Source organism: Bombyx mandarina, chromosome 05 (assembly GCF_030267445.1).
Source record: "Bombyx mandarina strain Sakado chromosome 05, ASM3026744v2".
Lineage (NCBI taxonomy): Eukaryota > Metazoa > Arthropoda > Insecta > Lepidoptera > Bombycidae > Bombyx > Bombyx mandarina.
The window spans coordinates 1,480,586-1,546,002 of NC_143212.1; the positions used below are offsets into that span (position 1 = coordinate 1,480,586).

The following is a 65,417-nucleotide window of genomic DNA, read 5'->3' on the forward strand; positions in this document are numbered from 1 at the left end:
TAGGTAGGTACCTACTACTACCCGCTCAGGTGAGCGGACTCACTACACACCCTACAACCAGTGAAGGTATATATCTTTGGAGGTTTGTAACTCAATCACGCAAAATAGTTGTACGCAACTACTATGTTTTATGATTTTATTGAATTATAAACTAAAGCACACGCATTGGATACCATATCAGCTCACGGTGTATCTATTTTATTCGACTCACAATCAGTAATCCTTTTTATGAAAAGAAGAATAAATACCCTCACTACTATAGGATCTTTTTTGATATTTCGCAAAAAGATATCTTCTTGCATTCACAAATAGGATCCGTTTGATAATTGTAGTCGTCAATACCCGGACAGTGTTGGATATTTGTACTATAATTTCTTACCTATTCTAGTAACCTCGAGGAGTTATTCTAAATTCACCGAGCTCGTAGGTGAGCTTACGGGGCTCAAACCGGGAGTGTTGCTAACACTGGCCCTAGCAAGAGCAGTGCTTCGCAGAATCTACCACCGGATCGAAAACGCGAGCCACTGAGAAGATCCGGCGAGAAACTCAGTGGGCTCTGTCTATGGGTTAATTTACTCGTCGAGCCCTTCGTCGCAAGCGACGGGTTCGGCGACGACGGTGACCGGTGCTTGAGGTACCTAAAAGCACCGTTATTGGATCAGGAGGATCCGTAATGACATGTTTAGGGCTAAATACGATATTGTATTCGTTGGTTCGTGATTTTAGAAACGAACAGATCTACAAATTTGTTCGTTGTTTATGGATCAGGGATTGGCAACGGCAGTCTTTGACCCGGAAAAAAACGTGTTATATGACAATATGCCCAACGAATACCAAATATTTTTCTTACATTAACCGACTGATTTTATTAAATTATTTATGAGATATAAAATCACTCGTCTATCAGATTATTCATACTTGAGATAATATTTACAATCTACTGAGCTTCTCGGTGGATTTTCTCAGTGGGTCGCGATTTCGGTTCGTTGGATCCGGTGTTAGATTCTGCGAATCTCTACTAAAACAAATAGATAAACAAAAAACAAATAGATAACAAAACGAAATATTGGTACTTTTTTTTTATTGCTTATATGGGTGGACGAGCTCACAGCCCACCTGATGTTAAGTGGTTACTGGAGCCCATAGACAACGTAAATGCGCCACCCACCTTGAGATATAAGTTCTAAGGTCTCAAGTATACTTACAACGGCTGCCCGGCCCTTCAAACCGAAACGCATTACTGCTTCACGGCAGAAATAGGCAGGGTGGTGGTACCCACCCGCGCGGACTCACAATAGGTCCTACCACCAGTAATTGGTAAGTGGGAAGTGGTATATGGAAGAGTAAGAGTTTAAGCCTACTAACCACACACAGTTACTTTAACAATCATGATGATCTGATCTTCTATGCGGAATGTGGGTTTCTATACCCTTGAATGACAACTAGGAATCATCGAGTTTCAATTCATCATATTTGTCTGAACAATGCTCATGCTCTATGTTTATTAGTTTAAAAAAATATAAGCATACTCCGTATTAAGATTTTTCTCGAATATTCACCTGGGTGGATCACTCTTCAGATCGCATGAACGAATGACTGTGTATTGGGATCAAAAGTAGCCTATATTTCTTCGCAGATTTCAAATTTTCTGAGACATGCCAAAATAAACTCTAAAAATTGTTTGTAATCTTTTACTAGTCTTTAGTTATCAATTTTCTATTTTCTTCTAACTTCTATCTTCTTCCATATACAGGTTCAGCAGATTCATCTGTTTTTGCAGCAGATTCATCTATGCATTGACTTATTAAGACGTATTAATTGATATTTACCGATGTACCGGTGTTTCCCGAGCGCTATGACATGTCCTACTTCAAACGAGGCTTGTGGAGAGTATTAAACTGTAGGCAGCGGCTTGGCTCTGCCCCTGGCATTACTGACGTCCATAAGCGACGGTAACCACTCACCATCAGGTGGGCCGTATGCTCGTCAGCCTATACGGCAATAAAAAAAAAGTTATAAGATAGATACAATGTATTTTATTTATTATAAAAAAAAGAACATAATATTCCTAACCTAAAAGTACATGTTATTATCCGCAACATGCTTCGTCAGATTACAGAAATAGAGTTGTCAACAACATGCTTCGTCAAATAAGATAGATTGACTAACTTAATTGGCTGAAGCAAGAAAAATAGAAAGAAGAACGTAATTGAAATTCATTAAATACATTCAATGCGACCACTTCCTGTTTACCACCACAGAAACTTCTTTAAGGCCCGATAAGCCAATAATGAAGTCACAATTTAATATAAATGAAATTGTTTTTCCTGTTTTTCTCGTGTTAAAATTATTAAATTTTACTTTAAAAATTTATACAATTATTAGTTTCGTACGTGATAATATCGAAAATTAATGTGTAAATTCGGTGTAACTATAAACCGCAACAAGAACTTAATTAACGTTTATTTTAACGTCGTCAAATTAAACACAAATTAAAACAAAATATGTGCTCGTTCGAATTTCGAAACCTTTGCTCATTAAAATTATAAAGTGAATTTTACTTAAATTTGTACATTATGATATTTTTCCCTAAACTTTTACCGCTGTAAATAGACTGACAAGATGAACTACTATTAAGAGATATAACATCGAAGACCCAATTTTATGATCCAAAGGCTGTACTGTCATGCATACGTTCCGTCATGATCTATGCAAGTGCAGTATTCGCTCATGCGGCCCGCATGTAGGTACAAAAACTCTCGCCAGGCCATTCAATCTCGTTTTTTCAGGATAGCCGTCGGACCACGCTGGTATTTGAGGAATATTTATGTTCATGATGATTTAAATTTCGAACCTATGCGCCAGAACGCTACATCGGTAAAGCGGCGCGACACGATAGCCCTCTTATCGTCGCTGCCGCTGAATACATAACTGATCCAAGCGATGGTGTAACGCAAAGCCGCCGTCGCCGAAACATGTCTTGCCGGGTCCCTGGATCCACTCATGATACTTACGCTTCCTTCCACTGCAACTCTTCTAAGTCTCCAGATAAGCATAATTTTTGCTTTATACGTATATAATATACGTGTAGGACATAAGGCGAGGTCTAAATTGCTACGCCCTCTGTTGTGTTCTAGTCAAGTAATCAACTAACGCTATGTGCGATCTAAAAGATTATAATTGGCAGCAAAGGATGGTGTGTATTCTGAGGGCTTCACATAACTCTAAACACTATTGTCCAGGGCCAAATCCAACATAAACTAGACTAGTTTACTTGGATAGAGATATTCCTCATCTAGCCAACTTTTCATTTAAATTAAATTCGCTTTCTGTCCACGGTACACGATAAGTCGGTAAGGATATGTGCTATAAATTTATACACGAAGTTTGATCATTAATTATTTTTACAAGCCGTCACCGAACTGTAATTGTTATGTCATTTATAAATAAACAAATGACATGGACAGTTTTGTAAATACTTTTATTTTTGTTAATAAATAAAAACCTTTAGGATTTTTTAAATGGCATTCGTTTGCCCGGATTGATTCTGGATATCAATTCGATGATACTGGTAACCGATTCAATACTTTGTTTTAAAAAAAAAGACAATAAAAGAAAAATAGAAGACAGAAGAAAGAAGTGAGAAAATGAGTGATCTAATGAGCTTTCGGTTGAACGCTAGACTTCTTATTTATATTTATATGTTCCTACACATGAAACATGAAACAAGCTCAGTAAACACAACACCCTGCCTACTTAGAGGAATTATTGCTCGAAGGCTATTGAGGTTCATTCCTATTTAATTCTTACTGCATTTACTGTCTTGAATATTGGGTCTTAATGTTAATCCGAATGTCTCCGTCCTACAATGAGAACAGTTTGTTCACCGGGCCATATCCAATAATTGATAGTACATTTCCTCACCTAATCTTCAAATCTTACTTCGTATCTCTAAATGGGTTGTGATATTCACTATACCTTAATTAATATCAAGGCTATCAGGATGTTAAGAATGCTAATGAATGAATGATGCTAAGCAGGATATTAAGGCTGATCCCCAAACATAGCTGGTGTCCAAGACCAACTGTGACGACTTTTCATCCATTGGTCTGCACGTTTATTGCCTACTGTGAAAGCAAAAGCACTGTTTTTACCAGCTTTTATTAGCTTGGTATATTACTACGTATATTTGTTTGCATATAACGAAATCTTTGAACGTCCTTTTCGCCGATTTCAAGACGTCACATTAACGTGAAATTTTCATACACATCACGGACCGATGGCAATACAATAATTTTATAACTGCGCCTTAATATCCTAACCATTGTGAAGAGGATAAAAACAACTGATGGTAGGACCTCTTGTGAGTCCGCGCGGCTAGGTACCACCGCCCTGCCTATTTCTGCCGTGAACCAGTAATGCGGGGGGGCAGCCGTTGTAACTATACTGAGACCTTAGAACTTATATCTCAAGGCGAGTGGCGCATTTACATTATAGATGTCTATGGGCTCCAATAACCACTTAACACCAGGTGGGCTGTGAGCTCGCCCACCCATCTAAGCAATAAAAAACGATATATATTTTAATTCATTGTTAGTTCAATTTTGTATTTAAGCGTGTCTTGTTAAACTACGTATCGAGGGCTAGAAGGCTATTTGGTTTAAGCGACACTTTCGCAACTTTACAGGAGAGACATTTGAAATGTAACATTTTAAAAAAAAAATAGCAAAAAAACTATTACTAAAAACTATTATTCAGCTATTTCAATGCAGTCGAACTTAATTGAATTTCAATTAAAAATAACGAACTATTCATGGTAATACCAATTATTTTATTGCCCGTGTATGCAAACGAGCATACGGCCCACCTGATGGTGAGTGGTTACCGTCGCCCGTGGACTTCAGCATTGCCAGGGGCAGAGCCAAGCCGCTGCCAACCGTTAAGTACTCTTCACAAGCCTCGATTGAAGAAGGACATGTCATAGCGCTCGGGAAACACCGTGGAGGGGAGCTCATTCCAAAGCCGGATTATATGTGGCAAATAAGATCTCTGGAAGCGCACTGTGGATGAACGCAGTGACTCCAGGTAATATGGATGAACTCTACTCCGGTGGCGGGCGATGCGATGGTAAAAACGAGATGATAGTATCATCTCAAACAAACAAAACTCATCTTTAATTACAAAGACAGATGTCTTACGCGAAATGTCACTTAAACCAAATATCATTTCACCCGTCGATATATTTTACAGCACGTGATTGCCATGAAATTTTTGCTCCATCATAAATCAATAAAAATGCATTATCAAAAACTACAACGAAAAATATTTATATTCATTGTGTTACTACGATGTTTACGCGCACGATAAGATACTTACTATCAGATGTTGTGAAAGTGAACTGGACTACACAAAGCGATAACAATTGGGGCTTGTAATCAAAAGATTTTAGAGTTACGATAATAATAAAAAAAAAACGATAAATCCTAAATCCATTCGTTGGATTATTTTTGAAATTTACTTTATTTGTTTTTTTACGTAGATAAAATATATCTAGCTATAGATAAAATATTTAGAAAGAATAGAGGAAATTATTTTGTTTTTCAAATTATGTTTCATTCTCACAAGTAAAAACAATTCTCGGTACTGGCAATTTTAATCAATATTTCGATTATTATTAGTTTTTAGTTAATTAGTTTTGTTTCACATTACGGGCTTCGGTGACCTTTTAACTCTAAGTGGACCGTGAACTCGTCTAAGAGTTAACATTAAAAAATCTGAACCGTATATGAGTAATAAACATAACTAAAACACGTTTAAAGTTTAATAACGCATTTGCGTAACAATATCTGTTTTATAATTTTCAACATTCCCCACCATACTTTTTGTTGAAAATAAGAGCGTTTTTAACGAATTTTTGAAGGGATTGTTTCATCATAATAAACAATCAGCCTGTTCAAACCAGAATCATTTAATATAGTTCACTTCCGACTGATGCACTATTCATTTATTCAAACAAGTTAATTAATTCTAGAGCGCCGACAAATAATCTGTTTAAGTAATTAATTTCATTGGCTAATAACATACGCAGATGCATATTCATGTGTTATATTTTAAGATATACACACACATAACTATACGTCGTAAGTTGTCAGTTTATTTTCCCGATGACGCCTCGCGATCCCGCCAAAATACCGGACAATAAATGCTGCCCTGCCACATAGACTTTTAGCTATATATTTTATCCAAAACCTAGACTATATATTTTTTTTATTGCCCTTGTAGGCAGACGAGCATACGGCCCACCTGATGGTGAGTGGTTACCGTCGCCCGTGGACTTCAGCAATGCCAGGGGCAGAGCCAAGCCGTTGCCTATCGTTGAGTACTCTCCACAAGCCTCGGTTGAAGAAGGACAAGTCATAGCGCTCGGGAAACACCGTGGATGGGAGCTCATTCCAAAGCCGGATAGTAAGTGGCAAAAAAGATCTCTGAAAACGCACCGTGGATGAACGCAGTGGCTCCAGGTAGTATGGATGAGCTCTACTCCGGTGACGGGCAGTGCGATGGTAAAAACGAGATGAAATCATCTAAAATAATATGCGTTTATCATTTCTTATTTAGCGTACATAAGAAGGTCAAATTATAAAGTGATACTTTTCTCTCGTTTTCGTGAACACGAGGCGTTTAATTGCAATAACGTTTTATATAAGTCGTGTAATAGTTGTGCAGAAAAAAAGTGTGGTGAGATCAGCGCGATGGCCTTCAAAGTTTGTTACAGCACACTCAACGTGAAATGGCCACATTTTTTGTAACTGCAATATTTTAAATGTATTCGCGACAAATAAAATTTTTGAGGGTGTGTAATATATCTCAAATTTAACTTTGTAGTAAATAATGATAAGTGAAAGCTGTCGTGCTTATTCAAAGTCGAAGTTTCGATTGCATTGTAGAATCCGATCCTTCAAACTGGAACCCAGTGATAGAGACACAGCTTCGCGGTAGAAATATTCAAGCAAGTAATAATATGATGTGTGTGAATACATATTGCATACGTCATTCCACGGTGACCACGAAAACTATAATAAGAGATTAATACGCAAAAATAACTAAAGTTCGCAAGGCGCAATCATGCATTTAAATTTGCTAAATAAATTTAAAATTATTTGCAACAGGCAAAACGCATGAATCTAATCTAGGAGAACGAAATTCACGATATCGTCTTGTTTCCTGCTCCGCGGACCAGCAAAACATGGCACGCAAAAACACTAATTAACCATACGTAATGACTACACACTAACACAATGGTACATCCGAAAATCACCCTTAAAGCTCATATCTTTGAATGCCAATTTCTTTTGTAGCTCTTGATAGTAAGGTTTGAATGCAAAACTCCCCTTTGTGACAATACTAAGGCTTTCGGTGTTCAGTGGTTAGGCTTAGGACACCTGCTTGGATATATTAATATAAACGTTTCTAATAAATTAATGAGCAGATGATCCTTCTGCTAAAGGCGTAGTAATTTATTTTTATGAAACAACGTAAACGTTTGAATAAACAGATATAAAAGCCTGTTTCGAAGATTATCCGTTTGAGCACAAAAAAATAGTATAACAATAATATGAAACACCTTTTATAATTTAATTCCCTATTTATTTCAACTAGAGGTCCCGCAGTAGTCGAAACTCGACTATAATTAATTGGAATTGTAAGTTTTTATACTATTATGATCGTATTTTATACTTCTATAATCACAAATTTCGCCAAGGCTACACTATAAAAAAATATTAATAAAGACAAACAATATTTAATCTATTCTCAATTTGACCACAGACGTCAAGAACAAAAGTTTGACAATAAATAGTATGCATGCGTGTGTGCGTCAAATACATGGTATGTAGTGTGTGTAATGTTTTTTATATTGATTTAATGTATCTTTTATGCATTATTTAGAAAAAATTTTAGCATTGTGCACTTCTTCTCTATATTCTCTATAAGTGTAGAAAATATCATACTCCTCCGTCCGCGCAATTGTCGTAAAAAGGGATACAAAGTTTTTGCTTCACGTATTAATATATAGATTACTATTTGAAATTAGAAATTATTTAAACATTAAACTCAATAGTTTTACAACAATCATGATATCAAAAGCGGCGCATTTTCGACGAAATCTCTGCGAAAGATATTTGGTATTTGTTATTTAAGTGTCTATGTACAAATAAAACTACATAATTTTACGGTTTGTTTTTCTTTTAATATTGTCAGTATTTCATTTCGGACGTTTCGGAATCACGGTCACGAACGAATGGTGTAGTAATAATAATAATAAACATTTATTCCAAACGTAAATTAGGAACAAAAAATAAAAAACAAAAATAAGAAAAATAACGAGGCTTAGAAACGGTAACCGTATAGGTATACGTTGGGTATAGATATTCCCAGCGTATAGGTATTGGTATTGGGTGTAGGTATACGTTGGTTTTTTTTATGTAAGTTCCAATGCCCATGATGCAGGGAAAAAATCCATATCCCCATTGAATAAGGATTCTTAACATTTACCAACGAATTCTATGCAATACCTTCGTTTCGAATCTACAGAATATATATTATTATAATTCGTGTTATGAGTACGTGGCAGTAGGGATGCCCCGTGCTATGAGACGGACGGATTACTCGTGTAACTAACATTTCTCTATTTTCTACTGCTAAGACCTCGCGATCTGAATTGCTAGATTGTCTTGTCTGCTCTAATCTAACAGATAAGGTACGCTCGATTGTAACAAGTGATTTTATTTACGACAAAAAACTCGTGATGGCCCAGCCCTGTGTCAAACAAAAGGCTATTAACCCAAATTCCTCTAGTCGTATCTATCGCCCATAAGTGTTCCAATAAAAAATAAACAAAACATTTTCCTTTCCGCGAAGATTATTCCGATAGGCAATTTACGGTATAAATTTTAATAAACTTCTATTGTCAGAGCGAATCGGGTGTTTCAAAAAAGAACCGGACGTTCTTTACAATAACTAAATTACATACTTTTCCTACGACATTAAATACATTTTGAACATTATTATTAAATTGTCAACAGCGTCACGTTGCCTCGCTGTTGCTGTTTTATTAACCAGAGTCCGGATTACGAAGCGATAATAACTTCCTTTACATTAATAACTCCACACTTCTATGTAATGCCACTCTTTTGATGTTCGGCTTAATTTTTTTATTGCTTAGACGGGTGGACAAGCTCACGGCCCACCCATTAAGTGGTTACTGGGTTGATGATGTTCATGACATCTTCAACGTATATACGGCTACCCAATTTGGGACATGATTTCTAAGTCTCAGTTCTATAGAGCAACGGCTGTCTACATTTCAAACCGTCACCATACAGCTGGAGTCGTGAGATTCAAGTCTCAATTGTCCTGTTTTTTGAACTATAAGCCTATTTCCATGCAGAAATGAATGGAATGGAAGTCCTATGTCTGCGTCTTCGTTAATTACTCTTTCTAAATTTTAACAGATCCATTTTTATTCTACGATCAGGTTCTTCCTTCAACGTGGAAGTCATTCGTGAACACGTCTTAGATATCTTGATTTAAAAATATTATTCGGAGCCACAGGATTTGAATACAGGCACATTTGCATCTTTCGTTCCGTATATATGTATCGATTGCGAGTTATAAATGTTATAAAATTTTCGACAATTTTGGGTTTCATGAAGATAAACTATTTCGCTTAACCTACCCTGACCACTTAAACTGTCTCCGAAATGTCCGAAATAATAAAATGACAATAGAAAACGCGCTACGGTTTAATCTCGTAAGTTTTATTATATTTTACCTAACTTTAAACAAAAGCATCATTATGCGCGCTATAACTATTTCCAGTTATCGAAATGTCGCAGTTAATCTAATATTAACCCATAAAATTTAATAAAATTGTAAAATATGCATGCGGTTTGAATACATAATAAATGACTTTTGTGGCTTGAGGAAACTTATTGTTTTGTTCTATTAATATTTTCAAATGTCCTTATAAAGCGGCAACGATAATAATGGTTTGTTACGAATTTTACGCGCACGTGACTTGTAATTAGAACAAGAATCAATTTATTCCTTAAAAAATTGGTAGTGTCTCAGTAGGGCGTAAAAACGAAGCAAATGCGACGAATGTAAGTTTTGTTTATGATTGAAGGATAACTAGTGCCCGGAGGCCTTTCCAATTTCCCCACGAATATCGCCAACCATCTTAATACGTATGGTCGAAGTTTCAATTGTATTGTAAAAGTTCTATCCTACTTCAACGGATTGTAATATGCGCATGCGATAAGCAAAGGGGATTAGTTTGATATCTTGTTTCGAAAATTCATTATTCCATCGAAACACATTTCCTTCTTCAAACGACTCATATGTCACCGCGGTACACCAATAAGGCAGTCCTTGACAATAAAACTATACAGTGCTGTATGAAGATTTAAAAAATACAAATAAAAAAAACAATTTCCAAAAGCATTATCACATTGTGTTTTGAAATAGAATGCATTCGTACAATCGTTATCGCCAAAAACGTAACCAGAGAATTCGTAATGGAACATAATTCGTTATCAAAAACGCAAAACGCCTTCCGCTTGCGTAACATCCAAATCTGGTACTTACGATATCGAGTTCGATTCCTGGCGGGGTTATCAGCTGATCAAGGTCGCGGCATAGTTTTCTTTCGTACGTTTTATCTGTGGAGTGGTTCTTCGGTGTCATACGACTGTCGCTTAGTGTGCTCTGTTGTCAGCCAAAATATTGATGCAATTGGTTGTGCTATAAGAAGGCGTAGCGAAGTCTTTTGAACATAAGCAGAGTCAGAAAAAATATCTTAGAACGCTTTCTAATTGGCACCGCTTAAACCAGGGGCTCCCAAGCTTATTTTGTCTACTGCGCACTTTGAGAATAAATTCTTTTTTAGCGCCCCCATTTTTTCACCTACTTAAAAACCACCATACCGAGAGCTCAGTCGGTGTCTAAGAGTCCCTTTAGGTGAATTTACGAGTCGCCTCCCAAGCCTCTACACAAGGCCCCCATTTTTTTTCTGGGTCTCTTACCGCCCCCCTTTGAATAGCTATACTAATTCTTTATCCAAGGTAGCTGATAGCTCTTCGGTCTCCTGTGATGTCGACTATTATTATTATTATCACTATTTATTACTTCTTAATTTACTATTTTTTAATATGCCTACATAAAGTAATTATCATAATTTTACCGCTATTAAAAACGTATTTATGTATAATCAATATCGTGAATGGTACAACAAAGTTACCACCAATATGCATGGTTAATGGATTCGTTTTATTAAAACACCAATTGAAATTGACCTTGCTTTTTCTTTGAACTGGCTGGCTCTTAAATAAAATGAAGAAAAAAAGCTCAATTTTATCGTATTATAATAATTAGAATATTTTAATTAATCTCCCATTTTACTCATATTCTACAAGCATACACTACTATGATGGAATTCATAAGAAGATCGTTGGATCGGTCGTTATTTATATCCACAAACTTAAGCAACATAATTTATCTCTAATACCTACAAAACTTGTATTAATAATACCAAAACAGCCACTAAACTAACCACAAAACAAGTTTAACAAAAGAAAAAAACACAGAGTATCGAAAACGGATAATACATATAACTACCTACACGTATTTAGGTAACCTAAATTAGAAAGAGATAGTAAATGCGATATATAGTGTGTTACTCGAGGTTATCAATGTATTTTATAACTTTCAAGTAAACGTTGCTCTAGATATAGTAAATGCAATATACAGTCACCAGATGTCATCGTTTTGAATGTAGCGAGCGACTAAGTATATGGAGTAAATTGGACTTTAAAAAAAGTAAGGGTATAAAACAAGTCATAGCCGATGTGATCTCACCTTTCTCAGTAATCGAACTAAATTTCGAGCCTCGAAATTACAATCTTACCACAAGCATTGTAACAAGGAAAACATCCCTTTTTTTCTGATACATGAAACATTTATAAGCGCAGTTCACATTATTCAGATATGAATCATTCGTTGCTAAGTTTTTGCATTGCTAAGTTTATGAAATGTTTTACGGACACCAAATTATCTTAGGGTTTTGGAGCAAAAAATTTTTTTCCTACCTAATCTGATGGCTTAGGGAGATCATATCAGCGTTACCGGGTTGTAGGTGAGCTCACGGGGCTCAAACCTGACATTGTTGCTAACAAAAACCCCAGCAAGAGCCGTGCTTCGCAGAATCTACCACCGGATCGGAAACGCGACCCACTGAGAAGATCCGGCGAGAAACTCAGTGGGCTGTGTCTGTGGGTTAATTTACTTGCCGAGTCCTTCGTCGCTTGCGACGGGTTCGACGACAACGATGACCGGAGCAAACAATGCTTTCTAATATAAACGATAGGAATCGACGATAGGCGATGTCATCCTGGTAGGCGATTTAAATTGCCACCACACTAGGTGGAACTGCCATCGCACGAATGTGAACGGTAGGCGTCTCGACGCGTTCATAGACGACCTCACATTCGAAATATTCAACCCCCCGACCCCACGTGCTATCCGTACAACGCCGCGCGTCGTCCGAGCACAATAGATCTGGCACTGCTGAGGAACGTAACTCTGCGCTTACGCTCCATCGAGGCAATGTCAGAACTCGACTCAGACCACCGACCTGTCGTCATGCAGCTCGGTCGCCCAGTCAACCGCGAACCAGATACGAGGACCATGGTGGATTGGAAGAAGCTGGGCACGTGCTTAGCTGACACCGCTCCACCAATCCTCCCTTGCGGCCCGGATTCAACTCCATCCCCGAGGATACCGTCGAATCCATAAACATCTTCACTGATCACGTCTCGACGGCGATCATAAGATCTTCTAAGCAAGTCGATGTGGAGGACTGCTTCCACCGCATCAGACTTTCCCCCGATCTTAGGGACCTCGTAAGAGTTAGAAACGCGGCAATCCGGGCCTACGATCGATATCCCACGGATTCAAACCGGACTCGGATGCGTCGCTTACAGCGGGAGGTCAAATCCCGCTTAAGCGACGCCCGAAACGAAAACTGGGATAGTTATTTAGAAGAGCTCGCGCCCACTCACCAAGCATACTGGCGACTAGCTAGGACCCTCAAGTCCGAAACTATAGCCACTATGCCGCCTCTCGTACGCCCCTCAGGCCAATCACCGGCTTACGATGACGATGACAAGGCAGAGTTGCTGGCCGATGCACTGCAAGAGCAGTGCACCACCAGCACTCAACACGCGGACCCCGAACACACCGAGTTCGTCGACAGGGAGGTCGAGCGCAGAGCTTCCCTGCCGCCCTCGGATGCGTTACCCCCCATTACCACTTCCGAGGTTAAGGAGGCGATCGATAGCCTACAACCACGGAAAGCTCCCGGCTCCGACGGCATCCGCAACCGCGCGCTTAAATTGTTACCAGCCCAACTGATAACGATGTTGGCCACCATATTAAATGCTGCTATGACGAACTGCATCTTTCCCGCGGCGTGGAAAGAAGCGGACGTTATCGGCATACACAAGCCGGGCAAACCGAAGAACGAAACCGCGAGTTACCGCCCCATCAGTCTCCTCCCGGTGATAGGCAAACTATACGAACGGCTCCTTCGTAAACGCCTCTGGGACTTCGTATCCGCGAATAAAATTCTTATAGACGAGCAGTTTGGATTCCGCGCCAGACACTCGTGCGTCCATCAAGTGCACCGCCTCACGGAGCACATATTACTAGGGCTGAACAGGCGGAAACCCATTCCGACAGGAGCCCTCTTTTTCGATATAGCGAAGGCGTTCGACAAAGTCTGGCACAACGGTTTGATATACAAACTGTATAACATGGGAGTGCCAGACAGACTCGTGCTCATCATACGAGACTACTTGTCGAACCGTTCGTTCCGATATCGAGTCGAGGGAACGCGTTCCCGACCCCGTCACGTCACAGCCGGAGTCCCGCAAGGCTCCGCCCTCTCCCCGTTACTATTTAGTTTGTATATCAATGATATACCCCGGTCTCCGGAGACCCATCTGGCGCTCTTCGCCGATGACACCGCCATCTACTACTCGTGTAGGAAGAAGGCGTTGCTTCATCGACGACTTCAGACCGCAGCTACCACCATGGGACAGTGGTTCCGGAAGTGGCGCATCGACATCAACCCCACGAAAAGCACAGCGGTGCTCTTCAAAAGGGGTCGCCCTCCGAACACCACGCTGAGCATCCCCCTCCCGACTAGGCGCGTCAATACCCCGCCCCGCCGTTCGCCCGATCACGATGTTCGACCAGCCCATACCGTGGGCCCCGAAGGTCAAATACTTAGGCGTCACCCTCGACAGTAGGATGACATTCCGCCCCCACATTAAGACAGTACGCGACCGTGCCGCCTTCATTCTAGGACGTCTCTACCCGATGATATGTAGGCGAAGTAAAATGTCCCTTAGAAATAAGGTGACACTCTACAAAACTTGCATACGCCCCGTCATGACCTATGCAAGTGTAGTGTTCGCTCACGCGGCCCGCATACACTTAAAATCATTTCAAATCATTCAATCCCGTTTTTGCAGGATAGCCGTCGGAGCCCCGTGGTTCGTCAGGAACGTCGACCTCCATGACGACCTGGACTTAGAGTCCATCAGTAAGTATCTGCAGTCGGCGTCCATGCGCCACTTCGATAAAGCGGCACGACACGAGAACCCTCTCATCGTGGCCGCCGGTAACTACATTCCCGATCCTGCGGACAGAATGGAAAGCAGTCGACGTCGCCCAAAACACGTCATCTCGGATCCTCCCGATCCACTAACGGTGCTTTTAGGCACTTCAAGCACCGGTCACCGTTCTCGTCGAACCCGTCGCTTGCGACGAAGGGCTCGACGAGTAAATTAACTCTCAGACACAGCCCACTGAGTTTCTCGCCGGATCTTCTCAGTGGGTCGCGTTTCCGATCCGGTGGTAGATTCTGCGAAGCACGGCTCTTGCTAGGGTTCGTGTTAGCAACATCGTCAGGTTGAGCCCCGTGAGCTCACCTACTAAAGTTAGGGTTACGCTGACATAGCCTCTCAAGGCTATCAGCTTAGGTAGGAAAAAAAAAAAAAAAAAAGATAGGCGATTTACAGCTCGGGTGAAGTCAAAAACGTACCTTTCCAGCTAAAAGACTGAGATGCTTAACATTATTCTCAAGAATTGTATCTTAATACACACTTACTGGTGTATACTTCAATTACGGGTGGTAGGACCTCTTGTGAGTCCGCACGGGTAGGTACCACCGCCCCGCCTATTTCTGCCGTGAAGCAGTAATGCGTTTCGGTTTGAAGGGTGGGGCAGCCGTTGTAACTATACTGAGACCTTAGAACTTATATCTCAAGGTGTATGGCGCATTTACGTTGTAGATATCTATGGGTTCCAGTAACCACTTAACACCAGGTGGGCTGTGAGCTCGTCCACACATCTAGGCAATAAAATAATTATAAAAACTTAACAGCTAAAACTTCTTCGATTCAATCTTGCCAATTTAAGTCTCGATTAATGTTTGAGGTTACAGCAAAGAGATCAAACGTGATTCGGAAGAGATAAGCCGCGATTTTAACGTACACATCTTTAGTTTTCAATGTGTATATAGACCAGCCTTGCCCGTTCCAACTTCCACTGGTAATCTTGAAGACACGGTGCGCCGACCACGTGCGGCCGTGTGATATTCAATACGTTGTTCGGTCGCCGTTTCTAGTGTTACGTAAGCCAACGCCGACTTTCAATGTCGACTGCGGGTCCACACTTTGCGCTCTCATTATACTATTCGCCTGTTTAATAATAAATTGCACAAGTGTTCCGCTGTTGACTTGTTGTTGAAATTAAAACAATTCGTTTTGTTTGTTTACGGATTGCTTACACGGTAACCGGTGAATTTTATATTTAATAACATTTGTTTTTGAGCGTTCATTTCAATTTTTAATTTCTGTACAGTGTTCGACTCAAAATAAAGAGATTAAACAATAACAAATGTCTCCGTTAAATTTTCTTACCATGAAAATTGAAGTAAATCTAAAATGTTAATTGAAGAATGCATATCCAAGCACTGCTCTTGCTAGGGTCAGTGTTAGCACCTCTCCGGTTGAGCCCCGCGAGCTCACCTACTAACGTTAGGGCGAAGCTGAAATAGCCTCTCAAGGCTATCAGCATAGGTAGGGAAAAAAAAATAATTCCTAAATGACAGGCTTAGGTTAGATACCCACGTTTGCAACTTTGAACTATACGCAATCCAATTTTAGAATAAGACTTATTCAACGAAATAATCTAAAGGATGTATACATATATACAAATCAATGAAAAAGTCAAAAGACTTTGAACTACGTCCTAACAAGATACATTTCCCACTATAAAAAACTACAACAATTAGGAATTCGATGTCAATTCAGCACAAAAAAAAGACTAGGCATCAACCAGTATGGCTAAGTTCTGTGTTATTAAAAGAACACGCTATTTTTTCTGATTTTGATTCGAACGTCGTAAACGCCACTATAATACAATTTTATTGTTCGTTTAATTTTAGTCAGTTAAATAGTAATAGGTTGTGTCATCTCTGCCAGTAGAAGCTGGAAAGTAGAAAGCCTTGAAAGAAAGAGAGAGAGAGAGGTTTTATTGCGCAATTCTCTTTTGATACCGCTGTCAAAATACACGGTTTTTGTAACGGATTGATCACTCAACAAAGCAATCAATCTTTGTTCTTTGTACAATGAATATTGTATTTTACGTATGTCAAGAGGGAATGGTTAAAAATCTGTGCTTCACATTGTGATCCCGAACAGAAAGGAAGGCAGCGACTTGGCTGTGTCCTTGGCATTGCTGATGTCCATCGGCTTCAAATCACTCAGACTACCATCAGACGGGCCGTGTGTTCGTCTACTAAAAAGGGAGGCATAAAAAGGAGTTACTATTGCTGGCACAACGCCCATCTGTTCCGCTCTAAGCCCATAATATAATACAATACAATTGGAACTTATCCGATCGATAACACGAGCTTGTATATCAAAACAGGCAGTGAAATTCGCCTAGAAATCATCATTCTCCCGCCCTTCTCCCAGTCACCTGGGGTCGGCGCAACATGTTTTCTCCTTCTATACTGGTGGTAGGACCTCTTGTGAGTCCGCGCGGGTAGGTACCACCACCCTGCCTATTTCTGCCGTGAAGCAGTAATGCGTTTCGGTTTGAAGGGTAGGGCAGCCGTTGTAACTATACTGAGATCTTAGAACTTATATCTCAAGGTGGGTGGCGCATTTACGTTGTAGATGTCCATGGGCTCCAGTAACCACTTAACACCAGGTGGGATGTGAGCTCGTCCACCAATCTAAGCAATAAAAAAAAAAAAAACTCCTCTATCACCATATCGTCATTCAGCAAATTCATCAATTTTTTCTTAGGTATATACCTCTTAACCCACTGACTTTCTCACCGGATCTTTTCTGTGGGTCGCGATTCCGATCCGGTAGTTGATTCAGCGAAGCACTGCTCTTGCTAGGTCTAGTGTTAGCAATTCTCTCAGGTTGAGCCCGTGAGCTCACCTAACGGTCCGCGCGAACTAGGAATAGCCTCTTAGGCTACCAGCGATTAGGTAGGGAAAAAAGTCTACCTCTTCCTCTTCATCTAAAAATATATACTAGTTACCAGATGGTTGGTGAGCTTGTACATACATCTAAGCATTTACTGGTGATAGGACCTCTTGTGAGTCCGCGCGGGTAGGTACCACCGCCCTGCCTATTTCTGCTGTGAATCAGTAATGCGTTTCGGTTTGAAGGGTGGGGCAGTCGTTGTAACAATGCTTGAGACCTTAGAACTTATTACTCAAAGTGGGTGGCGCATTTACGTTGTAGATGTCTATGGGCTCCAGTAACCACTTAAAACCAGGTGGGCTGTGAGCTCGTCCACCCATCTAAGCGATAAAAAAAAAACAGATGAAACTGACTCTCCTAATTTTTTTTAATGTTCGTATTTACAACACAATTTCCACATTTTATTACATGTCGAATACTTTAGTTTTCCCGCTTGTCGAAAGCGTCATCTCATGGTCTTAGTTAATAGCGTTAATATTCACACGTTCACAACTAAAACTTCACAGTCTAGTCAGCTAGTAAATGATAGCTGTATCTATCTGCTTTTAAATAAATGTTAAATTATTAATATAAATCGAAGTGAATCGGGGAGAACGTATTAGCCTTTAAGTTGAATTGTGAATGGATTTGCAAATGTTTCGTGCCCTATCGCGTTGAGCTCAACTTTCTACGATACTCTGTTTATACATACACACATATTGTTTATATTTGCATAACATGCTTAACAATTGTGGCTGTTTATTTATAAGTTGATTCGGAAGGAAAATGGTTTCGTAAACAGAGTTTTTCTGGCTTCATGCACAGTTAATAATAATTCGAACCAAAACTCGATCCCTGCGTGATGACAAGCTGTCTTTATTAAAAAATCACTTTTTGAAAACAGAATTTAATTTACTACACGAATTTGGTCCCTTTAGAATGTATTCATCATTCATGTCTAATCGCTTTCACAATGTTGTAAGCGCCACTATGAGCTCACGTCTTTTCAGACACGCATCGTTGCGCAGTGGCGTAAAATACGCATATCTACTCACTATCTACCGCGTTACATATGAACAAGCCTTCTTACATTAGTTAATTTGAGGTTTTTCGTGTACATAGTCGCGACTTGCATCATCGGTGACTGTTAATCATTTTCACTTCATTCAGCGCGACAACCCATCTCGACATTTGAACTTTATGCCTTAGAAAGTGAACACTTCCTACTTTCAATAGCTTGTCTTCTAATACATTTTAATTAGATTCATAACAAAGAATTCTGACATGACGGACACATAACATGTGATAACTGACATTTCTGAAGTTTGAAGCCACACAGCGGGACTGCCGCCTCTTAAGTACGGCACCGTTCAACACTTTTTTTTATTGCTTAGATGGGTGGAGGAGCTCACAGCCCACCTGGTGTTAAGTGGTTACTGGAGCCCATAGATACCTACGACGTAAATGCGCCACCCACCTTAAGATATAAGTTCTAAGGTCTCAAGTATAGTTACAACGGCTGCCCCACCCCTCAAATCGAAATGCATTACTGCTTCACGGCAGAAATAGGCAGGGCGGTGGTACCTACCCGTGTGGACTGACAAGAGGTCCTACCACCAGTAATTTCGCAAATTAAAATTTTACCACGTACCATCCGGCTATGGAATGAGCTCCTCTCCACGGTGTTTCCTGAGCGCTATGACATGTCTTTCTTCGAACGAGGCTTGTGGAGAGTATTAAACGGTAGGCAGCTGCTTGGCTCTGCCTCTGGCATTGCTGACGTCCATGAGCGACGGTAACCACTCACCATCAGGTGGGCCGTATGCTCGTCTGCCTATACGGCAACAAAAAAAAATACAAAGTATTATTAATAAGGAGTTGGGATAGCGGCGAGTGACGGGCATTACCAGCCTTTGGTAGCAGTCAGTCAACGCGTCGCATGTAAAACAGCACGCAACGTGACCAGCCGACCGGGAGGAGTGGCGGTGTAGCGCAGGAGTTGCGGGAAGCGACCTTGACGCTGCGAGGAATGAATCACGGCAGCGAAAGTGGGAGAAATGTGCCGCCGCGCCCCTCGCCGCTCACTTTTACTTTCGAGTGTGGCGCAACCGAGAGCGGCGCCGTGGAGCGCGCGCGCCACTCGCCCGGCGCCCGCGGCCCGCAGCGCCGTCGCGCCGATACGCCGAACAAGCTCCCATCCCGGTCGAACGCCGCCCGCGCCGCTAACTCCGCCAGGATTACAGTGACACAACAATAGTGCATCGCAGGATTTAGTTTGAGTGATACTCGCGACGAAAGACGAAACCGGGTCGCCGATAAACGTTGTGCAACAAGTTGCGCGCGGAACTCTCGCGCGGCCTCGCACTCTCCCGCAGGAAGCGTGTCGCAAGTGGGGAAGTGGCGCAAGCGCCGGGAAACCGCCGCGCGCTCCTGTACGCACGCACCCAGGATTGCCACGGATTTTCCTCTAACATAATACCTTGGTAAGACACATACCAGCTCTATACAAATCTTAAATTTAAGCATACTTTACTTCGCCGACGAAACCTTAAAACGAAAAGGTGGTATTTGCAATCTTTCGTTCGGACCAAAATCGCAACTTCAGAGATCGCAGTGAAGGGGATTTAGTATAACCGATACGTTCAAAGCGTACAATTGGCGTCACCGCCGACTGAACTTCGGCTCGGGTGTCGGAAACACAACAAATAAAGAAGTGAAATAACCAAGGACATTACAACTTTCAAGTGATTTCGCGCGCGGCCGACAATAAAAACTTCGTAACGCGCCTGCGCAACCTCTCGGTCTCACTTTCGACGTCTGCAGCGAGGCTCGCTCGACGAGTCTTTACGACGAGAATTATTGTTACAAAACCTTCGGACATACCATGTTTTCTTTCGAAAGTAACATTTTACAGAAATACGATTTTACCTCGTGATACCATACTATCGGTATCATGGTCGATGTTCAGTGAGCACTTGCCGCGGAACGGTTGCCATGACAACAAGCCAGTTAATGTTGCTATTAAGAGCACGCTTCGAGAAACTCTCATCGTTAAGTAGAACTGAAAGGAACAGCGTCCAAGGCCAGTTGGATAACGAATTTTCGTTTAATATTAATAAATGGCAGACACGGCCGATCGTGACGGATCCAATGGTACACGCGGATGCATACAGCATCACACTCAGTTGTTCAGTCCGAAAACACTTTCACGCGATCTATACGAACATAATTGATAGCCGAATCCAATCGGAATTATACAAGACACGATACCGATGATATAATTGAAGTCGATTGACGAATCTTATTTCGTCGAACAGGAATTCTCGTCATTGTTGTACGTGGAAATTTAATTTGTACGTCATTCCGGCTTATTTTATTTACGTACGATTTTGTTTGCGCTACTAAAATGGTCATTTGTAACTGTGACAACAACCATACTAGTGCAGTTCAAAGAATCATATGTGATAAAGAAAAAACAAGTGCCACCACCAATATCATCTTTTGAAGAAACGATAATGGTGGTAATTAATGATGAAGCTAAATTACAGCTCTAATTTCGTTCATGCCTTTGGAATCTTGATAAACGTGTGAGTCATTTACTCCGGTTTTAGCTAAAACGACTCATTGCAAACGACAAATTCGCTTCTCCCTTTCTAAACACAAGTCAGTTATCAAGATAAGCCCATTGCGCAATCGCACGCACGACTACAGCCTAAACTTTCATTCTCAAACTCGAATATCGGTGGGCGTGTCTTTAAATGTCAGGAATAAGATTTATGATAAACGTTCGTGATTAGCCCAGTGACAAAAGTACAATGCCATATACTTTAACTTTCACCTCGGAGAAATGTTTCAGAGAAAGTTTTTTGCCGGTCGCGGATGGCGCGCATCCCAATCTATCTCGCTGGTGACTTCGCCTTAGTATCATAAACAAATTTAATACACTTAATAAAAATATTGGATGACAGTGTACTAAAAATGCAATGACTGTTTTAAGTGCTAATTTCAAAAGAACTTATTATGTTCTATTAACTAAATCTGTTTGTATCATTTTCCATTGGTAGCCGACACATCGGGTAGTGCAACATATTATTTTATGTATAGTAATTACTTTCTATTACTAATTTATGGTAAGCACCATTTAAGAATTGAAAGAAAGATACAAGTAATGGTGTTTCAGTAAAATAGATCTTGTTTTTAACAAAAAAACTCATTTTAAACTACCTTATACACAAATATAAAATAATAACCTGATTCCATGCTTATTTATAAACTAAAAAAGTGTATCGTTTCCATCAATGATCATGCTTAACTTGAATAGAGATATTTCGCAAAACCGTGAACGAACCATTGTTTTGCAACGAAAAGGTCTGTTTCAAATGCTATGATAAATGGATACTCACAAGCAAGACTAAGCACTATTAACTATAAATAATCGCCATCAATAAAATCATTTACTTCTCGATAAAATGTTAGATATTAATTTTAAAACATAACTATACAATAACGACAGACAATAACGAGGCGTAGTAAACATTCACGAAGATGTGGGAACCGCTCACTTTGTTACAAAATAAAATTTCAATAACAAAAATTAAATTAAGAGTCAAACACAGGCAGCAATTAAGGCTGTTCACACAGATGGAGATCGTGTTGCGTAATGTTGTATCTTTGGAAGAAATTCACTGGGTTATCCAACGTGAGCGTTCGTTAGACAATGAGTGTGGAAACGAAAGTGGAAAGCCATTACGAAAACGGAACCCGATACTCTTGTACGTTTTAGTACTTCGTACAACATTGGATCATTTATTCTGCGAAGTACTGCTCTTGCTACGGCTAGTGTTAGCAAAGTCCTAGAGCCCCGTGAGCTCACCTACTAGTCAAGTTACGCCGGCATAGCCCTGCTTCTTCTTAGTCGCATACTTCATTGCTGAAGGTCGTGTCCCTGAAAGCCCTTCGTGGCTCTTTGTACCATCAGCTTCCATTTCCTTGGGTTTTCGGCGTAACCCTCTAAGGTTACCAAATTAGGTAGGAAAAAGCAACATTTATTCGGGCCATATACTAAGAATATGAAGATAAAGTAATATTGTAAAGAGTAAAATTAATTACCAAAAATGTTCATTGTTTCAGTCAAGTTGAATTTCACTAAAAAGCTCTCTTTGAATTAGATTGATTAACAATAAAAGTAATGAATCTTAATATTTCGAAAAAATCCTTTATTACCAAATTCTTTTCTTCGTCTGTTACTAGCCATATTTGCCATGAAGCAAAAGACGCGATCCGGTTTTAAAGGTAGTATTAGATGCTATGCGTACGTCGATACGTATAAAATAATTTACGTTGTGATACCTGTGCGATCCGATAACCACATAACGATAGATCTCATAGATAGTAGTGAGCTCATCTACTCATCTGAAGTAAAATCATTGTTTTATTTATTTACAATTCATGCAATCAGTGCTTGTATGACATGTAAAGATCACGAGGAATTTTTATTACTGACGGTAGAGCGTCTTGTGAGTCCGCACGGGTAGGTACCACCACCTTGCTGCCTATTTCTGCCGTGAAGCAGTAATGCGTTTCACTTTTAAGGGTGAGGCAACCGTTGTACTGAAAAACTGTGATTCAAAAATCACGTCCAAACGTACAGAGTGGCTGGTGGAATTTGTGTCGTTGATGTCTATGGGCTCCGCTGATCACTTGGCAACAGGTGAGCCGTGAACTCGTCCACCCATATTAACAAAAAATTAATAAAACATCAGACGTATGAAAATGAAGAACAATACTTTATTCGATAAAATGACTCAAAAGTTTGAACTTATATCTACCGTTTTTTGGAATGTATCAAGTTTTAACTTTTAGAGGACTAAATAGTCTTGTTCCATTGAGGATTCTTTAAAACGTTAAATATTAAATGGTTATTGGTAAACAATTTTCTTATACAGATGTAACTTTGGGTTTGGGTATATTAATTTATATCCTGTCATTACGTTGAAGAGGTAAAGTTCAACGCGAAAATTGTAAGAAATGAATACTCATTAAATTCGTTGGAATTTAAGTTTATGATTTCCGATGATGTTTTGAAGAGCGGCTGTTTCTATCGCCTTTGTAGTAAACAACATAACTCTTTTATAACCAATGCTAAAGATTTTTCTAACGACCTACTTAAATTCTTTATCTCGGACGTCTTCCACTTCTTAAATTGCGACATAATCTTCATTTCTCAGTGGCCACCCACGCTAAATACGTGTCAAATTGCTAATAGCATTATCAACTTTCGTTGCATCATCGTTGTCATCGGCAGCAATTACACTATTTGTCCCAACGGCTGCCGCTCGTTCCGACAATAAAGCTATATTATATATTTGAAGCCACACTCATTAAACATGGTATTGACTATTACAATACACAATATTTACTTTCGACCTGTTTGTTGGTTCTTTGTTTTCGTCCATCGATTGGCATATCGTTGTTGTCAAACGCAAAATCTGCTATGTGCACTTTTAGAGATTTTTACTTTCTGACCTTTTCGTATAGTTCACAGCCCTATCTACCGTATAAAAAAAATTGTTATGTGTCTATAGCTTTAATATTTATATATAGCTTTCATTTGATGTAGTTCTTAAAAATTCACCTTCATATAAAAATTTATACGAAAATGTTTTTACTCGTTAATTCAAAATAGAGTTTTTGTACATAGCAGATTTTGGTTTGACAACGACGATATCGAAAGCAAGCAAGTTAACTGGAAGCATCGTTAGATCTGTACATAGATTGGAGGTTGTGAACGACGGCGTAGGCGATGGCGGTACACATTGCAACGTGCCGATTCATATCCAAGGTCTTTCCTAGTGGAAGAGAACGGAGTTTCCTGCGGCCGCCTATCTCTCGCACACATTGACAGCACGTGCACGCACACGCGCCCACGTGTGTGCACGTGTCGCCATTCTTTGTGTTCAATCTTTCCTAGCTACCGTTGCGGGGCATCTTCTTTTTGTGCCGTCCGCTAACGTTTGAAGTTTGAGGCTCGGAGCGCTTCATTATATAGGCGACGGGCGATACGCGCGGCTCGCAGTTAGTGTGTCACTAGAGCCCGCGCGAGAGGCGGCCTGGCCTGCAAGGACTGTACCGCGCCAACCTTTTTTCTGTGCGTGCGATGTTTTCACTTTCGTCATTTTGACCGGACCAGTTTGATTTGACGTCGCTCGCGCACGGACGTGCCTAGGATTGGACGTTGTGATTATCCTCTCTGTGATCGTAGCGCTGGTGCTTCGGATAGTTTAATGTTTTTATTATTTGTATTTTGTGTGAATATGGCTGTGATAAAGTGCTAATATGTTTGATAGTAACCTTCTTTTGAATTTATACAATGAGATTACTAATAGAAGTGCGCTACAGTTGGCAAGGTAAGGTCGTTTTGTTTGTTTACCTTTAAATTTGTAGGTATGTGAGGATGCGCGGGCATGTATGTGTGGGCGTCATCGGCCCGGTAGCCGCTGTGCTCGAGCCGATGGGACGGTCAGTACAACCTTGTGTCTAATGAACGCACTATTCGCCGCCTCATCCGCCTCTCGCCTTCGCTTGCGAGCCTCGTCAGCGAAGAGGTTAATAGGTTCACATTAGACGCTGGTTTGCGAAATAAAGGAACTGCGCTCGCGCGTCTTTTCGCGCCTCATTTCGCTTCTATTAAAGACACTAAATGTTTTAACACGGTAAAATTGTTAGTGAATATACAAAATAGCAACTATTGAAGTTTATTTGAGAAAATTAAACTTGCAGTTTTTCATACAATAAACGTTCGATACACTAAATTACACGACACACAAAAATGAAAATTTGTTCTAAACGTTTTAAGTACGTATTCATAATACCTACGCTGTTTCAAAGCAAATAAAACTACTACAAAAGTGAAAAGTACACATTACAGTTTTAATGTTTACATGACTCACTAATTTATGAGAACATATACTAGAAACTTCAACATCTTTAGTGTTTAAAAAGTTTATATCAACTGGTGGTAGGGCGTGTTCTGGGCCGGCAAGGTTTGGCACGGTTGCATATTTCTGTCGCAAAGCCACCACGCGTTCCACTCTCCATAGTCAATGGCAATCGTTCCAATGCAATTTACAAATGCAACTGAGACTTCGATGTCAAAGTGGGAGGCGATGTTTTGCTGCCTGTTGGATTCAGTAACCCTTAAGTCGATTAAGCATGACTGTCATTAAGAAAACATGAAACCAATAAATGTTGGTTTTTATTTGGACATTTACAAAAAAGATATCAAGTTACCTATTTGATTTGCATTGTTTTTATCTACAAAAATTTATCTTCAAATACTGCGTTAATTCCATATCTACGTATTCTGCCAAAAATGTTTTTGTATTCAACAAAAAATTACAATAAACGAAACGAAAAGAATAATTAGAGTTCAAATATACATCTTGTAGGTACAAAACGAAAAGAAAAAACCTTCATAACTACTTCAACAACAAAATTGAAGTCATTAACATAATTTGTTCAATTAATTATCTCTTCCTAAGCATAGCTCGTATTTATTTTAACTCATTTCATTGTGAAGAACGAACATTATAATTTAATCAAAACAATTTCATGAGAAATGCAAATCACACTCAATCACATAGTATTTTTTGTTCATCGTCGATATATCTCTTGTTTTTCGGAATAATTTCGTTTCCTGAATATCAAAATTGAACGTAGAAACAAATTAAATTAGTTTGAATGTCTATAGTTATTAAATTCTATTAATCATCAGGGTTATCGGAATTGTCATTAATTACCGATTCAAGGCTTCAATAATAATCGTTTTCGAGATAGTATTTTTTTTTTTTTGGTAACACACACATTTATAATACTTGTTTTGTTATTTGAGATCTTTACTCCAGCTATCTCTGTGTTGTCGTATTCGAATATTTCCGCATTCAACATGTTGTTTTCCGTTAATCTTTATTTCGTTATACGTAAAAAATAAATGCTCAAACCAGTTTACGTAATAATTTTTTTTGTTGAACGGAAAAATAAGAATAAAAATTATAAATACAAATAAAAAAACGTGATGTATCTTCCTTCTTAAATGTTCATGTAAAATAATTCATATTATAGAATTACATTATCGTAAACGTTTCATATAAGGAGTCTTAAGTAAATACACGATACGATTTCATGGAAGCAATAAAAAACGATTTAGTAAATCGTATCGAATGAACTCATTGCGCAAAAACCACTGAAGAATTAGTCGATCAGTTAATCAAAATCTCGGGAGTGACTCGCGAGACAGCAGCTTTGTAACCACAGAATAAACTTTGGATGCGTGTTCTCATAAAGACTCAAGGCTAAAACTCAGAGCGGAAAGAACGCTTACTAATAAATTCTAATCAAATTAAGAAATTCATAACTGGTGCAAATGGTTCATAGATATTCATCGGCGAATATATAAAATTAGGTTATTAATATTTATGTGTAGATATTAATCATTTTTATAACCAGAGAATTGAGCAATCTCGAAATTCTTAAGTTTTCCTCTTTAAATTTTCTTTGGACAAACCTTTCCTGATGCGACTATTTTATCAGAATCATTGGGCATTCATCGATCGAAACACATGTTTTCTACCATTAAATTTTGTTAATTTGATTAGGTAAGATGATTTTTATTGAATTCAAAAGATCCTTTACTTTTATTTGTAACAGAAACAACGATAAAATGGAAAGTTAATTTTGAAAATCTATATATATAAAAATGAATTGCTGTTCGTTAGTCTCGCTAAAACTCGAGAACGGCTGGACCGATTTGACTAATTTTGGTCTTGAATTATTTGTGGAAGTCCAGAGAAGGCTTAAATAAATATGAAAATAATAGCTCGGAATTAAATAAAAATAACAATTTTGTTTTCCCTTTAATGTGTCCCCCGTCGGACGGATTCCTTTTGTTTGTTTTAAGTTTTATTTTATACAAAAGTTTAGGTCTTTTATTTATCGATTAAGGCACTACGAAGTCTGCCGGGTCAGCTAGTTATAATATAATTTTTTAAAGCAATTATGAAACTTAAAATCGCATCTTCGTTTATCGAATTTCTTGATGCTTATCACATTATATATGTATATCTTTACGAACCCTGTACAGAAATATGTCAATGTAACAGTACCGTTGGCACTAGAACTATACTCAAAGGGCACACGCCGGCACACGGGTAGTGATGGGCCAAGTTCATTTCTCTGATAGATTTAGAAGCGGTGAAATATTTCGCATGGGAATATAACAATCTATATTAATATTATAAAGCTGAAGAGTTTGTTTGTTTGAACGCGCTAATCTCAGGAACTACTGGTCCGATTTAAAAAAATATTTCAGTGTTAGATAGCCCATTTATTGAGGAAGGCTATAGGTTATATAACATCATGGTAAGACCAATACAAGTGAAACACCAATAAATAATGTTTCAAAATAAGGGTTTAAATAGCTCCTTTAGATTCTACAATTCATAAATATTTTCACTTTCTACGTAAATGAAGTGGGGAGTAAAATTTAGCTTTATGCCAAAGTAAATATTCCACGCGGACGGAGTTGCGGGCAAAAGCTAGTCACATAATTATTATTAGCACGTCACGAGTTAAACAATAACAGACATTTTATAGATTGATTTAATTGTGAATCTCCCACCACTCGTACGAAATTAGCCAAAGATACCCTTCTCAATTTTACTTTTTCGGTTAAAACACTGAATGAGTGTAATGATTATATTTTGTTCCGTCAAACAATACAGTTGAGACTTTGAACTCAAGTCTCAAAGTAGATGGATTCACGTAGTGAGGTCTGTCGGGTTAGATAACCAATAAACAGCGGGTAGGTCAAATTCGTTCATTCAACTACGCAATAAAAATAAACAATACGTATTTCAGTTATACTCGGTTTTCTCAGTAAAATAAATAAATAAGAATAGCTCTCATTCCTATGTCCTAAACTATATTAAAAATCTAATTAAACACTGCATGCGTGAAGACCAATATCATCATATTGGTCTTCACCATATTCTACCCTAACGTTGTGATGTCAATAGATTCTAGTTAGCACTTAACTTACCACCAGGTGACCAGGTGAGCTCGCCCATAAATCTAGAGCAATAATAATATCAACATAATATTTTATTATTATTATTAATATTGTTCTATTGCCATCGGTCCTTCATACGCGTCCCAATTTTTCAGGTCAATTTTGATATCGCTGAAAATTGCATTAAAAGAGTCCTGGTGCTTTTAGGTACCTCAAGCACCGGTCACCGTTCTCGCCGAAACCGTTGCTTACGACGAAGGGCTTGATGAGTAAATTAACTCACAGACATAGCCCACTGAGTTTCTCGCCGGATCTTCACTTTGGGTCGCGTTTCCGATCCGGTGGTAGATTCTGCGAAGCACTGCTCTTGCTAGGGGCAGTGTTAGCAACACTCCGTGAGCCCTGTAAGCTCACCTACACATCAAGGCGAAGCTGAAATAGCCTCTCAAGGCTATCAACATAGTAGAAAAAAAAAGATTCCATTACATAGATAGTTTAACAGATATACAGAGACCGTGCTAATAAAAACGTATCAAAAAAAGGTAGCGGAAATAAACTTATTTCTGAGAATAATAATTTACGTAGATACTGTTTCCGAGATCTTTAAAATATCAGAAAAACAAAAACAAAACGAAAGAAAAAACTTCAATTTTCATATTCACATAAAAACAGCTATCCTTGAGGAGGTTCATTCTTGGCCATTATTCATGAAAGAACAATGAAATAGGTCGAATTGAGAAACTTATCGAAGGGAACAAAATAAAATGTGGGTCACTGATTTAAAATTTACTTCATTCGATAAATTATTTGAAAGCAAAACATTCAATGCATTAACATCACGGATGTCGATTATAAATATCATACTATCCCCTTGAACTTTTCTACTGCTAAGTCATTTTGAGATTCATTAAAAGTTCATTATAATAACGACGCGAACGACGAAAATGAAGAATTATTATTATTTTTTTAACCAATGAAATATTATGATAAATACCAAAAAGAAAACCTTGATTTTTACTTGTGTTATGAAACATTACCGGTTCGTAACTAACAGCTTAACTTCACACGACATATTATAGCATATAAATGTATCGAATCGACCTTCAATATGGCGATTACCGACACCGTATTTTTAGAAGATAAGAAATAAGTTAACCGTTTGATAAGATTCTGATTTCTGTTAAATTCATTCAGATAAGTTTTTTTTAAACACACAAAACTCTTCAATCCAACAGTACATACGAAGTTAAAGGGCGAAAGATTTATATACGTTTTTTTTTTATTGCTTATATGTGTGAACGAGCTCACAGTCCACCTGTTGTTAAGTGGTTACTGGAGCCCATAGACATCTACAACGTAAATGCGCCACACACCTTGAGATATAGTTCTAAGGTCTCAGTATAGTCACAACGGCTGCCCCACCCTTCAAACCGAAACGCATTACTGCTTCACGGCAGAAATAGGCGGGGCGGTGGTAACTAGGTCCTACCACCAGTTACGAAGGGAAACCAGAGATAAACTGAGTTTCTCGCCGGATCTTCTCAGTGGGTCGCGTTTCCGACCCGGTGGTAGATTCTGCGAAGCATTACTATTGCTAGGGCCAGTATTAGCACCTCTCCGGTTTGAGCCCCATGAGCTCACCTACACGTAAGGCCGAAGCTGATATAGCCTCTCAAGGCTATCAATCAGCATAGATAGGAAAAAAAAGAAACGAAGTTAAATCTTATTGGATTGAAAATCTTATAAGCGGCTGTTATTATGAGAAAGCGCGGAGCTGATTTGTGTAAATGTCAACGTTGTCAAACATCATATTCATTTATTTACGATAACAATTATATTATTCAAATCGAATATTATAACTAAACTTCCTGGCGGCGGTCGGTACGTGTGTTTATCGCGTACACGTGTCGTGAAACTAGATCTTTTTCCCAGTTTGCATAAACCAATTAACGACGTATCAAGGGACCTATATTTGCAGGAGTAATCTGTTTGTCACTTGTTTGCGTATTGTATTCGATCGTTGTAATTAGGTCGCTCCGTGCAATCGACTCCTATTATAATACCAGGAAATAACGTTTAATTTTAATAATATCTACAATGAACTATTGTTGCACACTAGGAAGATTTTGTAAATAAACTAGCGACACGCCCTCTCTTCGTTTCAGGAACATATAATTTTATTATTTACTAACTGACCCGGCAGACTTCGTAGTGCCTCAATCGATAAATAAAAGACCTAAACTTTTGTATAAAAAAAACTTAAAACAAATAAAAGGAATCCGTCCGACGGGGGACACATCAAAGGAAAAACAAAATTGTTTTCATCATTCAAATTTCCATATTTATCTACCTTTTAAACCTTCTCTGGACTGCCACAAGTAATTCAAGATCAAAATCGGTCCAGCCGTTCTCGAGTTTTAGCGAGACTAACGAACAGCAATTCATTTTTATGCACATAGATATAGATTATTATCATTATATTTTGGGTAATTCACAATATATATTTGTAAATTATAGCCGATGTGTTAATCTGACGTATAAGCTATGTTATTGTAAAGTTTCATCAAAATCCATTCAGTAGTTTTTGCGTGAAAGAGTAACAAACATATTATTATCTATACATTCTTACAAACTTTCGCATTAATATTAATAGTAGGATTATCGTTAGTAGCAATGCGATACTTTAGGAAGATAAAGAAACCTACTCACTGCATTACAACTTTAGCGATTAGACAAATGAAAATTCGAAAAACATGTTTTGGTCGCGTTCATAAACCTTTGTTAGACAGAGTTTAAGTGTTCGGTTAGTGTACAAACTAGGTTTACAGCTTCGGAACACAAACATTCGTAAAATCCTAACGCCCGAGCCGCGCCACTCAATTGCGCAATCGACATTTGCTCCTTGCAACGTCGACATATAAACATTTTCTCAGAAATACGTATTCGGCCGTCGGCGCACGATACGCCCATCCAACTAAAAATGTCTCAACTTTTTATCGCTCAATGAATTTCTTCATAGTTCTGCGTTCCATTTGACATTGAACTGAATTTTTAAAAACGTTATCAAAGGGCCCGATACATTTGTCAGCGGCCGCCGTTGTGCAACTGAAGTAACAGCGGAACAAAACTCTTAGAGAGGGCCATTAGCTTCTTATTTTTTTTTGTTTTAATCATTATTTAATAGCGTTTTAATGTTTTTTAACCTCGGTCGTTTTCCTTCTTCTATTAGCACAGTTAACAAGCACCAATTTGGTCGAACATTCGGCGAGAAATACCATCTCATCGTTGACATTTAAATGTTTGTGTTATTAAAATCGAACCGAATGCGTTATTTCGAAAGTAACAGCGAATAATAAAACAAACTTCAAGGTTTTTTTTTTTTTAATAAACATACCTAACAATAGAAGCGGCGTAACTACAAAGCAAAGGTAGGAATTTATTGTTCGGATACCATAAAAATGTTATGGTTATTGTCAAATTGCTCTGAGCCCTTTCTTGTTCCCGTTCACAGTACAAATTACCGAAGGACGTCCGAACTGGGTCACTTCGGAAATAGTTTATTGTTATCGGCTAGTCTGCGCACACGCAACGCTCACACGCGCCGCGTTCGATTTCAAACACGCACACAAACAAACCCCACCTCAATTAGGGTTCATCCTTTATTCCTCTCGGAAGTCCTTCACCGGTTCACCTTCGATCATCTCCTCGCGCCGATATAATACGTAACGCTTCCGCTTTCATACAAACCCAACTTTCATGAGGTCGACGAGTCAATAAATTTGAAAAGGAATAGAATTTTAAATTTTATTAATATAAAATGTCATTACGATCATCAAAGGCCAGAATGATTCGATCTATTAGTTTATTGAGCGGTTACCCTTGCGTTGGACATATACAATTTATAGGCAAAGGCTATACGAAATGTAGCCCTTCTCAGTTCAATTTGCCGCCAACGCTAGTCAAGGTTGCTACTGGATTTAATTCAGTTACATCACTGTACACTCGTGTTAACATCACATAACCATCATCGTGCACCACGACCTTGATCACGTCGATTAATTAATTACGATCAGTCTCACAGAGCGAGCAGTAAAAATTCTCATCTATGCATAAAATCTGATTGCACGTAATTGTGTACAGTCGATTCGATAAGTGGGCTAGCTGGTTGTAAAATAATTTAAAGGCCCCTGGTTCCGTAAAACAATAACGCACACTGGTACACGGTCATGCATTGAATAGTGACAGATAACGTTCGGCTATCAGTTCGAGCAGTACATTCACGGCACAAATCTGCGTTAGCATCCGGAGTAGGGCGGGTTCTAGAGTGTGGGACACGCACACTGCGATTTCCCCGACGCCCCCACTCTGGGCATGAGCGTACCGCACGTGGATCGAGAATAGGCGCAACCCTAGTGCGAACCGATCAACGCTCACTAAAACAAAAAGATCATGAACGAAAACGTACGTAATTGTATGAGATGTATTTTTAGCGAACACCGTACGGTACGGGTAGGTCAGTAATATTATGACTGAATTTTTTTGATAAGAGCCATCGACTCCGCCGTAATGAAAGTTGCATAATCACTTTCATTGTAACATTTCCTTATCGCTATTACATATTTTCATTCATAACTTTTTCACGTTACGATAGTAAATAAATAAAAAAACACATTAATTTTCTATCGACCAATGAGTTTTTCAAACTAAAGCTGCTACAATAGCTACAATGGCTATAATATATGAAGAGGCACTTTCGATATTCGTGAATAAAGAAATCTCAATTATGTTATAATATAAATATGATACTGTGGTATATAATATAACGTGACCATTTTTTTTGGAAAAGCGGGACATCCACAAATATATAATAAAAAAGTATTTAGTGTCTTACAAGTATTTTATTATAGAAGATAGAATAACACAATTAATCAAAGCACAAAATAGTTACTAGACATGACTTATTAACCCCCAGTAATGGTTTGATTTTAAGTAGTTTTTTTGTATTTGTCGGCTGAACAAATTTGTTTCAAAATATCGATTCTTGTTTTTAGATACGCGTGGAGCTCAGTGGGTACATGATTTATTTATATTTAATTTATTTAAATAAATTTATCGTTTGGTCTGTTTGCAAAAGCGGGACTATGTCGGCTTAGCTGGGAACAGCGGGACAGAATTCCCGAAAGCGGGACTGTCCCGCCCAAACTGGTGGTAGGACCTCTTGTAAGTCCGCGCGGGTAGGTACCACCACCCTGCCTATTTTCTGACGTGAAACAGTAATGCGTTTCGGTTTGAAGAGTGGGGCAGCCGTTGGAACTATACTTGAGACCTTAGAACTTATACCTCAAGGTGGGTGGCGCACTTACGTTGTAGTTGTCTATGGGTTCCGGTAACCACTTAACACCAGGTAGGCTATGAGCTCGTCCACTCATCTCCTCAATAAAAAAATCGGGACGTATGATCACGTTAGGTATATAGTACATTGGTATATCGAGAATTTAAATATGTGACTACTTTACAGTCCTGTTGAGGAAATTACACCAATTAAAACAATCGAGTAATATACAAAAGACGCACAGATTTCCTTAGTGACGTAGAAAGTCGATCACAATGAGGCATTCGTTCGGACTGAGTCACTGCGGCTTGACTTGTCGAAGAATGATTCAAGAGGCCCCTTTTCGGTGAAAGACTAATAAAATTAAAACGATATATGTACTTATTTTATTTTAAATATTCGACAGACATAAAAGTTATAGTTAGGAATTTCCTTGGGAAATCGTTTGACACACACACACAATAATAAATAACTCTACAAGTGGCTATATTAAAAAAAAATTGAATTCTAAAAACAAGGCAAATAATACTATCGTCAACGAAACGTTCTATTTTACAAGCCATACCCGCGGTTTCGCTTGTGTCAAATGATTATTTTTTAAATTATGAAATAAGTGTCATTTTTCTGCGATCGGACAAAATATTAGTTCTCCGCAAAAGATATTGATCTGCTATTCCGATAAGACGATGAATCAGTGTAAGACAAACCCAACATCACGCTCCCGTACACAATCTCTTTCGCGAAAAGGTACTATACAGATAATTCTGCCACCTAGTAGGACCTCTTGTGAGTCCGCGCGGGTAGGTACCACCGCCCTGCCTATTTCTGCCGTGAAGCAGTAATGCGTTTCGGTTTGAAGGGTGGGGCAGCCGTTGTAACTATACTTGAGACCTTAGAACTTATATATCAAGGTGGGTGGCGAATTTACGCTGTAGATGTCTATGGGATCTAGTTACCACTTAACACCAGGTGGGCTGAGAGATCGTCCACACATCTATGCAATAAAAATAAAAAATACTCGCACAGGTAGCGTTGATGCGTGTCCACGCATTCCCTCATCAAATTTACTAGTGATAAGACATCATTGGCTAATCATCCGGTCGTTTGCCAATCAAATAATTAATAATCAAATAACTGATACTATATATATACAAATTCATGAGAAATACGAAACAGAAATTGCCTCATCGTCAAATTTAGCAAATGCGCAATTTGTTAAATCGCATTTTTAAATACAAACTGAATCGTATTGTTTTTGATCTCGATAGAACGTCACTAAGGAAAATGTTTAATAAATTCTTTATGTACATACTCGTATATCAACGAATAATATTTTCATTTAGAATTTATTTTAAAATATCGAAATCAATTGGTATTTTTTTTATTTTTTATTGCTTAGGTGGGTGGACGAGCTCACAGTTCACCTGATGTTAAGTGGTTACTGGAGCCCATAGAAATCTACAACGTAAATGCGCCACCCAACTTGAGATATAAGTTCTTAGGTCTCAATATAGTTACAACGGCTACCCCACACTTCAAACCGAAACGCATTACTGCTTCACGGCAGAAATAGGCGGGGTGGTGGTACCTACGCCTGCGGACTCATAAGAGGCCCTACCACCAGTGATAGGCATTGGATTCTTCATCACGTTGATGCTTCATCAAACGTTCTGGCTTTAGATTTCTACTTCATGTCTCAAGATGCGGCTTACACCATGGCATTTGCTATGTCTAAGAGCTCTGGTAACCACCTAACACCAAGTGGACCGCTGTTCATCCATCCAGTGTAACAAAAACAACCTTATTTTAATGTGAATCCCATAAAAATCGTACAATAATTATACAACGAAAGAGGTCAATTAATAATAGTCGACAGGGTTATTTTATGCAAATAGATAAAGCATCTATCTGTTTCCTCTTTGTGAATCAAATACGTTATTGTTCTTAACTTTATTTACTGACATTATTCATAAACATTACACACATCTAATACATATCTATTTTTCCGAGCTATGCTATGTGTCAATAATGTATTCTTTTATACGTAAATGTAAACATTTATGGTAGAAAAATACATTTTAATGTCTCTTTAATAACTCTAGTACAATTAGATAATGCCGACCTCTTTGTTATAAACCCCTTTGTTTGTTAGATAAAAAGGAAACCAGAACAAATGTACTTCCATATTTTTTATATTTTAATTAAGCCAAAATTTCTTTCTCGTATCGGGCTTAGAACTTTTTCATTTATTTATTCTAAATTCAGGGTACTACTTGAAAAAAAAAGAAAATATAATGCTGTTAGTTGACATCACATAACTTGAGAAAGGATTGGGTTGATTGCAGTTTTTGTATTTAAGCGTTCGTAATAGGGAAAGAAAATTTGGAAAATCCTGAAATTAGAAAACGATAGATAGAGAGAGAGAAAGAGAGAGAGAGACAGAACACACTTTATTGCACACCAAAACACAATTTACATTCAAAAAACAATCAAAAAAAGCAGAGACATTAATACATAATATAGACATAATTATTTGATATATTTTGGTCAGGTATCTTAAATACAACCAAAAAAATAAATTGATACATGTATCCGAGCAGTACTATACCATATAAACATCGTTTAAGATTCACCGATTGTCTAACGTGGTACACATATGTATAAGTCGTGATATAATTCTAACACAGTGGTAAACACTATCGAAGCCAGAGTATATGACAGCTGACGAGCGCGACACGCTGATAACTCCGAAATTGGGACACAGAGCGGAGATTGCATTATGATCTCATGACCCTTCTGTATTTTACGCAAGTTTTAATTTAGAAAGTTTGATAAAGTATCGAAAAAATGAGCGGCGCCGCGTAACCCAAATTTCGGCCACACAAAAAGATTGAAAGTTTTTGAAATAAAATAACGAATGAACTACATATTAATGCAGTAAACACATTAGCTGTAAGATTACTGTCAGTGTATGAAACGATTGTGGTTAAAGTCTGAGATCCATTTGTTTTCTAATTACATCGCGCGAATCAACAATAAACTACAAATATTAGGAAATCAGGGACAAGGTATATAAAGAAATTGCAAGAAATAATGCAAATTGTGGTAAAAGTACCCCAGCATATTTAAATAATGATTATTTCACCCTTCACACTAAAACGCTTCTATCTGTCTTGACTTCCGGTACAGTTAGGATTGTTGAATCAACCCGTGTGGTCTCGGGACTTGCTTTTGCAGAAATTCCGTGACTAAAAATATCAAAAACAGCTATGGAATTAATTATATTTATGCTTTCTACTACACTGATCATTTAATTTATTAGTATTATACAACGCATATTATTTACGTATCGATTTGTATAAATTTTGCAAATGAAGTGAAGCTCGTTTGAATTAAGTAGAATGTAAACAAAGATAAAACATTAAGTATTAGTTTCTTTTTAAAGCTTATTATCGATGGTGTTTCAAATTATTTTTAAGTAAAAAAATCTATAATATCTGAAATTATCTTATGCGATTTTTAAGATACTATTTATCTTGTGTTCATTTCAATTGACTTATTACTAATGTTTAATAAGTGATAGTGAAGTGTTTCATTTCTCAGTCTGAACATTTTCAAACTCTGTTCATATAAAATAACATTACTAAAGTAAACTGAACTGAAGTGTTGAAAACATAAATCAAAAATCGCACTTGTTGTCTAGTATGTTCACAATTTTCAAACAACCAATAATTTTTAAGCATCATTTTGAATTCGAGCTAATTATCGGGTAGTCCTATGATGACGTCACTGTTCAATAAACCGAATGCGGTTGTGAATTATTAAAATGCAATTTTGTATCCTTTCTTGACTCGCGTGTTAATACGTCACACGTAAGTCAAGAAAGAAAGAATGCATTTAGCAGTATTTTACTTAAGGATTGTATTATTAAAATTGAACTTTAATATCAGTATTAGACAGAGTGCGATGAAGTGAAAGTTATGTGTCCCTCCACTTTCCCCCGTCCCTTCGCTGACACTACCTATCGCGGGAAAAAGGAACAGTTTGTACTCATACATAGGCATCTCATGGTCCCCTCGTGGTCTATCCTCGAAATACCAACTTTTCCCATTTGAATTCATACCAAAACGAATTCAAGTCATCGATCTCACAGAATCGTTCAGGAAATAATGGAGATAAAACGTACATTTTCCTCCTATCTTCTTGACAGTCTAGAATGCATAAATTTATTTGGAATGACTGCAACTAAGTCACACAGTTGCATGCTAAATAGTTTAAAAATATACATAATCAAAATTCACATTCTCTAGCAAAAAGAAAGAGAATCACTAACGACACACAAATCACGTAACTTAACACATATTTTAAGTTCACTTCCTAACTGCATTCATAAATTATCATAAGAACATTATCTTATAAATGAATAGTGAATTGATAACTTCCTAGATTTAAAGTAGGTGAAATATAAAAGTAAACTGAATTTTCTCGGAAGTCTTGCTAACTTACTCGTTGAGAAAAATATCAGGTAGGTACTGTCCAAATTTTAAATGACACATAATGTAAGCTGTGATTCATACGAATATCACCGGGATTCCGACTTGTTTATCAAACGTCGACTCTGTTTACTAGAAATTATAAGAATGCATCTATACAATATGATTTTTGATAAGGAAGTGGTAATATTTAAAAAACGCATGACTGCGGTAAAAATAGATTTTATGACATAACGTATTTATTTGCTCAAGTGTTAAGCTATATTTTATGTTTTTATGAAAAAAAGACATTTTAGACCAGAACCTTAATTTCCGTCAGTGTTTTAGAAATTTTAAAACAAAATTTAATACAAATAAGTTGTAGTATTTCATGGACACACACATTAATCTTATTTCTAAACACCAAACATAATTTCACTTTGTTTCTAAAAGTCTTATATTTTGAGAAAATTAAGTTCATGTTTGAGAAATTTACTTTTCGATGAATGAAGACAAAAAAACGTAATTCGAATTTAGAATGTGCGTGTTGAATTCTACTAATCAAATTTCGTATTTACGTTATCTACCAAATTTCAAATCTTATTTACCCTTAACTATTTCTATTATTTTACTTACTGATTATTATATTATATAAACTACTGACTATCATATTTATATGTATACTCACTACCTACTTATTGATATGGTATATGCTAGCACTGTAGTATAAGTTGCCATAAAATGAAGCGTTCGCTATCTAATGAGTGAGACTCCGTTCGACAGGTATATGAGAACAATTAGATATTTTTATTCGATCAGAAATACAAACGACACTTTAACCAATTTCTGAACCAACACAACGTGGATTTATTTATTCGGGAGATAATGCGTGAAACGTAAATATTAGACCGAGTTAAGCTTAAACGCGGCAAAAATGGGCACACCATTCTGACATAGGTATGTTACGATTTAACGTCATACAGTAAAAATTAAACTCTATTGTTGATTACACAATGCATGTTTTTGATAGCAGTACAAATTTTACGTTACAAAACAGCGTTCATAAAGGCGAACTTTACTCCTCGCTTCTCTTCCAGTAATGCACAAAGAAAACCGCACTGACACGAGAGCGCGGGAAAATATACAAAAGTAGAGTATTCATAAAATACGAAGCTCCAACCTCACGTTATGAGGTCTACGGGTTCCGGTAAAAAAAAACATACTTATCATTAAGGTGCTTACTCCAATGATCGATTAGTTATCCAACGCTAAAATTTGACTCGGACAGAGATGTCTCAATCCAAAATTACTCCGAAAATAATCACGTAACCGCGTTGGCTGTAAAAGTAAGGAAATCAAAACCCTGTTGTTGGCTACAAGTTACGTCGGCAACGTTATATAAAGCCTTTCGCATACTTTCTCTGTCAGCAAAATTTAGCGCTGCTTGTTATGCAACTACGTGAAATGGCAGTCAACTGCATTGAGACAAAGCTTAAGAGAGCCCCGCCGGCTAACGGTCGCGGAGAAAATTGTGGTTCACGTTAGGCTCGTCCCGTTTACTCATTTCGGCTTCAAACTGATGATCAGTCTTATATGGAAGCGAGCGGTTAGACGAAATAAGAAATATTCAGCTTTTACGAGGAACTCATTTTCGTTGGTTTATCGGGGTTACGTTGTTGCGAAATGTTATGAAGTTTTAACTTTTTTAAAACGCATTACATAATGAGTCGATCGTTTCTAAAAACTTTAGTTATAAGATGAACGTTGATAAAAACGAACTCGATTTGTTAATATATGAATTATTTTTATTGATATAGATTAATTACGTTGGTTCCTCATACATAACAACAATTATTTTTATGGACGGCTGTGTAAACATTAATTTATATGCAAAACAATTATTAACGACAATACTAACTTAGGCGCAGAACGAATTCTTCTCATAACAACAAATCAGATTGGAACCGGGAAGTTTACGTGATAATTCGTTTATTGTAACTTATGAACGTAAATGCCACCACATTGACAATAATACAATTGTTTTTATGTTGTTGTGCCGATGCAAATTCGAGTTTTACCTAAGACACGAATGAAGTAACTTTCTAAAAACTGATCGAGTGACCTTGAAATAAAACGCTGTTACAAAACCGCGGGCCGTTCGCTGGCGCTACTTCTCCGCGCCCCTCCTCCACTCCCCTCCTCCGCGCCACGCACTCACACACTCACAGCGCAGGGCTGTGTGCGCACCCACGCACACACGCACCTTACACACATAAACAAACGCCGACACGTGTCTCCCCAAACGCACACTACTGCTACTTAACAAGAAAAGTTACTAGGCGAAATCTAGACGAAACTTTTGAAAAAAAAAAATTACTTAAACAGTAACTAGCTAGAAATGTGAAACGACGTCATTTATGATTAATTTCGTGACTCACATTTTTAATTTGGCCAATATTACTAATGCTTTTCCACTGCGGCTTCACTGTAAACATTGTTAAAATGGTTCACGTACCTTTTAAGCCTGATATAATGGGTCGAAAGGTACAAAAAAATATATTTTCATTCATATGTACCTACAATTTATTTACGCGTTTCGTCTACGCGCTAACAAAACGCGCCTTAAACATTCTGACGGTTTTGAAATCATCGCCTTCCAAATATAAGAAATCCTTGAAAACGGATGTGGGTCATGATCAGATCCGAATATGTGTCTCTCTGTGACTCTGGCTATTAGCATAGTTGTCGGAGGCGCGTCGATACGTTGCGCAATACTGTTGACTTTCATCCCGAAGGTCAAGTGCCATCCTATTTCAAAACGGACCTTGGTCATGTCTGGTTCACCTCGGATCGTTTGCTGAGAACAGTCGAGTAAACGGAAGAGATTGGCGCTAATAGATATTAATCAAACAATGAATACAAGCGCAGAATCTTGCTGCTGACTTTTAAAGATGACTGTCGGTGAAAAACAGCGCTGCGCCGATCACAGACAATGGGACGCAACTTATAACTATTAATTTACTAACAAGCGACTTATGTTTAGTTTTCAACACAGCGCCGACAATGTGAAGGTCAAATAATTTCGCGGCGTGAGAACGCCTGTATATGGACGATTTAATTCATCATAATTTTCTGTAATCACAATCGAGATATTCAAATGACTGCCGACGATCAAATCCAACCTTTTCTTAGACACGTTCTTTATAAGCAGTCACCGAACTGCCGCGGTGATGGCAAAATGTCGAACACGAAATCGAATAGAATCAACTTTATTTTCTATAATTAGCGTTACAATTCAATAGCCTGCCAAGTTCAGGCGATGTTATTTACCTATATGTCTAAACTAAGATCTAAGAGTAAAACTGGCTCACGCATAAGCTACGTATTTTATTTACATCAGTCATAAGGATAGGGATACGAGGAGGGACCGTTTTGTTTCCGAAACTGTTGCGAAAATACACAAGCAAGCCCGCGGAACCGCCGATACCTGTAGAGAAGACAGCCGCGTCGGGTACAAGATCTCCAGCCCAATCGTCAAATCCCGCGATTGCAAAATCAAGTACCTAAACGGCTGACGTTAGCATTATCACTCTGTGTGTACATTAAAACTGTTTACAGTAACAGTTAACAAGTATCTGGCACAAGGGATCGATCGTCAATCAAACGCAAGGTGAGAGTGGAACTATTTTAGCATCATCGAAGGTAAAACTCATTCGCGCTTTCGGCCCAAGACTCTCTCGTACAAGGGTAAGATGGCATTTATAAATAAATACATCAGAGAGTTGCCAACAACGGTAATATGATTAGTTGTCGTTCAGTCAAACGATAAAATTAATACAATTCTCTTATTGAAAGACCAAGACTGTGTGTGATGAATCTAATGAATCTTTGTCTGTCTAGCGAATACTTGGCTTCGTAATAAATCAATCATTTTGTGCACCTGAACGACTGTAACACAGTCTTTATTATTTGTTTTAGTAAAATTCAATAAGAAAACCTAAGAGATTCACACACAAAACTTTGCGCAGAGGCAATATCGTAACCAATAGGGTTTATCAGAGATGCGATTATAGCTAGTTGAAAACTTTACTAAAAGACACACACTCATGAAATTGGTGAAACATTAAGTTCTTAAATGAAAATTATCACTCGAATTATCATAATGGCAATGATCTCGTTTGACTCGGGACGCAGATTAAACTTACTTGGACGTTTCCTTGTTGTTGTTTTTTTTAAATATTAAAACGCAGATGAAAATAATCGAAATTCGTCTATAATCAGCTAGCACTGAACAAATTTCGTATCAACAACGGGTCAAAGTTCGCGTCGAAACAATGAGGAAGCGAAACAAGTTCGGAGAATTGGACACGACGAGGTGGAGCGATGGGCCAGCGAAGGTTGAATCGCTCTCATGAATGGACCGCCATTTGTTGTCGGAGCTGATGTTACGTAATTGTTGTATATAGTGTGAGCGAGCACAGTTAGCTGGCACCAAGCAGCTCTGAAGGTCGGAACACAAAGCGGTTGCGGCGTGTAGCACGCCACACGCGCCTCGCGGTTTCCTGTTCGACAACTATCGACTTCATCACTATCGCTTTCTGTCGCGGCGCGGCTGTTAGAAGCTCACAAAGGGGTCCGGCCTGTTGCTAGCTACCTTTGTGAGCACGTTTGTCATTGAAGCCGCATACTACCGGCATTATTATTACGACTTCCCAATATCGTAACTCGAAACTCTTCCTTATTTTAAAATTATTCTAATCGTATGATACATGTGTCTATACTAATATTATAAAGAGGAAAGATTTGTTTGTTTGTTTGTTTGTATTGAATAGGCTCCGAAACTACTGAACCGATTTGAAAAATTCTTTCACTATTTGGAAGCTACACTATTCCCGAGTGACATAGGATATAATCTTTTTTGATAAAAATTAGGGATCCTTACTAAAACTCTAATAACGTAACCCAAGGTGTAAAAAAATTACCTAAAATATTCCTTACATTGCGTGCCCTACGACTTTGTAGAACACATTATTATTCACAAAAAGTGTCGCGGCAGCATATGTCTAACTATTATAGTTATGCCGCAATAAGTGTTCTTTTATTTAAAAAAATAAAACAACGTCAAATATCGTTGAAATTTTTGTTAAAGCCCCGAGCGGAGCCGGAGCGGGCCGCTAGTTCAATTATTATTCTTACTAAATCATACGCCGTGATTAATGTGTTCACTTTTATTCTCTAGTCATAGATCGTAAACAATTGATGTCGTCAATTCTCGACAACTGAACAATTAGCGTTAAAATGCAGCCGGACAATTTAATTAAGCAGATCATTACAGTATTGCGAATAGATCGTAGAACTTCACATCACACACAGAGCATGTAGTCGACGGGAATTATCTGCTACTCTGAACAACGGGGTCTCTAGGACGACGTCGAACTAAATCTTAATATGTAAGAGCAAAACCGATTAGGGATACTTCAAATAAATATTAACATCTTACAATCCAAAGAAATTAAAAGCAGTAAGGAATACGAACATTAAAAAAAAAACTAGAAACAGCACACTCGTTCGAAATCTATTAACATTGATTAAACACATTATAAATAATGAAATTTTAGATTTAAATAAAATATACTTTTGTTCGAGTAGTAATTAATGAAATTCTAAAACGTAACCGATATAATATGTACTTGGACGCAACGCTAAACAATAAAACGGATTCAAATACAAACAACATCAAATATATATGTATTCTTCTTCTTCTTCTTAGTCGTTCACTCCTGGCGGAGTGGTCGTGGTTACGTAAGTCTTAATATTTGGTTGCGGCTTTTGAGAGACTTCTCCATCTTTCTCTATTTGTGGCGGTACGTGTACACTCAGTAAGGGAACAGTTCGTAGATAACTTAACCAAGTCTGTCCACCTTGTGGGTGATCGGCCGCGAGAGCGTATATATGTATATACTATATATATTATTTCTAAAGAGTTCAAGCCCATTTTAAACTTATTCATTTAATCGTCCAACAATTGTGTACACGTAAAACGAGGAAAATAATGTTTGCTTTGTACACAAGATTGGCACGTAAATTCTTTATCGATGTCTTCGTAAAACATAACGCTATCTCACTATTCTACGTTACACACGCAATATCACCAAAACTAATTATGAGTTGTAATCCAAAATCGTTTCAATAACATAATGGTGTAAGAAAAGACAGCTGCACAAATATTATTTGACTTGTGTCGTCAGGTAATGAAGCAGTTGTAAGTTTACGGGTAACGTTTTTCCCTACCTATGCTGATAGCCTTGAGAGCTATATCAGCGTTACCCTAGCGTGTAGGTGAGCTCGGGGCTCAAACGGGAGGTGTTGCTAACACCGACCCTAGCAAGAGCAGTGCTTCGCAGAATCTACCACCCGATCGGAATCGCGACCCACTGAGAAGATCCGGCGAGAAACTTAGTGGGTTTTCTGTGGGTTAATTTTATACTAGAATCAAGTGTTGGTACGTTGCAGAGTTAAAGCTTTACAGTAGACATTCAATGCGAATGTATCCGAAACGTGCGAAGTAGTATATTGAAAATAAAAAAAGGGGGATTAAACCGTAAAAGTAAAATTATGTCTACAACTCGCAAAAATCGAAGAATACAATGTAGGTACCTAATTTATTTCAAATATATTCATTTTAAGTATTTTGTTGACGAACGTGTGCCAGCGATTTCGTGCGCGCTTTCAGATTGACACATTAACATAAATAATTTTATTTGTACATATTATAACCGATTTGAGTGAAACTAACACACTTTAGCCCAAGCTTGTCTCGATACCTCACTGAAAACCACATTATTAATTCGCTCTGCCATTCTGAAGGCTATACTGTAATGGTAGATTAATATATCGAAAGTTAGGAATTTGCGAGTAGAGTATGCTTTATTGTACACCAGTACAAAATCGAAATAAATCTCTTCTTCAACCTGTGTGCACCCAATGCTGAGTGTAGGGTCTCTTCATATGCTCTTCATTCTTTTCGGTCTCTTGCCTTTCGCATCTCTAGCCCTTACCAGCTATTTTGACCGGGTCGCCTGTCCGTTTTGAATATTTCGAAATTCCAAAAACTAAGAAATTTTTGAAATAAAAAGATAAAATTTCAATTGGCAACCGTAAATAATTAGCTAAATATACTTTCGTCACTTTTAATTTATTTGTCAACTTTCCCCGTTTGACTTTTTCTCAATATTACGCTTCAGTGCTCCCCAGACTATACTTTGTAGGGTTGCCAAACAACGGTTGAAACATTTCGTAAAAACACAGATTGTGCACTATTATTTCCGGCGAAATTAAAAATTTAGAATCGATTATATTTGAACTTTAGTCGATTTAAAAGAATTGTAACATTTCTCTGTTGATTTCGTTAGTGAAAATGAGATTACTTTATTAACTATTAAATTATAGAGTACAATAAAAGAAGTAGGTAGTGACCGTTGGTATATGAACGTCCACCTAATGTCAATATGTCTGTAAGCGCTCGTGAACATAAATAATATCTTCGAATCATTTAACACTAGCCAAGTTTCAAATTCAAAAGAAAAAATCTGACACCAATAAACAAAGAGCGAATATTATTACGTTATCTACGTTAATATCTGATTTCCAAGACATGCGCCGTCTTCTTTTTCGACAAATTACCATGTGCCGTATATAGAACATTTTTATTAGATATGTTAGGCAGGGATGCTCACTGATGTCATAAAGGAATATTATTATAAATTTATTGTACGTCATTCCGTTAATTCTGATGACCCAAGTTTTAGTAGGTACAATTTTTGACAAATTTAATGACGTTTGTCTAGTAGTAGCTCTATTTCTTTAATTAAAAAGGCAAAAGTATCATATCACACAGCCTAATCCACACTCTTTTTTATGAAAAATGATAACATGGAGTAAATGAAATGAAGTTGATTAATTTGAAACATGGCATGAAATTATATGAAATGAAATGAGATGAGGTAATATGGGATGAAATATAATATCAGTAAAATGGTGGTTATTTACTGAGACTTTTACAGTAAACTTTTTGTAAGATCCCGAGAAGCTACGTCCAGCGGCTTTGTTTCATTTTAACACATTTGTGCACTTTCACAGATACTAAACAGTTAATAAGCTACCGTTACCCTACATTTAAACCTGAAAAAACACTAAATAGACAAAATAGAATAATTCACATAACTTCGCTCCTCGCGTTCCCGCCAAAAAACCGTTTGTGTAGTTGTTAATAGGATATCTCGTAATTAATGCCACCTCAAAATATGATCGGTGCAGATGGAAGGCTGTTCCGTGTAATATACAGAGCTTCGAATAAGACTTCTGCTTTATATGCATAATGAAACGTTCAAGTGCGAGTAATAAATACTTCTACAATATCGAGGTTCCGTACCTCACTGGTGGTAGGACCTCTTGTGAGTCCACGCGGGTAGGTACCACCACCACCCTGCCTATTTCTGCCGTGAAGCAGTAATGCGTTTCGGTTTGAAGGGTGAGGCAGCGGTTGTAACTATACTTGAGATCTTAGAACTTATATCAAACAAAAAATCACATCCAACAAACAAAAAAAAAACTTCAAAACAATTTGGATTTTCTTCAGGAGCACTGTGATTGAGGCTTTGTACTATCTATATAATATTCATTCAACTTATAATGTATTGGAGATAAAATAAATTTAGTTTAAAAACTTAAAAAAAAAACGCGTTTTAATAGCAAACCGAACCAAACCAAGCTACCAAAACTTGAAAATTTTCACGTATAAAGTACCGATAACAATATAATAATTTAATAACTTCACTCTAATGTTCTATGTTTTTTTTAACTTCTCGATCGCGTAAAGGTTAACTCAAATTTGTTTGCTTGGACCAGCGCCCCTAGTGACAAACTTAGATCGAAAAGTAAAAAACTCGCACTAAGCACCCAGAACAATAGAGCGAAATTATTAAATTATTGTATTGTCATCGGTATTTGATATGTATGCTTTCAAGTTAATCGAATGTCTTTAAGTCGGTGAAAAGTACAAAAATTAATCAAAAAATTACGTTGCATACCAACGAATGTATGTACATACCGAGTCAATAGAAGCGTGTTAATAATATTGCCTAATTAAGAGTTAAGAAAAAAAAACCATTGTAAACTTAACGCAATCAAATGTATTGATTTTTTGCGACTTATTGCTCTAGGATAAATATTTAGTCTTCGGTTTCGTGCCATTATATAATTTTTTATTTGTCTATCATCTATTAACGTGGTTCTTTGTGGATCGTTTGGTAGACATTCTCCGTTAACGAATTACACACAATTAGCTTTAACAATATCTTTATAAAGTAACTATACTGAGACCTTAGAATTTATATCTCAAGGTGGGTGGCGCATTGACGTTGTAGATGTCTATGGGCTCCAGTAACCACTTAACACTAGATGGGCTGTGAGATCGTCCACCCATCAAAGCAATAAAAAAACGCGATTTAATAATACCCGTATAAGAATAAAAAATAAAGAAATAAGAACAAGTCACGCACGGTCATCCAGCCCAAATTAGGATACTTGAGTTATGGGTAACAGAGACTAACAAACATACTTGATAAATAGGTAATAAAAACCCAAATAAAGAGCAAAAAAATCTGTTCGTCACACAAATGTTTGCCCGATGCGGGAATCGAACCCACGACCCTGGGCGCAACAGTCAGGGGCGTTGACGACTCCTACACCGAATCAGTAAAAACATTCTTCGATCTATAAATGTCCAAGAAAAATAACGCACTTGTATATTAATTGCAGACACAATAACTTATATACGACTTGAAGCCGGCCTTCTCGTTTCATTAAGTTTCAAACCGCCCGTGAACACAAAGTGATCAGCATATACATATCAATAATATCGATAATCGCAGCACAATCAAGAAACTACGTTTAATCAACTTAAACAACTACGAGTAATATAGAAACGTAATTAACGTTTTATTAGTCCACTAACTTTGTGCTTTTTTTTTCCCTGATAGCCTTGACAAGCTATTTCAGCTTCACCCTAAAGTGTAGGTGAGCTCACGGGGCTCAAGCCTAGCAAGGGCAGTGCTCCGCAGAATCTACCACCGGATCGAAAACGCAACCCACTGAAAAAATCCGGCGAGAACCTCAGTGGGCTGTGTCTATGGGTTAATTTACTCGTTAAGCACTTCGTCGCAAGTGGCGGATTTTGGGCGTAATTTCTACATTGGACAGTAAAAATCTGCAGGCTTTTCGTGACTTTAATTTTATGGCCAGTAGACTAAAGAAAACTGAATATTTATTACGAGTCGGACATGAGCAGAGAGGAGAAACGATCGATGGTCCCGAACACGATTTTTCGAAACACATACGAGCCGTGTCAATCTAGATCCGATACCTTACAAGTATTTTAAATAATTCGAGTAATGCAACGATCAAAAACAATTTGTTGTTCAGGCTAGGATGGTAAACGATCTCGTGAACGAAGCCACATGCGTTGGACTGATCAAGTGAAATTCTTTATATAAACCTACTTAACGATTGCGTGCGCCAAGCCTCCGTTCGCAAATTATGGAGAACAGCTGTCAAGGCTTTAATAGACAAGGACTCCACATGACTACGACTGCTCTGCCAACAGTAACCGACTATGATGATAATGCAACGATCGATATTTCGATTCAAACGATTTCGAACGATATTTCGGGAAAGAATATTCTTGCCTAACCTCCTCATGTTTTCTTTGACTATCGCTTGGATCTGTCAAAGTGGAAAGAACTGGAAAGCGATAATCGTACGATTTGTTCGCGCATAATAATAACATGATCCGATGCGATATTCTCACGCTCGTATTCACTGAATCCTCCAGGTGAGTGAGGATCAAGCAGAAATATCAAGAAACGGAAAATGTAATTGGACATTAGTATTTCAAAATTCACTCATTCACATTAAACCATTTTCATTAAACATTTTTTCATTTTTCATTCTACTGCTAGATTACATTTGAAGTTGTCATCGAACACAATAGACATCACCATATGACCTCCGCCAACCATTTTGAGACATGAGGTCGATGTCTCAATTGTGTTATAGAACAGCTATCTTATTCTTTAAGGTGAAACTAAGAATAAGGTACTTTCCGGTATCAACGCAAAGGATAGTGATGCTTATCCATGCGGAGTCACAGTTCGCCTTACCGTCAGTAATTAGGTTCGCAGTAGACACGCTTGTGTGTTAAATAAATATACTGCTACAAATTTTCGGCTGAAACCCTCAGTCACCTTTTACGACAACACCCACGAGAATATTTTCAAATTATTTAAAAGTCACTTATGTCTCCAGCGCGCACATTCCATTCGTAAAAGGACAGTTTTGTTTGCATTCGAATGCCATTAAAAGTAACCGTTTTGTGTCAGACAAATGGCGATTATTTGATTTTAAATGCACTCTTTGGTAGTACCCGAAAAATTATGTCCAGAAATACTGGTCCTTTCGCCCACACAGTTAATTAAAAAAAAGAAAAAAAAAACCTTAATTATTCCACTTTTGTACATAATGAAAAATAAAAAACCCAACATCAAAGTTTCCGCTAAGAATTGACAGAAAATTATGGCGGGAATTTAAACTAGAATCTAGCCAGCTCTAGTATTAACTCATCCTAGGGCTAGTACAAGCTTACATAGTATGGTTCGTGTTACATACATAATATATTAATGATAATTCAAAAACAGAATTTGTTGCTTTCAGATTATGATGCTATTTCCGTTAACCCCACCACTACATTTAGAATTTTATGCCAGCATTCGCGAAAATTAATATTTTGAATGCCTATAAAAATATTATATTATTAGTTGCAAATGTTTTTGTTAAACAATATTTCCTTCCTCGGACAAGCAATGTTATTAAGCGAATAATATAGCTATAAAATGAATTTAATTTTCATTAAAAATACCTACTTTTATTTCATAGAACGAAACTAAGTTGCCTTCAAACGACCCATTTGAAAAGTAAAAGGCAAATATCATTTATTTCCGGCACTATATTCACTGAAAAGTAAGTGAAAGTAAATGTTTTAAAGAAGGTCGCGTCTGACAAAAGGTCGTATAAAAAGTAATATCTTTACTACATTACATTGAAACTTAGATTTTATCTTGTGGCGCCATCTCTGGATTCGTTGACGAACTAGTCTTATAAAAGCAGTACCACGCAATTTCCACAGACATTTCACATGTTAACGCTAGGTGACACTACAAAGATTTCGTGACAAAAACATTGTTTTTTTTTCACCATCAGCACTTTAGGTACTAATATGCTTTTCGTAATGTAAAAGTTAAGAAAAATTACATGACCGAATGTAGTTTAGCAAAATACTCTTTTCACGTTTTGTTTTCATATTAATAATTAGTCTCTACCCACTGTTTAATCATAATACCCTATACCCAATAACCCTTACATTAGACGGGTTCAGCTCTAACATTAGAAACAAGCTTAGGCCGGTAACAGTACTCGTGCAAGTTAACCTAAACAACAACACGCTGAGTTTCTCGCCGTATCTTCTCAGCGGGTCGCGATTCCGATCCGGTAGTAAATTCATTCACGAAGCAGTTGCTCTTGAGTTGCTAGGTCTCCTTTGGAGGCGCTCGGGCAGCTGTTAGTAAATCCCATCCTTCCTGGCTGAGCCCTTGCTAGCCCACGTGTCCTGGTGAGTCTGAAAAGGCCTCGGGGCTAACCGTAATTCCTCAATCATAGAAAAGCTATATATTAGAATAGAGTACATATTTAATTTAATTGCACACCGAGATAGTAACATACCTTCCAAACATAGTAATACAGCAAATACTTATAGATATAAATAGCATAAATCTAAAAATTATAAATTACACGGCTATTAATATAAAATAAAAGTTTTCGGCAAGAAAAATAAAGCAAGAATAGATTTGTTTTCATACTAGTTGTTAACCGCGGCTTCGCCCGCGTTTCTTTAAAGCTAAACACAAACAAACAGAATTTCACATTTATTATATTAAGTATGGATTTGAACTTATAAATCTGTATTGTAGGTACATTTATACATGTCGAATTAAAAAAATATAACATAAAATTGAATTTATAAAATTAATAAATTAGAAAAGGCTTTTAAAACAAAAGACAATAACAATAAAAATGAACATGATCATATGCATAAATTTTACGGTCGCAGCTATCACAAAACATGACTCATATTTTTATATAATAAAACACTAGCCATTTCCTCTAATGCTCAGTGAATTAAGTCGTTTATAAAAACAGTTTTTTAAACAAATGCGAGTAGTAAAATAATTTGTCATCGAGTGTATACCAACATTTAAGAATCTAAAACATACTAAAAGTCCACGAAGGTGTTAGCAGTATTACCAACAGTATAATCTCTTATATACCTATTAAGTGTATTTATTATCTATGGTAGGTATAATCCAAAAATGAGTCGCTCAGAAAACAAGGACTTATAAAAAGTTATTTACTCTTTTTTTTATTGTTTTGTCAAACGTGGTATTCAGGTACTTACTCACTCATCGATCACGTCATCAACAATGTACAATATTCACACCTATGTATATGCAAATAAGTATCACACCTGACGTTGCCATCATATTGAGATTTTCGGAATATCGAAAACATTCTCGTAACTACGAGTTGTGTGATCTCACAGGTACCGGTCATTGGGTAACTTGTAAGTCTGCTTGTTACCTACCCCATCTTTTACTGCCGCGATGCAGTAATGCGTTCCGGTTTGAAGGGTAGGACAGCCGTTTACGCTACAGAACTGAGACTCAGAATTCATGTCTCATTTTAATTTTTTTCTTTATTGCTTAAATGGGTGAACGAGCTCACAGCCCACCTGGTGTTAAGTGGTTACTGGAGCCCATAGACATCAACAACGTAATTGCGCCAGCAACCTTGAGATATAAGTTCTAAGGTCTCAGTATAGTTACAACGGCTGCCCCACCCTTCAAACTGAAACGCATTACTTTTTCACGACAGAAACAGGCAGGCAGGGTACAAACCTACCCGTGCAGACTCACAAGAGGTACTACCACCAGTAATTATGCAAATTGTAATTTTGCGGGTTTGATTTTTATTACATGACGTTATTCCTTCACCGTGGAAGTCAATCGTGAACATTTGTTAAGTACGTATTTCATTAGAATAATTGGTACCCGCCTGCGGGATTCGAACACCGGCGCATCGCTACACACGAATGCACTGGACGTCTTATCCTTTAGGCCACGACGACTTTCAAGCTCTTTCACTTAAGCGATTAAAAAATAAGCGCTCGGCAACAAGTCACAAACGTATTCGTAGCGTGTATGCAAAAGCAAATGAATGCCTTGCTTTGGATTTCGCGTAGAGCATTGGAACTGCAACGTTACGAGTCGCTTCACATGGACAAAAGCGAGTCTGACGCGCATCGATGACCACGAGATTTACCTGAAACGGCTTGTCTGAACGCCTGTCGCGATTAACGACACAAGCCGAACCCTTGTCCTAGCGTTCAAAGGTCGATCTGGCTAATAAAACTAAGAGATTGTTCAGACTTATCATTCTCAAAGTCGACAAAAAATAATAATTGGTTGTCTGTAAAGTCTGTTTACGAACCATAGTTTTACGTGATAACTTCAGTAGCAGAACTATTCGAATTGCTAGCTCTAACGTCACGCGAGAAGAGAGATAATTAGGTCACAAGCCAACGCTTGGGCGGATCGTGCCTCTCTATCGCTTGTTCTGCGCTCTCGCTTGCACGCTCACGCTCAGGCGGAACGTGACACTTTTTCGTGCGTGTAGCCGGTGGTCGTTGATTTATAAGACGTTATATGTCAACATTCATAGAAGTACTTCAAATTAAGAAACCTAATAATTCGTAATTGTCGGGAATTTTAAAACGAAGTTATTTTTAAAAAATCTCTAAATTTTCATATATCTAATTAACATACTGTTCAACATATCATGTATAATATACACTCATAAAATAATTTAACAAGTTGTGTCAATAACACGATATTTCCAATCACATGTGTATCCGAGTTACCTTCGATCGTCTGTAATATATTCAAACATCTCTACTCCATAATTTGTTACTTTTACAAACGCACGCAACCTTCACTCGATTCGTTCCACATTTTAAGGCACAAATTCTGTGGGCCGGACCGAATATTTGTCTATTGCTAACGAAACTATTATTTTTTATTGTTCTCTATATACGTCTAACGTTCGGTGTAATTAATTATATGACCTTCAATTAGTCTTATTAAAACGGAATCAACCCACATTCATTGACCAAGAAAAATTCAACGTCACGTTCTTCTCCGCGTTATCTTCGTAATCACAAAAACAAAAAAACAATTTTATTTTAATTTCAGTAGTTTCTATTGCTTTAAATGTCCGTGCGATTACTATTAATAGCTTCACGATTCTCGTTCACTCAAAACTCAAGGAAATATACGGTCTTCGTTAAGTAAGTCTTCAAATTTTTTATCCACAACTTCATTAGCATAAAGTGTAAAAGTTAATTACGTAGACGCTAACAAGTTTTTGTGTTCAATGTCTATGAATAAGAACGCCTCTTCGATTGACCATGAAACTTCAGAAGCGTATAGATTCATACTCAACAAAAACATGTAGGTATGTACAACAACATGAAATGCATTAAGATTATAACGAAAATTATGAATTCACGTGTGTCCAAATAATTTAAAACAACAATTGAAACCGCAATTACAAAATCGTGACTTTGTTCGCGATTGTGATCTTCGTGTGTGCGAACATTCCGTGCGATCGGTAGGTAGATCGTTCTTGTCCCTTGTTGCACTTCTATGTAGCTACGCAATTAAATGTGACTTTTGAGCGAAACGGTGCAACAATAGCACAGTAGTCGACAACAATGAGCGCGGTTCCATTGCCTTTGACCTCGCTCTTGCCAAACAATGCAAAGAAGCGTCGTTGATCGTCTTTTAAACGATCCCGCTTCCATCAAAACGTTAATAACACGTTGCGATGCTTTATGGGGCCAAGGCTGTGTTGCAATAAGCTTTCTAGCACTTGCATTAGGACTTCTGTCTTCATTTGGCTGTCCAAGAACGCATCAACTTATGTGCACTTCAGTTCATTTATATTCTCCTCGCCTGTTAACCTTTTTGATTTGATTGAGAAACTAGAATTGGATAATAGGTATTGTGTCGCTTTAGTAGCATTTTCAACGTTATCTCGGATATCTATTCTAGTAATAGTTATGTTATAGTAACGTTATCGTACAGTTGGCTGGTTCCAACCTTGTCTTCTTTTACACCGTCGTTTTTTTTTAACGGGCACAGAACAAGTGTAATGAACCGAAAACTTGATGAAGAGCCTCAGTTTTGAAGTCGTCGTGGCCTAACGGATAAGACGTCCGGTGCATTCGTGATGAGCGATGCACCGGCGTTCGAATCCCGCAGGCGGGTACCAATTTTTCTAATGAAATACGTACTCAACAAATGTTCACGATTGACTTCCACGGTGAAGGAATAACATCGTGTAATAAAAATGAAACCCGCAAAATTATAATTTGCGTAATTACTGGTGGTAGGACCTCTTGTGAGTCCGCGCGGGTGGGTACCACCACCCTGCCTATTTCTGCCGTGAAGCAGTAATGCGTTTCGGTTTGAAGGGTGGGGCAGCCGTTGTAACTATACGGGAAACTTTAGAACTTGTATCTCAAGGTGGGTGGCGCATTTACGTTGTGGATGTCTATGGGCTCCAGTAACCACTTAACACCAGGTGGGCTGTGAGCTCGTCCACCCATCTAAGCAATAAAAAAAAAAAAAAAAAAAAGTTTAATTTTGATTTCACTTGTTAACGTGTTGCGAAAATCACTTCTGAACACGAAACTACGAACAAATTGTACCCGTCTGCCAATTAGATAACATTTCTGAGAGAAGCACGTATCACGTATGAAATAATTGGATTTTGTAATGGATAAATAATTATTTTCCAGTAACAAATTTAAACTATAATTCACACGACACAAGACACACATTTTTAGATCATTCTTCATTCAAAAATTTCGTAACCGAAAAACCATTTGTGTGTTAATATAATACCAGACACATATTGTGATTAATACACGATTGGGTAATAAATGTAGTAAATATTTGGCAAGCTTCACATGGCTACCGATATTAAAAAGAACTAAATATGTTTTAAATATATTTTTAGAATTTAGATAAAATACCTTCATAAGTAAATAATACGAGACTTGGTCAACGACCTCATGAAAATGTATTTTTTATTTATTGCTTAGATGAGTGGACGAGCTCACAGCCCACCTGGTGTTAAGTAGTTACTGGAGCCAATAGACATCACGCAAATGCGCCACCCACCTTGAGATATAAGTTCTATGGTCTCAAGTATAGTTACAACGGCTGCCCTATCCTTCAAACCGAAACGCATTACTGCTTCACGGCAGAAATAGGCAAGGTGGTGGTACCCATCCGCGCGGACTCACAAGAGGTCCTACCACCAGTTACGACATTTAGTCGTAGTATATTTTCTCTTTTTTTTGCACAGTGAGTGAACGACAGGCCTTGAGCCTGTTGTAAATGGTTACCGAAGCTTACAAACATCATAACATTGACGTGGGAAAGCAGGACTGCTTTGCAGTAGAATGATAGCACCAACGCGTGCTATATATTTATATTTGTTGTATATATTGTACGATCAGCACATAAGGGAGAGAACAATTTTTGTTCTTATAATATACTACATTCAAAACACGCCAGTTAAGCAAGTGGCACACTCACATCGATCTTCTCCCACGGTCTGGTGCAATTTAGGTACCTACTCCGCAGGATACGTTTGTTTCGCACGTCATAACACCTTTCTTGCTTGAAATTGAAAAAAAATATTTTCTCGTTCTAAACAATTGATCGTTCTTTTTTATTAACGACTTCGTCACCATCGCGACGCCACCGAAGATTTTTACGGTAGGCAGTGGCTTGGCTCTACCCTTGGCATTGCTGAAGTCCATGGGCGACAGTAAACACTCACCATCAGGCGGGCCGTATGCTCGTCTGCCTACAAATGCAATAAAATAAAAATTTGTAAGAAGTCCGATTGAATTCGTACGTGCCACTTGACAGACTTGAAGTCGTCTGGACATGACGCGAATTTTTAAAATTTGCAAATAAAAAAATTGTCGGGACGATACATTCTGCCGTACTTTCAAAAAATTGTTGTGTAACATCTCCTTTCATTTATTTCAGTGCTGGAATGATGGGCGAGGGCCTGCTGACCTTGACGTACGGCAAGCACCACGCCTGCATCCTGAACGAGGTGGGCGCGGCGTGGCGCGGCGCCAGGTACTCCGACCTGGTGCTGGTCTGCGACGACGCCGTGCCCCTCGCGGCGCACAGAATCGTCATGGCCGCTGCTAGTCCTCTCATCAGGTAATTCGGGCAATTTAATATTTCATTTAAACATCAACTTCACGAACATTAAATTCACAAGTACTTAAAAAAGTGCGCGTGTAGCTCGGTGCACGTGAATGAAGTGAACCTTCTTTTTCGATGTGTAGTATTGTGGTTTTCTTCATTTTTCATCCTTATATCAAATTGCTCTTGTAATAGGGAATGCTGTGTATAAGAGATGCGACATCTTCAACATTTATATAATATATCTCTTTCATACCCCCTCCGTGGTAGCGTTAAACGTTTAACGCAACCTTGTTAGAAGTCGCATTAGAAGTTTCACTTCAAAAACATTAATTACATTGTATGTATCAAAGTAACTAACGTGTAAATTTGTTACAGGAAAATCCTCGACGATACACCATCAGTCGAGAATCCGGTCACGATTCACATGTCGGGCATCAACAGCACTCTCATGAGGCACCTACTTGTTTTTCTCTACAGCGGCCAAGCTTACATCGAGGTACATAAAAAATACTCTGTTTATGTAATAAGAAATCTAATTAGAGGTATAAAATTTGAAACAAGTTTTAATAATGCTGAGAATGTAATTTGCTGTACATCATTATTCAAACATGAATAAAAAGATACGAATTATGTTTCGTAATTGTTGAATATTATTTTTGAACTGTGATATTAACTTGTGAATATTCATTTCAGTCCGGCGAAATAGATGATATGCAAGAGCTGTTCGAATTATTAGAAATTAAATCGGACGTGTGGAAATCAACGAAAGAACGTCAGCAAGCCGAAGAAAGGAATAGGTCGTGTGAAAGAAAAGCAAAAAACCTCAAAACAGATATAAACAGCAATGAAAGCAGTAAACACGATGCGCCGTCTGGATCGTCACATTCAGAAAGTGAACGGGTCACACCGAGCGCAGGTTACAGTAAAGACAAAGACAAAGGAGACGCAGAATCGCTAAGTATAAAAAAAGAAAGTATGTCAACTAGCAGTAATGATGAAAGGGAAGATGAAGACGGAGAAAACAAAGAATGTGGCAGATTGACGGCACGGCGGCGGAGTTCCTCTAATCCTGTCAATCTATCTCTCGCACGAAATTCAGTAAACACAGGCAGTGAACATGACGACTCACAAGACGTAGATGTAGAAACAGTAGCAGCAAAGGTAAATGTTTTAGTAAACACTGGCTAATAAATTCTGCCTTAACTTTAGCGTTCGATCACTAAAACTATTCCTTCATTTTCAGAATATATCTCGCCGGAGATCAACTTCATCAAGTCAAGACGATCAACCACAAGAAACGGTTTACAGGCGGCAGTTGCTGAATGATCGGATAGGTCGGGGGATTGAGAGAGCAAAAAGAAAATCACATTATTTGGAACCACCCGAATTGGATTTACGTACTGTTAAATTAGAAGATTACGCACACCTTAAACCGCCCGATCAAGATCTTATGTCATTGGTACAGACGTCTCCAGAAAATTATGTAGTCACACCACATCGGAAAAGAAGACCCGGCTTCCATAATTCACCTTCGCAAAATCCCCCGTTTGTTTCATTTCCACCAAGCTACTTAGAAGAAATGGCTCACCTACGGTATACTCAAGTACCGGCTACGGCTGCGGCTGTGGCGGCTAGTCGTCTAGGAGCATTACATTCACTAAGCGCATCAGCACCTCCATATTTACCAGATCGAAGCCTAACACCCCCAACAGCCACTCACGAAGAAGCGTTAAAGTATAGACCGCCCAGCGCCGGATCGTGGGGACCATGGCTCTGTCAACCACAAATGGGAGGCGATGAAGCACCAGCGACGGAGCACGACCAAGGATCAAGTAAACAGGCACCAGTAAGAGAATATCGTTGTGAATATTGCGGGAAACAATTCGGCATGTCTTGGAATCTCAAAACCCATCTACGTGTACACACCGGAGAGAAACCGTTCGCTTGTCGTCTCTGCGTTGCTATGTTCAAACAAAAGGCACACTTACTGAAACATTTGTGTTCGGTACATCGTAACGTGATATCGTCAAGTGAAAACGATGGGAGAACTAACACGCCCGGACGGTTTAACTGTTGTTTCTGTCAACTTACCTTTGAAGCCTTACCGGAGCTCATCAGACATTTGTCGGGACCACATAATAGTTTGCTTCTCAGCAAAAATTTGCACGAATGACGGCTAGCTACCTGACGCCTGTTTGTGCGTAATTTTGGACTTTGAAAATATTATTCTCGAGCATTCGAGAGTTCAATTGTGATATGTGGTTAAGAAGGTTAACGTTTAAGTTCTTAGTTTAAGTAAGGCGTGATATCGCAGAGCGATTCGCGTTTTGAAACATTCGTAAGAAATTACCGCGGATGAATTGTTGATGTTTATGTATGTAAAACTCATTTTGTTTGCCGAATGGGTCCAAATTGTTATAATTTGTTTAAAAATTATAATTTCGGGACCAACACCTTCCAAGATAGTATTTATTTTGAGACACGTATTTGCATTAGGATAAATATTATTGTAAAAGCCACCGACACATTAATTCTTTAAGCATAGAAAATAAACAAATTTGTCAGAGGAAAGTTGCGAAGTTTGCGTGCTTAGTGCAATGACGTCACATGAACTACCTCCTAAGTTAAATCATAATCGTGATGAAAGCAGTGATGTCATCGGTTCAATTATTGACTATACTTTTGACTTTTCTAAAAGAATATAGTCGATAACTCTAGTCAGAATTGGAACTTTGAATTTATAGCAAGATCCTATGGCATACAGTTATATTCACATTGTACATTCTGCATGATTTCACAAGATAATATTATGATTTTTTTACAAAATTTAATGCTCCGGTTCCAATAAAAACTGACTCCGTGTTTCGCAGCTTTTTAAAGACATTACACAATCTCAATCGTAGGTTCTATGAATATATATGTAATTTCTAAAGTAGAGAGAAAAATGTGTTCGTAATAGATTATCTTATAGAATTCCTTCATGGGTTTGTGCCGATTAATTGCGATGTGAATGAGCACCAAAGATTTGTAAAGCCTTGAGGATGTTTGGTGTACAATTAAGAGAAATTAAAGGGACCTGAAATGATTTTGATTTGTTTAACTAAATGTGTACCGATTTTTTTTAAATAATCTCATTTCCATAGTTTTTAATTATTAACGTACGTAGCAATTTCGATTCCACATTCAACTATTTTGCGCTTCGATATCTTCTTATTTTTTGATTAATTTACTACTTTTAGTGTTTTTTAAGAAACTTACGGCGTAATTATGACTTTTAATACGCCAACCTTTAATACTATTTAGACTTACTTTTCGTGTTGTATCTTTTCGAAGATATGTAATGTTTTTTTTTTATCGAACTCATTACTGTGGCCAGTTATTTTGTACTATTACCGTAGTGATCGCTGGATGATTTCTTTTGTAATTATTTCTTAAGGCTTATTTTATGAATATTACTTCTAATTTGATGCCAAAACAATAAGATGCATCGTTTCTTTTCAAATCCAGTAAATTATTATATCCCCTTTCTTATGAATTGGTGAACAAATCTAGATATTCTTGTAATACTCAGTTTCGTAATCACGCATTATTACGTAACATATATTTTTTTTGTTTTCATTTGTTTATTGTTGAATCAATGCAATTATTGCCGTTTAGTTAACGTAATTGAATTTAAACTAAAGTTACCAACGAGTTGTTCAAAACTTAGAATATTAAAAAAAAAAATCGTCGCTTTAATGAAGTCTTCGATCGTTACCTATCGTTTTACCTGATTTTTTTGTTTGTTTTTCGTTTTTTTTTTTTTTAATTTGTAACGTCGCTATTGGCGTGATTGGGGAACAATTTAATTATAGGAATTGTGATTTCGCGAATAGAACTCCTATGTGATAGTATCTGTTTATATCTGTAGGTGAGCGTGTCGAGAACAAGGTCTTCCGTCGCGCTTTCCAAATCTTGACTTCCTTTTAAATATTGTAAATATATTATTAGTTTGTAAGCTGAACTTACATGACAATCGACCTTGCAATAATTTTACAGGCATGCCGTTATAAATTCTGAAGTGACAAGCTTTGATGTTGAAATAATATTTATTTGCGAAATGTAATATATTAATGACAACTTGGTGGTTTGATTTAACAATTTGGTGAAATTTATTTTAAAGGCCATCAATGTTTAATCTCTCATTCTCAGTTTTGGTCGCATTTGTATCATAAATTCAAATTTATTTGTGACCAAACAACATCTTACTATCTCTTTCGCACGCTTGGGCTTCAAGACGTCATGAAACATTGTGTCTACTTGTCTGGTTTTTTTTGACTCGCCCAACCTTTTTAAAACTTTTCTAACTCCTAACTTCGTATAAGAATGAATTTCAGATATTCTTCGTATTTCAACATATGTATTTGTGTATATCGAAAATAGAAACGAATCAATTATTCGACTAAATCAAGCATGCGTCTTCAGAATTGACTCAATCTAACAAAGATACGTAACAAAAGTGCCGTTTCATCTTTAGTTGTAAGTTCGTTGTGATAAATCGGTGTCGCTCGAAATATAACGTAATTACATTCAATTTATATATCAATGCAAATAACTCAAAACCTAAGCCTATTCTGTGTTTCTTTGACGTTCACTGTAAATAAAAATTTATTTAATCGTTTCATGAAATTGTAACAGGTTTTGTTTTTCGTATTATCTAGATTGTTGAAAATTTGTTACCAGAATGACGTAAGTCACGGATATGAAACTCAAACGGTGTCAAATATTACTAGAATAGCTATCGACTTTTTACATCAGTTATTCATCATCGTAAAGTATTTGTAATACTTTTTATTAAGAACGAAACAGTTTCGCAAATTTATAGCTCTTGAATTAAACGTCGTGAATTATCTAGAACAAAAAAGCCACCGAACTTTAATTTTGAGTACACAATCGAAGTTTTTCACGTCATTCAAGTCTGTATCTGTATAATTGAGTCTACCACATTCTGCCTATTGCGTCATTGCCAATTAATACTCAGCCGAAGTGAAATATAATGACTTTATTAATTCAATGAATCATTAATATTTTCCTAACTTCGGATAATGGAGTCTAATGGAAAAGTGATATAAGGAATTGTTTAATCTTTCTTTCCTCATAATACCATCAGTCATCGGAATAGAGTTTAAACTTGTTTTAAAAATAAAATCATTGGATTTATTAATCTCAACAATATTTTTTTAATACGCTTTTATTAACTTCAGACGTAAGTTAGTATGTAACGGAATCTTTGAACATGATTTTGACCCCTTCAAAACGTCAAAAAATTGAAATTCAAATAAAAAATTAAAAATAAATAATAGTTTAAAAAAACTAACAAAATACGCTTTTATAGAAAATCCAACTAAAAAAGAGAAAATAAATTTGAATTAAAAATAGTGTAAGGAAAAACGATTTTATTGTAAAAAAAAAGCGTGGGGTGCATGGTATCATGCATGGGAACAGATATGAGTAGAAGGGTTATTTTGATAATATCCTGAAAAGCACCCCACGATTTTTAACAATAAAATCATTTATTCTTACACTATTATTAGTTCAAATTTATTTTCTATTTTTTAGTTGAATTTTCTATAAAAGCGTGTTTTTTTAGTTATTTTAAACTATTATTTATTTTCGAGTTCCACTTAACACTGCTTCTTCAAACTAGATTTGCGAGACTCTTAGCATCAGCCACTTGATTATGCACCTGGAAATGATGTTCAGTGAATTCAGTCAATTAACCTCAGGGTACCGTCGCGTCGACTCGTCTATTTTCAACAGCAATAAAAAGGAATTCGTCAGAGAAACACAAACATAACTAATCGAAATATTAAGTCTAAAACATGACTATCTTAATTAAGTAATTTTGTAAATAGCTAGATATAGAAGTAACGAGAAGCTTAACTTAATAAAATTGTTGAACTTGAAATATTTTCACTGTTTTAATTGTAAATTTAATGAAACAAAAAAGTATTTTGTAAGTTTTTCACATAGTGTACAATGTACAATTATAATTATATTTTTTTGTAGATATTGTCTAGTTTATTAACATTCTGTAAAAATGTGTTCTTACCGTAATAAATTAAATAACGAGGATATTTTAGTTACACACAATAATGTTTTTTATTTAAATTTTACATTTTGCAAAATAATCAAATTCTCGCCGTTCCAAAACAACCAAAACACCACTGTTCAAAAACTAGTTAATGACAGTTTTATAGAGCTCGTCCCACTTCTAGAGAGTTAGCCAGTACTAAGTGTCAGTGGCTACATAGTTATAACAAATAGATTCAGTAGGTCAGCACGCCCAGCGGATCAAAATAATAGTAATATAACAAATCCGGTTTAGCATCGTATTCTCAGTGACATTAATGTACAGACTAACAGTTTTCTAATAATTTTTCTAGTTTTTTTCACTTTCTAAGCTTTATTTAACAGCTTTCTAGTAATTTTTCTGGTTTTTTCCCCTACCTAAGCGAAGGTCTTGAGAGGCCTTTCCATTATGTACTACTAGATGGCGCTGTATTCAAAATTCGCACCTGTTTTATTCGATGAAATATTTTGTCATATAAGTGAAGTGAATTTAAACAATAGGTACTCAATTTAGAATAAAATATTATGCTATTTATGTCAAATTCCAATATACTAAATGCGAAAATGATTTTTTTGGCTGTCATTTTACATAGTAATGAAGAAATTGTTCTTGCAATGGAAGAATTTGTACTTATTTTCTTAGTAGCTGTGTACTTAGAGCGAGAGTTTTAACGTTTTCGATAGCGTATAAGTTATCTCAAATTTGTATGCATTTGTAACAGTGGCCCTGGCGGCATACGTTCCAACTTCAAACAAATTAAATTAACTTTTACGCTATCGAGAATGTTAAAAAACTCGCACTAAGCACACTGCACTCTTGACAGATATCGTAAACATTGTATATCGTCAGGGGGCAGACTTGAACCAATCTCAATTTAGGTGTTCACGTGTAAAGGAATCCTATTTTTTTTTAAAAACCAACAAAATCTATGACCCCACAAGAATTATGTATTGCCATTACTCTATTTCAGTGTGCGATGCTATTCACGTAGTGATGTGTAAGTATAAGCTTTAATAATCGCTTCTAACTTTATTTTATTTTTTTATTGCTCCAATGGCTGGACGAGCTCACAGCCCCCCTGGTGTTAAGGGGTTACTGGAGCCCATAGACATCTACAACGTAAATGTGCCATCCACCTTGAGATATAATTTCTAAGGTCTCAGTATAGTTACAACGGCTGCCCCGCCCTTCAAACCGAAACGCATTACTGCTTCACGGCAGAAATAGGCAGGGTGGTGGTACCTACCCGTGCGGACTCGCAAGAGGTCCTACCACCAGTAAAGCAGCACAGATAGTAAATAAACTCTGAGGAGATGACAATTCTGAAATGCGTATTCGAACAATGAACAATGTGGTTATCGATTACTTACTTAATATAAATTCAAAACAGGTGAAGCCAATATTTAAAATGGAGAACGTAAAAATTTACGTTTATAATCGATCCAATTTCTTTTATTCATTTTAGTGTAGATTATGATAATTTTTGTTATTGTGCAATTGCTGTGGTAGCATTCAGATGTTAATCAATATTTAAACAACTTATATTTAACAAATTTTAACACTTTCAATCTAGTTTTTATATAATGGATTCATTTAACTTAATCAATATCACGTCCGATTATTCCCACAATATGGCCCATTGTCTATCGTTCGAAGACATTTTCCAAAGAAAAGGATACCTCATATCTTAAATGATTTATATACATATCTGGAAGCCTAAATAAAACCTTGACCTGAAGACGGAAAACAGTATTGGCTAACTAGATTAGTTTTGGTTAAATCAGCCATTGTGTTTTAAGGAAGCCTTATTTATAACATCTACGGTCTATTATATTTCATACAGTCGGATTTAGTACTGGAAACTACTAGGACCGATCCTGTTAATCAATTGTAAGTACATACCTTTTATTTGCAAATAAATTTAAAATACTATCGAAACTACGTACATAGAAGAAAAAAACAGTAAAACAAGATCCAATTTTGTTTAAAACAGACGTGCAACATAAAAAAGTACACGCATTTTTTTCTAATAAAACACTTACTTGATACATGTTCACGATTTACTTCAACACTGAAGGATTAACAGCGTCTCATATAAATCTTATTTTCACAAATTAATTTTACGTAAGTAGTTACTCATATCTTGTGTGTCTTTGGTAAGTACCACAATCTTGGATATTTTTGCGGCGTAGCAATCACGCGTAGTCGTTTGAAATTGAAGACTTCAAGTTCACTATGTCTCAAATTGTCTTCGCCAAGTCTCAAGATGGCTGGTGACGTTATCATTATGATGTATGTATAAAGGCTCATGGAAATTTAGCTCAAGCTATAACCGTGTTCGCCCAAGCCAAAAAAACAGA

The 65,417-nt window shown here is 37.4% G+C and overlaps 1 protein-coding gene and 1 non-coding gene across 3 annotated transcripts; both read left to right on the plus strand.

The window, feature by feature from the left end:
• The first annotated feature begins 19,961 nt into the window (after nt 1–19,961).
• ken (zinc finger and BTB domain-containing ken and barbie protein) lies at nt 19,962–60,031 on the plus strand. 2 transcript variants are annotated; one of them, XM_028181161.2, is made up of 5 exons: nt 19,962–20,092; nt 56,775–56,957; nt 57,321–57,441; nt 57,639–58,106; nt 58,189–60,031. In XM_028181161.2, exons 2-5 carry the CDS (start codon nt 56,782–56,784, stop codon nt 59,116–59,118), a joined length of 1,695 nt encoding a protein of 564 aa, XP_028036962.1. In that variant the 5' UTR covers nt 19,962–20,092; nt 56,775–56,781; the 3' UTR covers nt 59,119–60,031. The 2 variants fall into 2 exon arrangements, with proteins under 2 accessions (XP_028036962.1, XP_028036961.1); XM_028181160.2 differs by lacking the exon at nt 19,962–20,092 and adding an exon at nt 24,681–25,015.
• LOC114248083 (U4 spliceosomal RNA) lies at nt 42,495–42,613 on the plus strand. Its single transcript, XR_003624929.2, has one exon. It is a non-coding gene; the product is annotated as a U4 spliceosomal RNA (small nuclear RNA).
• Nucleotides 60,032–65,417: the final 5,386 nt, after the last annotated feature.

What these genes read in the sequence shown, in the direction of transcription:
- ken (XM_028181160.2), top strand. Translation starts at nt 24,945, where the DNA reads ATGTTTGATAGTAACCTTCTTTTGAATTTATACAATGAGATTACTAAT. An exon ending in GCTGCTAGTCCTCTCATCAG is followed by an intron (nt 56,958 to 57,320) that starts GTAATTCGGGCA and finishes AATTTGTTACAG; the next exon opens with GAAAATCCTCGACGATACAC. An exon ending in TAGAAACAGTAGCAGCAAAG is followed by an intron (nt 58,107 to 58,188) that starts GTAAATGTTTTA and finishes CTTCATTTTCAG; the next exon opens with AATATATCTCGCCGGAGATC.